Genomic DNA, 72,089 nt, shown 5'->3' with positions numbered 1-72,089 from the left:
TATTTCCACACCAGTGTTCCACATAATTGTTGCCTTTATGTCAAAAGCTACAAAGATAATAGGACGTTAAGTTTGTAAAATACTTAGACTAGAGGGATCTCAGACATTAGAAATTGGCAGCTAGTAGGCTGAATCAGCCCACTGACATGTTTGGTCTACACAGCACAGGGCCATGGTATTTTCAAATTGAATTTGTTGCCAGCATTTCAAACCTGGAGTCACATGAAAATCGCTATTTCTGGCTTCTCTTGGAAAACTGGGATATTTGGCAACATCCAACCTACATTACTGTATAACAGCAATCGTTTGGAGCTAAGTAGTAGCTCACAATGAAATAGTATATTCGTCAACATAGGATGGGCTCTCATGAAACAGCAAATAAAGCCCCAAATCTCGGTGACACAACCCAACAAAAGGTTATTTCTTATTCATTCTAAGGCCAGTGAGAGTTGGTGAGGGCTCTACTCCAAGCGGTGACCCAGAGATCCAGGATTCCTCCTTCTCGTGATCCATCATGTAAATGTGTCATCCAAGGTCACTGTGGGAAGGAAGGAGAGGTTGAAAGAGGCACAGTGGCTCTTACCACCCAGCTTGACATGTGTCTTCAGAGTCCACTGACCAAAACTAATCAGACAGATCCAATTTAGCTGCAAAGGAGCCATGGAAATGTGGGCCAGCACATGGAATTTGGTGAGAATTGGCTCTACCACATATGGATGTGTTCTTTATTTTGTCAAATATCCACAGACCATATTTTTCCAGACACTGACATTTATATGCCACTCATCACCATACACCATTCCCTTCACTCATTACATTACCCTGGTTAAAAGGAACTGTATGGAATTGGAGAGCCTCTGGGTCCATAATTATACTCCAGCTCCTGCTCAGGACTGACACCATCTGAAGCAGCCAGGAGGCTTGGACAGGCCTCCCCAGGGAGGAAAAATCCCACAAGCCCTAAGACAAGCCCTTCATCTGCTGGCCAAACGACAACCTTGGCTGAAACACAAGGGATGCCCACCTGTACCCAGAGGCCAGACCTGTATCCAGCACCTCTTCATTTCCATTTCAACACACACCTGGCAGCTGGTGAAGGGACTTTTTGAACAAATACGGTTTCTTCTCTCTACATGTCTCCCAACATCTCCCCCAGGAAAACAAAGTATAAAATGGTGACTGTGTCTTCAAATCAGGCCACAAAACCTACTTAACACAGATGTCTTGAAATTTCCCCATGTAGCTGAAACAGGCTTTTGTGAGCTGGCTGGAAATGAAACTACCACTTAAAACCAATTCTATGGGTAGAGATGTTTCAAGGGCAAGCAACTGGCTTATGAATGTTTATAACGTTTCTTGCCATTATTACTTTGTAAACTAGAATACCTATATTGAACAATCTGAAACTGGTTTATTAAGGGTCTTTTTTTCCCCTTTTTCCCTTGAATTAAAAATTTGATTTAAAATTCCTCTTACTCTCAGGATAGAAGAAACCTTCAATAACTACTTAATATCAATCAAAAGATTGGAAAGCCATTTACTGTCTTCTACAATTGCAAAAGAATCCTCTAACTCAGCACTGTCCAGATCAGTACTGTTCATTTTCATTCAGTTCCAAATACTTTCTAAGTTCCCTTTTAATTTATTTTTGGATCTATGAGTTATTTAGAAGTATATTATTTTTTTACAAATATTTGAGGATTTTTCATAGCTTATTGACTTTTATGTAATTCAATTGTAGTAAGAGGACATACTTTGTATGATATTAACCATTTCAAATTTATTGAAATTTGTTTTGTGGCCCTAACATGGCCTATTTTGGTTAATGTGCCATGTGCACTTGAAAATGTTATATATTTTGCTGTTTCTAGATGCAGAGTTCTACAAATGTTATTTAGCTAATTTGGCTGATAGTGTGGTTCAACTCTTCTATAGTCTTCTTGATTTGCTGTCTACTTTTTTCTATCAAATAGTGAGAAAAGGGTTTGTAATATCCAACTAACTGTGGACGTGGCTATGCCTTTTTCAGTTCCATTAGTTTTTGCTTAATTTATTTTGGAGCTCTGTTACTATGTGTATAAACATTTAGGATTGTTAGGTCCTCTCAATGGATTATTTTTATTATTTATTATTATATATTTATTTTTATTATATATATTTTTATATATAATATATCATATTATATATTTTATTATTTATTATTTTATAAATTTATTATTTTATTATTATAAAATGAATTTTTATCCCTTTGTTCTGAAGTCTATTTCATCTGATATTAACTTAATCTCTCCAGCTTTTTAAAAATTAGTTTTAGTATATTATAGCTTTTTCACCTCTTTGCTTTCAACCTATTTGTGTATTTATCCATACAATGGGTTTCTTGTAGTCAGCACATAGTTGGGTCTTGCTTTTTTATCCAACCTAACATTCTGTGCCTTTTAATTGCTATTTTAGACCATTTACATTTAATGTGAATATTAACATAGTTAGATTTAAGTCTATTATCTTACTATCTGGTGTCTGTTTGTCTTATCTGTATTCCATTTCTTTTTTTTTCTCTTTTTCTACCTTCCTGTAATTAAGTATTTTTTTGTGATTTCATTTTTATCTCTTTTGTTGGCTTATTAACTATAATTGTTTTGTTATTTTAGTGATTGCTTTCAAGTTTATAGTATCCATCTTTAACTTATTCACATTTTACTTTTAAGAGATATTGTACTATTCCATGTATAGTGTAAGATCCTTATGCTTCCATTTATCCCACCTGAATATTATGCACTTGTTTATATGCAGTCTACATTTACATATTTATATTATAAATCCCATGATACATGTTTTTATTTTGCTTAAACAAGGAATTATATTTCAAAGATATTTATATAATGATCAAAACCTTACATTTTTACCCAGAAAGCTATCGCTTCTAGTGTTCTTCATTCCTTCTGTTCATTCGTATTTTCACGTGGTATCATTTTCCTTCTGTCTGAAGACTTCCTTTAACATTTCTCATGGTGTGGGTGTACTGGTGATAAATTCTTTCAGTTTTTGGATAATTGAAAAACATTTTGCCTTTGTTTTTTTGAAAAATATTTTTTGCTGTGTAAAGAGTTATAACCGACAGGTTTTCGTTTTTTTTTTTTTTTTTTTTGGTCTTTCTGTCTTTTAAATATATTGCTCCACTGTTTTCTTGCTTGCATTGTTTCTGATCAAACATGTGCTGTCATCCAAGACCACAAGATAATTTGTGAGGCCCAATGCAAAATAAAAATGCAGAGGAGGCTTTGTTCAAAAATTATTGAGAATTTCAACATGGCAACAGCAGAGCATTAAGCAATTGCACGGGTTGCAGATCCATGAAGCTGTCCCTGAAGTCATTCTTTTCTTTGTACATCCAAAGGTAACTTGTCTTTTTTATGTTTGTTTTTCACATTTTCTCTTTATCACTGATTTTGAGGGGCGTGAATATAATATGCCTCAATGTAGTTTTCTCTCATTTCTTGCACTTCAGTTTCATTGAGTTTCCTGGATCTGTGACTTTACTGTCTTCATCGAATTTGAAAAATTTAGGCCATTAGTTCTTTAAGTATTTTTTCTTTTACCCCTTTTCATCTCATTCTCTTCTTAAGAGACGAAAAGTATATATATATTATACAACTTGAAGTTGTCCCATAGCTAACTGATTCTCTTCACCTTTTTAAAAGTATTCTCTGCATTTTTTATTTGGGATAGTTTCTATTGCTATGTCTTCTAGTTCACAATCTTTTCTTCTGCAAAGTCTAATCCATAATTAATCCCATCCTGTTGTAGTGGCTATTTCTATAAATTTGACTTTTAAATATCTTCCTTGTCTCTATTTAACTTTTTCAACATCTGGAATACAGCTATAGTAACTGTTTTAATATCCTCTTTGCTAATTTTAATATCTGTGTCAGTTCTGGGTTTGTTTCAATTGATTGATTTTCTTCTGATTATGGGTCATTTTTCCTACTTCTTTGAATGTCTGGTAAATTTGTTTGATGCCAGACAATGTAACTTTTACTTTGTTGGATGCTGGATATTTTTGTCTTCCTATAAATATTTTTGAGCTTTGCTCTAGGATGCGGGTAAATTACTTGGAAACAGTTTGATCCTTTATTGTTTTGCTTTTAAGATTTATTAGGCAGGTCCAGAACTGTGTTTAGTCAAAGGCTAATTATTGCCCACTACTGAGGCAAGGCTCTTCTGACTACTCTGCTCAGTTCCCCATGAATTATGGATTTTTTTTCAGTTTGGATAGTGGGAACAGGCATTATTCTCAACCCTGGTGAACACTGAGTATCATTCCTTCTAATTCTTTCAGTGGACCTTTCCCTGGATCTCAAGTGACACATACACATAAGCTGATCAGTGCTCTCCTATTTGATGGTTCTCTCTCTCTGTCTGTCTCTCTCTGCAGCTCTCTTCTCTCTAGTTTTCTAGTCCTCAAACTTTAGCTGCTTTAGTCTCCTCAGACAATCAGCTCTGTCTCCTCAACTCAGTTCTGTCTCCTCTGACTCTTCTTGGGCTTCTCCTTTAATCCTGGCCTGGAAACTCTCTCAGAGTTACAAACAGGGGCTGTCATAAGGTTCGTTATTTATTTCTTGTCTCTCAGGGATCAATGTTCTTTGCTGCCTGATGTCTACTTTCTGTATATTTTGGCTTTTTTTTTTTTTTATTGTTTCTGGTCAGAGGGAAATCCAGTCCCTATCACTCCTTCTTGGCCAGAAATAGAAGTCCCTTTGTTTGATTGTTGACCAGAATTTTCCAAACAGGCTAGGTCTTTCTCAACACTTGACCTTAGTTGCATGGTTAGTACATGACTTATCTTTTAAGAATCTGTTCCAAGATTACCCCCTTTTTGAAGTTTCTCCTGACACATTCTCCTTACCACTATACACTTTACATGGAACAAAGCATGCCTATTCATGAGGGAAACATTCTGAGCACTTCATGAGTTTCCATATTGGGGTCCACCAATACAGTATACTTGTTCTCTCTAAATGCTCTGTTTTCTGGATAAGAACAATTACTTCCTTAAAGGTCTTTAATTTCTCCTCATTTCCATAATTGCCACCAGCAGCTGGCTTTTGTCTCAAGGTTGTTTTTCACAATAATACTGAGATAGGATTTTATCACATTGCGAAGATATCTGTGCTAATGGCCCCCATAGAGAACCAAGCATCTCTGGGACTCGGGCAGTGGGCAGTTAGTCTCCTCACTAGTTAAGTGACTTGCTCCTGCCCATGTATTTCACACTGTGCACTCAGCCAACAAGTTCATACCATGTCTCACCAAAATTAAAATCACTGCATGCATAAATGAACTATGGTATATCCAGACAGAGGAATATTATTTAGCACAAAAAAGAAATGAGCTATCAAGCCATAAAAAGACATGGAGAAAACTTAAATACATATCGGTAAGTGAAAGAAGCTAATCTGAAACGGGTATATACTGTATGATTCCAACTATGTGATATTCTGGAAAAGGCAAAACTATGGAGACAGTAAAAATATCAGTGGTTTCCAGGGGTCAGGGGAAGGGGGAGGGATGAGCAGGTGGAGTACAGAGGATTTTTAGGGCAGTGAAGATACTACACTATAATAATGTATTACATTATTACACTATAATAATGTATAGTGTTACACTATGACAATGGATACATGTCATTATACATTTGTCCAAGCCCAGAATGTACAGCACCAAGAATAAACCCCAAGGGTAAACTGTGGACTTCGGGAGATGATGATGTGTCAATGTAGATTTACCAACTGTAACCAATGTATCACTCTGGTGAGAGATGTTGACAACGAGGAAGGCAGTGGGTGTGTCAGGTAGGAGGCATACGGGAAATCTCTGTACCTTCCTTTCAATTTTGCTGTAAACCTAAAACTTCTCTTAAAAAATACAGTCTTAAAAGAACATCACTGCATGTCACAGACCTGTGTGACTACTCACAGGCTGGCAACACTGTGAATACCAAATCCAGTTGTTAAGGATCTAGTTATTCTTTGAGGCATCCATTTCTTCATTTATTTCTTTATTGAATTCCTCCTTCTAGGCTATAAGCTTGTAGAAGGCTAGGACTTGTCTTACCGTTTTCTGATTCTCATGACTAATTACAGCCCCTCGTATAAAATAGGCACTTTATTAATACTTGTTGAATGACTGAATGAAAGTGCAGTTAGAAAAACATGTATATCTCCAAATCTCAATTATTACTAGAATGCCTGCATCGTGGTGACCTCATGTTTATATGCACCACACTTTGGCTGTTAAATATTGCTTCAAGCTGTTTTGCAACACATGGATGTTACTTTAAATATTTTACATTTCCAACCTGATGGTTCATCTAGTACCCATTCTGTCCCTTGGACTTCTCTCTGGTTCCCTTTATCTCAAAGGATAAATACTTCACTGTGTTTGGTCACTAGAACAGCGGATCTGATAACGCTTGACCAGCCGCTGCCTGGAGCAGGCTCAGGATTTGATGTGAGCTATTTGAGGGCCTCTGATGAAAGGCTGTGCAGTATGAACATTCAGTCATGTTCCAAACATCTGAGGGACTGAGCTATGTTTATCCAGACCTGGCAATTCCTGTGTTCAGAACTATTTTCCTGGAGCATTTGGAGGGGTTAGGCTTTGCCAGGGAATGTTCCTATAATGTTTCTCTCGAGTCGGAGGGAAGCACCACCCATGCTCTGGACGTGCGGGGCCGGCAGCTGCCTGTTCTGCCGCACTTGCAGGCAGCCTCCCGGGAGTGTTGGAACTCACAATTTTCATCCGAATGCTTAGAAACATCTCTTTCTTTCCACAACCCTCCCAGCATATGCATGGGGACACCATCGCCGTACAGATTCCCCAGACTGGTTTGTGGACAAGCCCCAGGGTTGTGACACCGGGCTCAATGGCTCCTCTCTTTGCCGCAAACTCCAGCCACAGGCCACTTAGGGTCTGAGTCTTAAGCCTGCTCTCAGCACCTGTGATCACATGGCTCCATGACGAAATGGTGGGGCTGTCCTGTATGGCTCCCCTCTGGATGCAAGAGGCAGGGAGAGGGTCCAAAGGCGTCGATCCCTGGACAGATCCTTTTATGAAAGGGATGGGCATTAGCATCTTAGAAAGCAAGTCATTTCTGTGTATCATGACCTAGTTTTATCTCAGTTTGTAAGTTTGGTTCCCTTTTCACCTCCTAAACTTTGCGAAAGCCTACTTTAAACGTGCTCTCTCAGCCATGCTGTAAGACATTGAAAGAAGTCACTTTCCAGACACGCTTATTGGTTTGCCAGGGCAGCCACGACAAAGCACCACAGGCTATGTGACTAGAACAACAGAACCTGATTTTCTCCCAGTTCTGGAGGCCAGACGTCTGAGATCAAGATGTCAGCAGGTTGGTTTCCTCTGAGGCCTCTCCGTGGCTCGTAGGTGGCTGTCTTCTCCCTGTATCTGCACAGTGTTCCCACTGAGTGTCTGTGTCTAAACATCCTCTTCCTCGGAAGACACCAGTCAAGGGTTAGGGCCCACCCTAATGACCTCATTTACCCTAATTATCTCTTTAAGGACTCTGCCTCCAAATACACCACATTCCGAGGTACTGGGCTTGAAGATGTGGACACGTGAATCTTAGGGGCACATAGTTCAGCACGTCACTCATCCCCACACAGAACAGTGTGCTGGGGGCTTTAAGGGGGGCTCTCCAAAGGGGAGAATAATTTGGGGGAAGAGAACCGCAACTTCAAGTCTGACCCCCCTCTCGCAGAATAGATTCTTCCTCCACTTGGAGATTCTGCGTTTCTTTTCTTTTTCTTAAATGAGAATTATATTTCTTTTCGGTCCACCTCCTAGCCAAATTCACTTTCTGCCAAACCTTATCCCACCCACCACTACTTCTACCACCCCCACCCCTCCCTCCTTCCGTAGACCCCACAACCACAGCCAAACACGTCTTCCCAAAGCACAGCTCAACCCCAATATCTCCTCGTGAGCTAGTCAAAGTTCAAAAGACTCTCCCATATGGCCCCAATATGCCTTTCCAGGCGTGTCCTCCCCCACTGCCCTCCTGAATACTTTGTTACAGCCAACTAGAAAGCTCACCCCCTTCTATACCTTTATTCGTACTATTCCCTTGCTGCTTCTGTCACAAGTCATCCTATTCATCTGTCACCACCTTTAAATTCCACCTCTTGTATTAAGCTTCTCCTGATCCCAAAAGCAAGAGCTCCTCCTCCCTTCCCCCTGCTATCTCTTACTTTGTGTTTCTTGAATAGCACTTATCCTTTATCTTCCTTGAACCACCTCCCACGAGGCCTTGAGCACAGGAGAAGCCCTATTTCCTCTTCACATCACTGTGAAGTGCCCACTGCAGGAGCTGGCTTATAAGGACGCAATACAAGTTTCATTGGGTAGGGTTGCTGCCCTTTCTGTGTGAGCCCTGCCACCACCTTCATGTTCTTTACTGACACCACAATCTTCTGAGACGATGTCTTAGTTCGTTCAAGATTCTATGGCAGAATACCACTAACTGAATGGCTGTGAACAACAGGAATTTATTTATCACAGTTCTGGAGGCTAGAAGCCCAAGATAAAGGTGCCTCCAGATTTGGTGTCTGGTAAGAACCCACTTCCTGATTCATGGACAGACGTCTTTTTGCTGTGTCACCACGTGGTAGAAGGGGCAAGAGAGCTCTCTAGGGCCACTTTACAAAGACACTAATTCCATTCACGAGTCTCTGCCTCCCCAAATCCCCACCTCCTAATACCATCACCTTGGGGTTTAGGTTTCAGCATATGAATTTGAGGAATACACAAACAGTCAAACTGTGGCAGTCAATAAACACTAGTGCCTGATAGAAGGAACATTTTTTCTACTTTTTCATATTTTGGTTCATAGAAGAATGGACTTTTCACTCTCCTCCCTATAGAAGAGTGTTAAAGAGAACGCAGCTGGCCTTTCCCCACCCTCTTCCAGGATCCTTCCTTAGGAGGAAGGATGATCATTGATTCATCGAAATCTGAAATTTATTATGTCTACTAGTGGGCAGGGTCACTGGATTAAAGTCAGCGCTCATTTGCCACATTCTCTTTCTGGTATTTTCAGTGGTACCTAAAGCAAGCTAGCTATCCTCAATACTGTGGGAGAGTCAGTAGCTGAGTCGGGAACTCTCTTGAGGCCCTCTCTCTCTCTTTCCATTGCCATGTGAGAATGTAGATCCCCCAATTTCAATTCTGGGGTAAGAGTCAGGAAGTAAGACACCCCCATCTTGTCCCAAGCTTGAAAACTCTCCTCCAGGTACCTGCAGTTTGCATTCAGATATTGGGCTCTTAATTGGTATACCCAACATCCCACTGAAAAGGAATCATGAAAATGAAAATGCTTCTCTGGTGCTTATTGAGACCCATGTCAGGAGGAGGAGAGAATGGTCCTCCAAACCTATATTTATGCCATGATAACTAGTCAGAAGTTTAAAGGGAGGATCAATTAAATAATTGGGGCATCTCTTGCAATAAAGGGCAAAAAAAAAAAAAAAATCAAAACCAAAACCGGTTGGGAGTACTGATAGTCTGATAGCATGGGTGAGGGCTGGGAAATCACATTCTCTGGAGATTACAAGCTTTGAAGTTTTCAGGTTGTTCCCCATTTTCTGAGAATCAAAGAAGTAAGATTTTCTACATTATCTGTCTCTGGGGATACAGAGGCCGCTTATATTGTCTTCACAAGTCACCCAAATAGAGGGTTTCTGGGACACATGAGCTCCCTCCCACCTGAATACTTCCCTCAGAAATAGTCTAAGCTTAATTTGCTAGTCAATTACCTTCTAGACCCACCCACTCAATGGAAAAACATTTCTTGTTGAAGACTGTAGAAGATTGGAAGGACTTTAAAGTCGACTTTTATTAAATATATCCATCCTGTACAATGAGGTCTACTTAATTCATTTAAGCACTTAGTTTTATTTTTCTGAAAATTATTCTTTTTAAAAAATTCATCCTTTGTTGTTGTTGTCATCACTATTCTGTTGTGTGAAATCCCTAGTTCACAAAAAAGAATCAATGACTCAAAAGTGGTTTGTTAAAGAATAAGAGGGTAATGAAAATAGTAATATAAACACTACAGCTGGAAATAACCTCATAAATATAAATAGAAAAGAGGACTCCAGTCTAGCTCAAATGTAGACTATGAATCTGCATGTGCCACAACAAGCGATAGGCAAGTCGACTTCCTGCAGACGACCCCAACTGGCGAGTTGAACGGGAAGCCTGACAATTAATTTTTAAATTGGATTTCATGAACCAGGGAATTTGTTCCTATTCTGCAGTAATTTGTCTGTTTAGAAACTTTGTTAAAAAGGATTAAAAACATTTTGCATCATTTTCCAGCAGTGACCTTTTTAATAAACCCATTAAGAATACTTTTTCTAGAACAAGCACAAAATATTGCTTTTCAGTTTTAAAATGAATGTTTTTATCTAAGGAGTTTAAAACTTCAAAGCCAACATTCAAAGCCTTCTCAAAAGCATAAACAGATTTGAGTCAAAATATTTTCCCAAAGTTTGTAAAACCAATTTCATAGCTCTTGACACATTTATGCTCAGAGAGGCAGCTGAATGAGCATGTGGAAGTCATTAGTACTGTTCACTACCTATTTCCAGTTCTTTGCCTTCTGTGTGCATGACCGCATTACATCTCTCTGCTGCCTTTGAAGTTAGGCATGGCCACGTGACCTGCTTCAGGCAGAGAAATGAGAATGGAAAAACAACTTTAAGAGCCAGTGTGCAATTCCCCATGCTCTCTCTCCCTCTGCTGCCGTGACAACTGGTCAAGGTTCCAACAGTGGCTGTTCCACCAGCATGGATCCCAGAGTGAGGAGGACACACAGCAGGCCCTTTGACTCGCCTGCCCAGGACCTGACCTTTTGCTGGATGAGACTTGGGGGTCATTTGTTACTGCAGCATGACTTAGCCCATCCTGAGTGATACATGGTGATGGAATTCCTTAATCAGCAGACACAAGTAGAGTGAAGCAGAGTATTAGTAGCATATAGTATGGAAGAACAATGTCATGAGGGGTGGTAGTAAGGCTTGTGTTTGTTTTTGGTTTGTGGTTGGATGAAACCACTGATGTACCAACTTTGAACTCACTCTTGGAATATCAGTGACATATAGTCAAGGATGAAGAGGCTGGTGACATTTTTCTGTTGGAAACTCGTAGTAAGGAGAAGAAGTGTTTATTTTTGTTAACAATTATTGTGTGAGTCATGGTGAGGATTGGAAAATGTGTGTTGGGATCACAGTGCGTGGAACACTGACGAAGTCAGCGCTGAGGAAGGGAGTCGCCATGAAAATAGAAGGTGTTCCCAAACGTCCGTCTTCTCAGTACTCAACATCATGCACGCAAATCATGATGCAATAGCACAGGAAATACACTCAAATTGGAAATTAAAATCAAGCGGTGCCCATTTGGTATGTCTTTCCAGCACACAGTTTGAAGTATTGGCAGGAAGTGCAAGACTTTATTTTCCACACAGACTGTATTGGATAAAAGGCTCTCAAACGAATATTTGAAATTAGGAGTGAGTTTTTGGGTTTTTTAAACCTTACTTCATGGCATTGATAATATCAGTTAAGGCTATCTCAGTGAGGTCAAGTGATGTGCCCATGTGGCATGTGGAATACCTTATTTGGCAATTTATGATGATTCTTAAAGAGATGAACATTTGGTGCAAATGACTTAATCACAAGGAATTTGACTCCTTCCCGATATTTGATGAATTTTTCAATTACTAGAAGAAGAGAAAGATGACATGTTTTTGGGTAGACAATATTTTAGAACTGTAACCAAATGATGCCACAGAATTTGAAAACTTTCAGAGCTCAATTTAACCAAAAAGTACGTTAGGAGCCATTCGTCACTACCTCGCAGCTTTTGAGTTTACCATACACTGATTGTGTGTGATGTTTGAATAGATGCTGAGGATGGAAGGGCTCTCACCATAGCTATTTAGTTCTCCATCAGGTGCTTTGCTTTTAGTTTCATTGACCTATAACTGTGAGTTAGAATTTTATGCTTTTGAAATATTTAGATTACTATTAAATTTACCTACATTTTATTTTAGTACTTTGTTTTTATTTAAATCTACAATCATCTAGACTTTGTTAGTATATCACATGAAATTACATTACAATTTTTTTCTCAATAGCCAATTATTGAAGAATCCATTCTTTCTGCCTCTATTATGAAGTGTTGATTTTATTAGATCCATATATGTGTGTATATATATATGTATGTGGACCTCTTTTTGGGCTTTCGATTTCATTGATCTGTCTGCCTATCCTAGTTTTAATTACTATAGTTTAAAAACACTGCTTCTGGAATAATAAACAAGTAACAATGACTGAAACGTTTTTAAAAATGATATTGGTAGAAGTCTTACCTTACAATAACTTTAAAATTGCTATCAAGAAATTCATCTATCACTATGAGATAATACATGCCATATGATTCTTCCAATATGTTTAATTTCTCCCTCTCTCCATCAGCATCGTTCTCTATGCTTTCAAAAGTGAACCAATTTTTTCTATCTGGAAGAAATTTGCATTGTCTTCTTTGTGTTCTTCTGGTTGGTGCATTTCTGTTCTTCCTTTCACTGGGGGTCAACCCCTGTTATCTGTGGAACATATTCCTCTTTCCCTTCCATCTCTGTGTTATCTGGCTGGCCTATGCTCCCCAAAGAGAACCATTAAAAGTTATCAGCGACCTCCTTCATGCCCTTCAAGTCTGTTTCTGATCTTCACCAGACTGCCTGGACTCATCTGCACGTTCTATGGCTACTACCCTATTCTGGACCTCCTCTGACTTTTCTGGGGGCAACTTCTCTGCCTCCTCCCTTGCCTCCTTGTTCTTCCTGTACTTTCTGTACACACTTCTCTTCCAAGAATGGTTGGGTGGCCTTGCACACTTTACTTAACTTCATTCCCCCCAAACCCAAAGAACACGAAGTGGTTTAGTCCGTGAGGTTTAGCTCACATGCCTACGCTCATCAAGCACCAGTGGAATATTTCACAGCTCCGTCTACCATCAGTTAACATCTTCCTGATCTGAAAATGAACTGCTCATCTTCCTCTGGACTCCCAGAACATTTCTTCTGCTTGACATTCCAATGCCACCATCGTCCAAGGCACCTCTGAGACATCTTCTGGGTGTGAGAGAAAGGAGCCCCTAAGTTACAAAACTTTGACACATGGTTTGAAGCCCTCCCCTCTTTCCACTCTAGCACCACCATGAGCTGCTTCTTCCTATTTCCTACCTCTTCAATAGCTTCTCTGGCTTTCTGCTGTCGATGGATCAAATCCAGGTTTCTTAGCCTGGCACTCAGGACCACCAGAGTCAGTGCAAAAACTGTTGGTAGCACCTGCACCCACTGGAACCCTAATTAATATTTGGGTCAAAAGGATTTGGATTTCAATCTGAACTTGTTCTCTCATTAGTTGCGTGAGTTTGGGAAGGTTATTTACCTGATTCTCAGCAAATCCAAGACCTTGGAGGGGCACAACCTGTGAGATTTACCAGCCTCTGTATGTCAAGCACTAAAGAACTTCAGTGATCAAGAGCCTTGCCTGTTGAGCACAGAGGCAGAACTTCACACATCTTGTTCAACAGCAGTCGTGTCACTGCTGGATGGCTACAGGTGAACACAGGGACCCTCCGCTCCTTCTTTGTCACTCTAGGAGGTCCACATAAGGACTCTACCTTCTTCTTCTTTGCTCTTAGAGGTCAACAAAGTGATTCTGTCTTCCTATGGCTCACCCCTTTTTGACCCAATGGAGCTATTTTATTTCTTGGCACCCCCAAAATACTTACTACAGTCAATAGATGTTCTATAAAACTTTGCAAATAAATGGTTGTAGGAGACCACACATTCTTACTATAGAGAAAAGATCACTGAGAGCCAGAATATCTGGGTCTATATCAAATTTCCCTGATTCTGGCTTTGTGACATTGAACAACTAAATAACTTTCTTGAGCTTTAGTGTCATAATGTTCATGCGGAGCTCTAGTCAGTGTTCAATAGCCACACGTGACTGGTTGCTACCATTTGGGACAGAGAAGATATGGAAGATTTTCATCATTGCAGAACGTTCTATTGGACAGCGCTGATAGATAAAAACTCCATGATAAGGGTGGTGTGGCTAGCAGTAATGTCATGAAATAGTATTTATGGGAAATGCCTAGAACAGAGGCTTCACTGACCACAGAAACACGGCCACATTAAGTGGAGTAGACAACCAAATGGGATGTACTACAGTGTATCCGAGGAGTTAGATTAGTGGAGATTCAAATAAACAACAGAAAAGCCTCATCATAATCATCTGGGAGTTATCTGGGCTCATTGAATGATAGGAAGGGAGAGGAAAAAGTAGCCCCACCCTATGTGAGTCTCTCTAGCATTAAGCCAAAGACATGAGGTAATTCCCAAAGATATTATAAGGCTCCAAATAGGAGATGGTGGTTTTTAGATCTTTAAGCTGCTTAATTGATTTAATAAATGGAACCTTGATTTGAAGAGGCAAAGGGAACTGCATGGTATTTAACTCAGAAAAAAAGACTGGGAGGAACTGTGTAAGAGATTACAGTTTTTCCCAACCAGGAGACTTTCTTAGATGACCCTCTTCTTAATGTCCCAGGGTCCTCTTCAATATACTTCCACAACATGTTGCTTTTAATAATACCCCTTGGCCAGATTTGGTTTCACCAGCGTACTATAAGTTCCTAAAGGGCAACAATCATGTCCACTCTTCCATTCTTCACATCACAACCAGAGTGGTAGCTTAGGAATTGAGATTATGTCCCTCCTTATCTGAAACCCTCCAATGGCTACATAGTACAGATGGGACCAAGATCAAACTCCCACAGCTGGGGCTGCCAACATACTTGGAGGAGCCCATTGCAAAATGAAAATGCAGGGCTCCTTGTTAAAAAATTATTAAGAATTTAAAGATGATGACCCCTAGAACATTAAACCAAGCATGAGCCCTTCTAGGCCCAGGGCCCTGAATAGCTGTACAGGTCTCATGCCCATGAAACCAGCCCTACCCATGTTTAACTCCTGTATATAGCTCCTCAAATTTTCAGTCTTTTAAAATGCGATTTTCTTTACCAAGAATACCCTTAGGGGATCTCCCACCCCTGCCACATTCATACTGATTTCTTATCTTTCAGATAGTTGCTTAAATGTCACAACTTCAAGAAAGTCTTTAAAAGTCCAGTCCCTCTCAGAAATTCTCATAATTGACTTAGTTCTTTGTGTGACTATTTGATTGTCAGTGTAATCCACTGGACTGTAAGCTCCATGAGGGCTGAGACCATGTTTATTTTGTTTATCATATTAGATATGATGCAGAGTCAAATACAGCACTACCACACAGTATAAAATTCTGTTTAATGAGTGAGTGAATAAATGAATGAATTGCAATTTTCTGTATACTATGTCTTCAGAGAATTGATTGGTGGGAACAGGAGGAAGATGACTCTGGAGGAGAGCATTTCACAGTCCCCAGCCCAAATCTCAGTTCCTAGCATAGTTTCACCCCATAGAGTTTGCTCTGCTCTCCATCAGGGATTCAACTAGCCAGCAAGCAGAGAGACAGAGTAAAGCCAAGGTTTGGATTACTTAGGATTGAACCATCCTTCCATTCCTATTGGGTCTCAGTGTATTCTTCTCGCTTGCCACTGGATTTCACTTGTTTACATTTTGTTTAGGGATTTTTAATGGTTACATAAAATAATTAGTATATTTCTTAAAAACCTATGGGTTTTTAACTCCTGCTTTGAAGGACATAGTAAGTGCTTCCAAAAGGCCAAACAAAGCAGCCTTTACAATTACAAACATGAGACTGTCTCACCTAACTGATAATAGCACTTACCTCTGGGGAGAGAGAGGCTGGGACTGGGGAAAGGTCAAAGGAGGAGTTAGCCTCATCTGTAACGTTTCATTATTTTAAAAGAATAATGTGTTTCTATGTTATCATATGATGTTAAATAATATTAAAATATAAAATATAAGTCCTTTGCTTCATTGGCCTGGCCATACAAAATTTAAAACTCAAATCCTTAAAAAATAGGATGTCCTAGCCAAAAGAAAGTACAGATAGATAGTTTTAATGTTAAAAGTAAACAGCTGCCTTGATATATCAGTCACATAACTGACTTTACTGAGCTTTCATCATTGGATTGATTTTGTTGACAAGTTTAATTTTCTATGTGTTTTGATCTCTTTACTCAGCCAGTGTGATTTCAGTAACCCCAATCTGGTTTTCAAATTTTTATTTTGTGTTTCTGCATCCCCCAATTCCACTCTAACCATGCAGCCTTCTGTAAAGTCATGCAGGGAAAGGTGCCACCAAGTCCTTCAAAATGGCCAGTTTGGGATTGTATGAAGTCCTTCAACTCTGTGTAGCCTGCATGTGCCTTTCCCTCTGGTTGTCCTGTTGCCATCTCAAACTTAACATTAGAGAATGTCAAGCTCCTTTCATTTCTCATAAATAGAATTAATTTACGTTATCACTCTACTTTTAGACACGGATGTAGGTGTATTGCACCCTGGGTTAGGTCCTATCTCTTGATTTCTAACAACTACATACTTTTAAAATTATTTTATATGTCTTAGCTCTCCTGAATGATCTTTGATCCAATCTCCCACTTTCTAATGGACTTTGTATAAGTGCAGTGAATTAAAACCACATAATGTTACCTGTCCCAATTGGTACATTCTTGCATTTCAGGAGTTGGTTCATCTCAGACCCAATGTGGCCATAAACACTATAATTTACAGTGTGAATATAATAAACCTAAGCTCCAGGTTAAATCTGTGTTCCCACCCCTGCCACCATTATTAAGTTGCTTTGTCAAATAAGCATCTGAAGATATATTATGATTTCAGTCTCGTCCCCCTTCATCTCCTCAAGCCTCCTGACTGACAAGGGTTTCAATAACCATGGCAGCAGGGCACAGAAGCTCCAGCTGCACAGGGCCACAGCTGAGCTCAGCAATAATTGGCCAGAGCAGAATAGTGGCTCCCTCCTTTAGACTGGGCATACACACTTCAGTGTATTCCAGGCCTGCTCTCCAGCACCCCCACATTCTCTGTTGTTTCCCTGAAACAAAACCATTTATCCTGACGACTGCACTGCTGTTTTTCTTAGAGCAGAGGTTATACCAGGAAACTTAAATAAGCTTTACTTATGTCTCCTGGCTGGCCCCATAGGCATTTGAGTTTGCCACGCCAGCTCTAGAGCCATTGAGAGTTTTGACACTAAAGTGCCCGGGGTGGTTTTGGCTCTTGTGTAGACTTGGAAAGACCTGCACCTCTGGGCTGGTTCCTTCTGTGCTTGGAAGGCCTTGCCATGTCCTATTTCCAATCCTAAATAAATGCAAAAGATTTTATCTTAGCCTGCCATTTTAAGGATGGGGTGGGCACATCCCCAACTGCTTAGTCAGCACTACTGCTTGCATTCTGGGAAAGTAAGGAGTCTGAATTTCACAGTGGAAAACGGCCGTTCTCCCTTTAGTTCCCGCATTTGGCTGTTTCTTATGGCTGCTGTATTGGTCAGGAAAGGCTAGGCTAGGCTAGGCTGCGGTAACAAACAACCCAAAAGTGTCAGCGGCTTAAGAGCACACAAATATATTTCTTACTCATGTAATATGGCCATGGTGGACCAGCAGCTTGGTTATGTTTAGTGTGGTTGTACAAGGACTGTCTCAGGTTGCTGGTTGTCATGTGTGATGGTTAATTTTATGTGTCAACTTGACTGGGCTAAGAGATGCCCAGATAGCTGATAAAACATTTCTTCTGGGTGTCTGTGTGGGTCTGTGAGAGTCTTTCTGGAAGAGATTAGTATTTGAGTCAGCAGACTGAGTGAAGAAGATGGACCTCACCAAAGTGGATGGGAATCATCCAATCCATTGAGAGTCTGAGGAGAACAAAAAGGCAGAGGAAGAGCAAATTCATTCCCCCTTTGCTTGAGCAGGGCCATCCATCTACTCCTGCCCTTGGACGCTGGTGCTCCTGGTTCTCTGGCCTTCAGACGTGGACGAGAACTTACACCAACAGGCCCCGGAATCCCGGCCTTTGGACTTGGACTGGGAATTACACCATCGGCTCCCCTGGTTCTCAGGCCTTTGCACTCAGACTGAATCACCACTCGCCTCCCTGGGTCTCCACCTTGCAGACGGCAGATCATGGGACTTCTTGGCCTCTGTAACGGTGTGAGCTAATTCCTATAATAAATCTCCCCATATATATACTTATATATATATGTCCTATTGGTTCTGTCTCTCTGGAGAACCCTGACTAGCACATCATGTCAAAAGGAAGAGAATTTTGGAGAGTTTCACACTGCCTGTTAAATACTGGAGCCTGAAGTGACTCACACTCCTTCTACTCATAACTCGTTGTCCAGAACTAGTCACATGGATCTATTCATCTACAGGGGGCCAGGGAGGTGGAAAGCTGGGAACAATTTGATGTATAGCACTAACGGCTACCACCATCGGCTCCCAATGGCAAAGTTTAACTAATAAGGCAGCACTGTCCTCAATTCTTTTCCTGGTTATAGATTTGCTCCACATGCAGAGCAAACCATCATGTGGTTATCTCATTTCTGCATTGTTCCTGGTAGGTTTCCTCACCTCAAACTGATTTTGTATTTTACAGATAGCTCTATCTTAGCATAATTCATGCTAAAATTCTTACGGAAACTAACCATTTGTCTGTCTTCAAAACACTCCTCACATAGGTAGACTGAAAACAAACCAAATTGCTGTTTCATGTATAGCTCAGAAGCACACACCCAGTAAGAATGTAAATACCCTCATATTCTCTTCTGTAAAGCAGGGACAAAACTCCTACCAATAATCACTTTATCATGTTGACACTCTCAGATCAGTGTGATAGGAAAGTTTTAAGTGACCAAAAAAAAAAAAAAAAAAAAAAATCAAAGTATTCTCTCCAGTATGTGTAATTTTGCCTTCAGCAAGTGGCTTCCTTTTTAAGTAACAGGCCTGATAATCTTTTTAAACAAGTGCATTCATTCAAAACCATTATAAATTTTGAATGAATGTAAAATTTTTAATTTTTGAATGTGATCTCTCTTCAAAAATAAGTCCAAACTCTTAATCATAGTGAGTTGCTTCAGACCAAACAATGTCTCACCCAAGTGCCATCTTTGCACAATCCTAGTTGGGATGGTGATTTGGCTCCCTCAGTACCTACTCAAACCTTCTGTGCTATGCCCTAAATATGCCCTACTATACTCTGGAAGCCAAAAGCTTTAAAAACACTACATTTCCCAGGCTTCTTGCAGCTCAGGTTTTGGGTGTGATTTGGGTTTTACTAGTCAGGTCGTACTTGTATGAGGCTTGACTTTGGAACTCACTTATGCGGGAAGAGGAAGGATGCGAGGTGTGAATTCTGCTTCTATGGATGACAGGAGTCGTGCTCCTGGAATTGGCAGCTGTGTTTACCATTTCCTGATTTAGCAGAGGTTGCTTTCTGATCCCAATAGAAATAGTTCTGGATCTGATAGCAGTATAGTGGCTTCTCAACTCAATGGGAAATTTCCCGGTCCTGATAAAAGCATCTTCTTTGGTGGCCTAGTTTAGCAACGTGGTTTGGAAGTTACTCAGGAAGGTTAGCCAACCACTGTTTCCTCAGCTTAACCAGTGGCCCTAGAAACCATTTAGTACCCTCAATCCCTTTTGTCTAATCTTGCTAGAGGAGCTTCCCTTATCATGAAGCTGACCAATAGAGATGGTCATTATTTCACCACCAGTGGATCTTTCTGTTTCATCCCTGAGCCTGTGAGCTTTCCCCTCCGTAAGAGAAAACAGTATCCTCTTCTTCTTGAAGGTTGAACAATAAATACACCTCAAAATTTCTATCCTTTACGAAGGTACTCACTCATCCTGAGTACCAACCAAACAGAATTCAAACGACTCTTAAAATTCTCATTAGATAACTCTGTGTCTGTAGATTTGGGCTTTTCATCGACTCCTTGTCTCTATATTTCATAATTAGACTCCTTTCTACATTCCTAACACTGCTACTCCACAATGCTTAGTACTCATTTTATTAATACATTCTTGTGTATCCTGAGCTCTATATGAGCAAAGAAATATGTTGTGAGTTAAGGGTCTTAAAAATGGCAAGATGAGATTAAGAGAATCCAAATCAAGGTAAGAAAGGGAGGGACCCAGTTTTAAATTGTCTTTTCTCTCTAGAGGAAGTTAGCTATTTCTGTGGCTATAACTTTAGCTCAGATGATAATCCAAAATGCACATATACGGGAAAGAATCTGTTTTAATTAACTTGAGCCAAAATGCTGGTGTAAGTGTTCACTAAACACAATCACTTCCCATTTGGGACTGAATGCTCCTTAGGAGAAACCAGGCATGTGGAAAGCAATCCTGAAATCTATCAGTATCAATGGGTGTGGCCAAAAGGGTGCTAGAAGAGTTTGAATGAGGAACAATTATTTGATTTCTAGAATTGAGAGCCTTTTATTGAATTGTGGGAGATTTTTTCTTCTATCTGACAAAACAGAGTATACACTCAGATATTATCCTTAAATTCTACTTAAAGATGGAATCAAAGACATCTAGAGCTAGGACTTCGTGTTACTATGGTAAAATTAATTTATTGTGTTGATGATATTGATTGTTCAAAATAGTGTATCCTCACGAATGTCTGTTGGGAAAACTAACACGGTTTTAAAATAATTTTCTTTAAAAGAAAACGCAACTTTTGAGAATGGCCAATTCATTCTAAACAGCTTAGAAAGAGGCAATGTAGTAACAATGAAAGTCTGGAAGCAAACCTCTCTGACTCTGCAACTGACTAACGGTTTGACTTTGGATTATTTTACTTCTCTAAGTCTCAATTTCCTCCTTTTTTGAATGTAAATAATGAAATGTGTGCACCTTAGAGAATAGCTGTGATGATGACATAACATATGTAAAGTTCCTCTGCTCAGCAAAGGTTGACTAACATTATCATTAGATGCATCACCCTCAAGATGTGATCAATGACCTCGAAGTTAGATCCCACTCATGCTCTAATTTTACACAAATTTTCCAAAATTAAAAATTTTTTAAACACATCTGGGCTCAATTCTAAATCCATCCATGCAATCATTTTACACATTTTTGTTATTGTTGCTGAGAAGGAGAACCACTGCTTGGCATAGCCTCTTGGAGACCAATTAAAGTACAAAACGGTGGTTAGGAGCTCAGATCCTAGTGTCAGCTAAGGAGGCTGAACACTCACTCTGTCTCCCATGTTCTATCTGAGTAATCAGCTAGTTGCTCAGCCGCTGTGGGGTCACCTAAACTCTCTGAGTCTCCGTCTCCCATGTGCAACTAGCAACTCTAACTATCTCATGAGATTGTCATATTATACGATGGGAACACAGTAAGCACTCAACCAACATTAGATTCCCTTCTCCAGGTATTCGATGTCCGACAAGCCAGTGAAAACTTGTTTTGGTTGCCTATTGTTGCATAAAAAATTATCCCAAAACTTAGCAGTTTCAGACAACAATTTATCATTTCTTATGATTCCATGGGTCGATGGGCAGTTCTGTTTCACATGGCGTCGGCTGAGGCACTAGGAGAGCAAAGATTCCAGTGTCTCACATGGCTGCCAGTCAGTGCACTCTTGGCCTGAGAGCTTATCTGTGGCTGTTGGCTGGGGCCTCGGTTCTCTTCCACAAGAGCCTCTCCACACAGCTGCTTGGGCTTCCTCACAGCATGGCTGTCAGACTTCTTACATGGCAGCTAGCTTTCAAGAGCACAAAAGCAGAAGCTGCCAGGCCTTCTTAAGGCTGGAATTGGCACAGTGTTACAATGTATTCTGTTGGTTCTGGTGATCAGAGAGTCAGCCCACATGCAAGAGGGGGAGGGTGAAATTTTGCAAGGACGGGAATACTTGGAGGCACAGTTACTTCCCCTCAAGACCCTGAGAAATGTCTGTTACATCTATTGTTGTAAACTAGGAAAGTCGGTTGCTCCACACAGCACTATTTTAAAGTGTCAATGCCTCAATCTTCAGACTGTGGTGCAGCGGTGGGGGGTAGGGGTGCCTCTGGGGTCATGTCTGTGGCTCTGGCTTATAATTTTCCTCTCTGGTTGCTTGGCCTCATCTCTCTTAAAGAGCTTCTGTCTTTGCTACACACACTGAGTGGGCTAAGGTTGGGAGGTGAAACCCACCAGCTTGTCATAAATAAGTCAATGGATATCCCTCAATACACATATAGATTTTTGTTATCAGTAAATACATAGGTTTCCATAAAGAGCAGGTTCTCGGGCAAGCAAAGCACTATTTGAGGGAGGTAGGGAAAGTGTCCTATGTCTGAGTGACTGAACGGCTCAAACACCCCAGATGAGAACTTTGAAACTTAGTCCAATGAAATCACTTCACTTTCCAGGGAGAAAAGAAAGCCATTGAGAAGTAAAGTAATTCTTATGGTTCCCATACACAATAGGATACCACTTAGAATAGCAGTGAACGGCTACTGCCCCCAAGGGGCTCCCTCCTTACTCTCCCATGAAGCCCCCAGAGTTGCTTTTCGGGTCATGGTGAGCTCTTTAGAAGGTCCTCACCAAAAAGAAAAATTTGGCAGCAGAAAGGGTCTCCTATGAGCTCCCAGCAAAATTAGCAAACAGCAAGGTCTTCAGGGAATGGGCTATAGATCACAAAAGGGAATGATGTTAAAAGATACAGATGTGAGCTGAGGGAGAATTCAAATTGTTGAGAGCAGGGATGACAGTATTTGTGCTGCCACTGCTCCATCCTGGACTCTGCAGATTAGACTACCCTATCGGACCTCTAGATTCTTATCTGTCTGAGCTCAGACATGGTCTCAGAATCCTTCTCAACACTGCAAATAAGCACTACCAAGGGCAAGAGCTGGTCCTCAAGGTGAAATAAACTTTCCATCTCTGATGAAGAGTTTAAATATTGTCTCCTTTTCCCATGAATGCACAAATACGAATACAGGGTTCTGAAAACACCATCAGAGCGCTCTGCATAGAAGGCTGGTCTTCGAAATCGTGTCAGTGGTGAGTTCAGTGCTGATGGGAACAGTGTAAGGGCCAGGGCTGGAAGAGTGGAGACGGAAAGGGAAGACTGGGGCACAAAGATGAGCAGTAACCCCACCTCACTCTATGTGCTTTGGGTCCACCCTGCACACAAAGGGAAGGAATCCATTCCTGTATTCACTGCAAAACAAAAATTATAACCTAAAACCAGACCCCACCTCAGCTATTTCCGGCATGAACTCAGGACCCGAAAGTGCCAGTTGAGGTGTTTATGACAACACTCTCCAGAGACAAAAATGGAAATTACTAAAATTATAGGAGGCTCGGCTATTTAGGGGCAGTTACACACATTTCTAAATCTGAATGACGCTTGGGTAGGTGGAAGCCTTTGACATTCCAGCAGCTCTTCTTAAAGCCGCATAATATTAAACATAGCTTGGCCCTGAATATGTCAAGCTGGATCACGTGTTGCTATTTGCAGTCCTGTGATTCTTAAACAGGACCACTCTTTGTGAGTCTTGGCTGCTCGTGGATTTCAGCATTAGATATTTGCCCTCGTGAAGTAGCTCCAACATTTTAGACTAGAAACCAAATGTGTATTTGCGGAATTTGGCCTTGCCCACAGTTTACCAAAATAATAAGAAAACTAGCCTCTTCCTATGTCTTAACTACCTTTTCTTCCCATCACAATGTTGTAATGCAGGGAACATATGTCTAAGTAAAAGGACTCCACAAGCACACATTCCTCAAAAAAGATAAAAAAATTATAATTCATGGAAAAAGGCAGTAAGATTTCCCCCAAAACCTATAACAATCAAGAGACATGGAATTTACGTTTATTCTTACTTTGTCTAAAAATGATGACTATCGACAGTTGATTGCTCTAATTGCTGAGTGCTTTAGTGGCACTTATATATCTTTGTTTCCATTAGAAGCAAAGGGAGAATGACAAAACCTACAATTTGATCTCTAAAATGATATACTGAGACCACAAAAATAGCCCGAGCCCAAGCTTATCATGTTTATGTCAGCTCTGCCAGCATTTTGAGATGTTCTGTGAAGTTGACTAACCAAAGTCTGAAAAAGCTTTTAAGGAACAGAGAGAGAGGCAGAAATGGGGTTTGGGGTTAATGGACAGTGGTTAGGGCAGAGCAAGGAGAACGCAAGGATATGGAGGGAGGCGCTAATAGTAGAGGGGCGCACACAAGCAGGGGGAAATGCGAGAGAAAACCTTCCCCTCCAGTAATCTCATCTTCCCTTTCAGAGCTTCTAGATGAAAGGATTCAAAGCCGGCACGCTGTTTACATCCTATCAAATGAAATTACAGATGGGTAAATGTGAGCTAAGAAATCTTTAAAGGAATTAGGAGAAATTATAAGTAAATAATCTTGGGATGAGCAAGAGCTTTCCTGGTGTAACTCCAAAGGCATAAATCATAAAGGAAACATTTATACACTGCACCCTCCGTACATTGAAAACCATAAACAAAATGAAAAGGCAAGTGGCATATGAAGAATATGGGTTCAGTGCAAATGACGGAAGTATCATATGATTGATATACAGGGAACTCCAAAATAAATGAGAAAAAGGTAAACACTCAGGGGAAACAGGCAAATAACAAGGACAAGCAATTAACGGAAGAAATCCAAGGGCCCGGTGAACAGCGTTCCCCATCACCAGTTCCCAAAGAACAAGATGTTAAAGCAGGAAGACATTTTTATGCTATTAAAGAGTAAAACAAAGATAACAAAGGGTAATCAGAGGTGCAGAAAGACAGGCCTTCTCACAGGCTGTTGGCGGGAGTGAGAGTAACAAATTTTCAGGTGGGCGATTTGACAACACATTGTAAATGCCCTTTTAAAAATGTGCGTAAGTTCTGATCTAACGATTCCATATCCAGGAACTTATCTTAAGTAAAATATTAAAGACGTTTGCAAACATGTAGCTAACAAGATTAAATCACAGCTACATTGTTTACGACAGAGAAGAGTAAGGCACAATATAAATATCCAGTAATGGGAAATGGCTATAGAACATTCTAAAACCTCAATACAATGGAATATACAAAGCCATTAAAATGACATTTTGAGGGGCTGGCCCTGTGGCCAAGTGGTTAAGTTCACACGCTCCGCTTCAGCAGCCCGAGGTTCGCTGGTTTGGATCCTGGGCATTGACCTTCACACCGCTCATCAAGCCATGCTGTGGTGGCATCCCACATAGAAGAACCAGAATGACCTACAACTGGAATATACAACTATATACTAGGGCTTTGGGGAGGAAAAAAAAAAAAAGAGGCAGATTGGCAACAGATGTTAGCTCAGGGCCAATCTGCCTCATCAAAAAAGCCTTAAAAAAAACGAAGTTGTGAAAAGATGTTTAACGACATGGAAAGTGTGCGTACTATCAAATGGAAAAAGTATAAATGAGTTGAGGTGATCAAGGCACTGAGAATGGTATCTGACACATAGTAAGTGATTTATGAGTGCTGGCTACTTTTTCAGAATAATTCTACTTTTGAAAGGAAAATACATAAATAGAGAAATAAAATCTACATATAGCAAAATATCTGGTTAGTCTAGAAATATGGAAGATTTTTATTTTCTTCTTTTGTCTGTCTGGATTTTCTGAAATTTCCACAAGCAATATTTACTGTTTTTAGAGATAGAAAGGGAAGGTTTTAAAAAAGGGCGTTGTGGATAAAAAGTTGATGACATGGAAATCCATTTGTAATACCTGAACAAGGGAGATTACAAACCAGCAGTGTGGTCCCAAATATATTAATGACGCATTCAAATATAAACACATTAAATATTGGTAAATAAATATAAACATTACATATTACCTATTTATATAAATAGACATACACGCATACAGTCACGGCAAAAGGATTGAAAGCATACACAGTAAAATGTTGACAGACCTCAGCGATTATTTCTGGGCGTTATGGTAATATGGTAATGGGCTTTCCATGAGTTGTATGTGTGTATTTTCTCTATTTTCCAAACTATGTGTCATGCAAATATTTTTTGTTTGTAATAAAGAAAAAGTTATTAAAAAAAAATAACCCCTGAGATACCCTAGGCCCTCCTAGAATTTAGGCAATGTCCCATTTCTCAGCCCATTTGGGGTCAGCGCCTCCACTCGCCGGAACCCCTCGGCACTCCGCCCACAGGTGAGGAGTTACCAGTCCTGCTGGCTTGTTCTATGTTTTTGCACTTCCCCTTTCTTTGTTTCCACCGCCCTCTGTCCAATTCAAGTTTTCATTGCTCAGCCATTGCTTCCATAAGCCCATGTCCTTGCTCAGAGATGCCCACCAGCTCCCCTGACTCCCACTCCTGGAGCTGAAGGCCCCCCATTCTCCAGGCATCTCACTCAGTGTACTTCTTCCTATTCCCCCCTAGGAGTCACGGTCAAGCTGGTCTACTTACCACTGTTCCAAGTGCGCTCCATACTTGTCCACCTGTCTTTTTGCTCACACCACACCAACTGCCACAGAACCAGAGGCCTCTCTCCTTCTCCGTGCTTCTTTTGAGGCAGAGCTCAAAGCACACCCTGCTGTGACTCCTGCCCCACCGCCTCAGAGATCAGTTTCTCCTGTCCAGCCCAATCACGCTACACAGAGCATAACGCAAACAATCTTTTTCACCTTCCCTATTAGATTGATTATATTTCTTTAATTCTTCCAGTAGCCTAGAAGCCTAGCAAATAGTAGAGAATTAAGGCTTGGACACAAACAAAAGGCTTTCCAAGACAGGAGATCGGGACATTTCTATCAACACAGTCCTTTAATAGTGGCTATATCAGCACTCAGGGCTCCGGCTCGGCCTTTCCGGAGGAGTAACAACACCGCTCCTGGCGGGGCCCCTAACAGAAGCCCACCAGCCGGAGGGTGTTGGGGAAGCTCTTGCGCATGCTCATGCATTTTTCCTGGTCGATGTACAGGGAATTCGCTTTGACGGCCAGCTCATGCTCCAGGGTGGCTTTGGTGTGGACCAGCGACTGCAGGGTGTCCTCCGCGTCCTTCAGGCGCTGCTGCAGGGTCTGGATGGTGTCGTCCACCTCGTACACCTCGTTAACAAGGCTGCGTGAGGGAAGAAGCACCGGTTCCGTTAGCAGAGGTCACACTCCCGAGGCTATCGGCTGAATGAGGGCGGGCGTGGTCACTGAATTCCTATTGGAGGTGTGGCCGCTGCACTGGGCGCACCTGGAGCCCCCAGCAGCATGCACGTCACAAGACCGTCAAACTACTTCATGTTGCAGAGTTGCAAAGGAAGTAATACTTGTCCATGGTGCCATGCCATACTTGTGCCGTCCTAAGCACTTTACATGATCAGACAATTTAATCCTCATGACAACCCCATGAAGTAGAGACGATGATTATCCCCATTTTACAGATGAGGAAACTGAGGTACAAGGAGTTTAGGTAACTCTCCTTACAGTTTTGCATGGAACTACCCATCAGCTGCTTTTAATTACTATGCTGCTTTCCTGCCTGCCTCCAGTTGGTTGAAAACTCAACTCCAAATTCATCAAATTTTAACCAGTGATTCAAAGTTAAGGTTTTCTTTATTTGGGGGTTCATTTATCAGCGGACTGGAGGTGCATGAAATGAATTAAAGTATACGGTAATATAAAGAGAACAGTGGCAGTGAACAAATAGGGATGTGGCTGTCCCTAGAGAGAGAAAAGGGTTTCGTGATCCTAGAAAAATAGCCAGACCGTGTTACAGTCATTATACCAAGGCAATTTTACAGCTTCACAGAACTTGTCAACTGGAAAACAAATGTGAGGTCATCAAGCCCAGCTTCCTTGTTTTACAGACAAGGACACTGAGCCCAGGGCACTGATGAACTGCCCTCCCTACGGGCACACCGCCCACATAGGTTTATATGCCTCGCACACTTATCCAGGAAGCTAAGAAGGAAATAAGGAGCCTCAGGGGCCGTAATAAGGACCTGGGTCCCATTTCCTGCCTCCACGCTCTCAGCGCTCTGTGAGGAAAGGGCAGAAGCAGAGACCCGGGAAGTTGACTTCAGCTCCCGGACCCCTTTGGGGAAGACCATCTCATTTCTGTTTATAGTCCCCAAGTGCAGGCTTGCCAGATAACACACAGGATGCCCAGTTAAATTTGAATTTCTGATAAATGAGTAATTTTTTTAGTACAAGTGCTTTTTAAAATTGTGGTAAAATATACACAACAACACAGAATTCACCATCTTAACCATTTTTAAGGGTCCAGTTCAGTGACATCACCTGCATTTGCATTGTTGTGCAACCATCTCCACCATCCACAGAACTCTTTTCATCTTGCAAAACTGACACTGTCCCCATTAAACAAGCCCCCCTTCCCGCAGCCCCTGGCCCCCCACCTTCTACTTTCTGTCTTTATAAATTTGACGACTCTAAGTGTCTCATGTAAGTGGAATCATGCAGTATTTGTCCTTTTGTGTCTGGCTTATTTCACTCGGTATAATGCCCTCAAGGTTCATCTATGTGGTAGCATGTGTCAGCATTCCCTTCCTTTTTAAGGCTGAATAATGTTCAGTATAAATATTTTTACTTAGCGTAAGTATTTTTAATGTAAGTGTTCCATGTAATATTTGGGATATACTTATACTAAACAAGTATTCATTATTTATCTGAAATGCAAATTTAACTGTCCATCCAATGTTTCAACTTGCAAAAGCTGGCGACCCTACCACAGGGGCCAGAATAGTGCCAGCACAAAGTGGGCTCTCAGGGAATACTAAGATGGCACCAAAGCAATAATTTTTCTACTCAAAACCCTCCATACTCTCGTTTTACTAAGGGACAAATAGTTACTGTTTTTACGGAGATGCTCCAAATTAGCAGCTGTTGTTTGGGTTGGGGGCGGGGAGGAGAGGGCAGGAAAGGGGACTGGCATTTTGTACTCCATGTAGATCTGTATTACTTGAATTCACTTCAAAATCAGAATGTAGCCCTATCTTACTTGTGAAATTTAACAAACTTTTAGGAAAAAAATAAGCAAGGTGAAAAGTTTGATATAAAAGTATAAAGTGTTATTTATATTGAGTAATGTTGTGAGAGAACAAGAGGAAACAACAGTAACGCCTAATGGTGATGGATGCTATAGCCAGGTGATGGAATGCCACGCAAGCAATGCTTTTTAGAAAAGAACTTGTATTTCCCATAGGGAAAAAAAACTCACAATACAGTGTTGGTTGAAAAAGGATTTAAAATCCTATATACAGCATGATGACAATTTTGTAAATGTACCTGGTGGCAAATACAACAAAATGCTAACATTGGTTATCCCTCGATGGCACGAAGAATTGAGGATGGGTTTTATTTTTTATTTCATTTTCTGATTTTTTTCTATCAGAAACAGATACTATGCTTAAAGCCAGAAAGAACACAAATACTTTCCAAAAAGGAAGCAGAGTTTAGAGGGACTTGAACTCTCTTTGACCTTTAGAGACCAACCCCACAACGGGGCGAACGTCACACCTCGAGGGACAGCACAGAAATCAGCTGATGATGGTCTGGGAGCTCCCTCCGACCGCTCCGCCATGCTCACTTTTTGGGGACACGCTCACTGGGGAATATGCTAGTCTGTGGCTGACACAGGCTCAAGTGGGGTACAGAGCAGATGCATCACTGGCAGCCCAGGCCGCCTGCAGGTCCCATCTCAAAGCAATGGTGATGTCATCCTTGCAGATGCTGAAACCAAAAACCTTCTGATCATCTTGACTCCGCTCTCTTCTTCCTGCCCCCACGCCCTTCGATCGATCGTAAAATCCTGTTATTCCTGTCTCCCACAGAGCCTCATCACGCCCGCTGCAGCCTTCCCTCCTGCTCTGCAGGTGTGTTCTCCAATGCGCTTGCTCTGTGTCTCACCTCAGGGCCTTTACCCTTCCCATCCCTTCAACCAGAAGGCCCTTACTGGGCTCTTCATCCTGCTAACTCATGCCATCTTCAAAGCCCAGGCGGACAGACACTTCTTTGAGAAGTTCCTCCCTTAACCGCTGCCCGATGTCATGTGTTTCAAGAACCCAACCCTTCTGCAGCCATCAGGGTGTTTGTCATTGCCTGTTGACTACATGTGCCCTGCAGGCCATCAACTCCGCAAAAGCACCATCCACCTGAGCCAGCCTTGCTCTCGGCTGCATCCACAGCCCCTCCTATAGTCGACAGACATGCAAAAACTACTTGTTGCTCGAGACCAAACTTCCACGTCGTAGGTGAAGGAGGTGGCCATGGGAGGCAGGGAGCTGCCCAGAGGTCCAAGTCCACAGGGGCTTCCAAGAACAGGAACCAGAGCCCAGCTGATGTAGAGGAAGCATAGACTGGAGGGAGACTGGAGGCTCGGCTTCCTAGTCACCTGCAGCCAGCCCGAGAAGGGGAGGGCACCCCAAAGGGCCCCCAAAAAGGCTCACAGAAGCAACAACAAGGGGCCAGCCTGGTGATAGTGGTTAAGTTCACATACTCCACTTTGGCGGCCCAGGGTTCACAGGTTTAGATCCCAGGCACAGACCTAGCACTGCTCATCAAGCCATGCTGTGGCAGCATCCCATATACAAAATAGAGGAAGACTGGCACAGATGTTAGCTCAGGGCCAATCTTCCTCACAAAAAATAAAAAAGAAGAAGAAACAACAACAAGCCATGAAAACATATCCAGACCATCTCCTTTCATCTTAGAACCTGTACTGTTTTCTTACTTTCATTGAGGAGAGAAGGCATTGAAACTTTAGTGCCAAAGTTTCTTTTGGTATCGGCTTGGTAAACACAAAATCTGAGATCTGATCTAAAAGCATATTTTTGTTGTTGTTTAGATCAAGTTGGATTAAAAAGAAAGTCTCTTTTGAAGATCCCAGGGTATAAAATATCACGAGCAAAGAAACAGACCTTCGGAGAGACTGCTGCCGTTGGCTGGCGTTGGGATTTACGACAGCGGTTTGTTTATAGCCGAGTGGGGCCTGCCTCTCGTCTCCCGCCCTCCCTGGGCCGCGTCCACTGGCTTCAAAAGGAACCCTGAACCCCAAGGTAGGAGATGGAGCAGGATGACAGATGAGGCTTTACTCCTCGCAGCCAAATACTAGTCTAGTGGGAAATTGATCTCTGAGGGAACTTTTGAAAATACATAGGTGTTAGAATATCAATGTTTAACTAAAAAAGGGAATTCAAGACACACAGAATGCAGGCGGTTAATGTCCAGTTGTTTTTCTGCTGCCGTGTGAACACAGCCAGGAGACGTACACTTCTCTCAACTTTCGCCATTAGAAATACATTTTTCATCATCTTTCAAGGCCACATTTCACTCTCGGCTTCCTTGTTCTTGGCAGATCACAGAGAGCTGTTCTGCTGAAACCATTCATTTTTGGGGAATTACAGAACTGAAAAACATTTTGCATGCAAATACAAATAAGGCTACCGTAGTTTTTAAAAAACGTATCCAGATTATTTAAGTACAGCAGAGCCTGGGCTGGCCTGCCACCAAAGATGCCAAGAATGTTTAGAATTACTTTTCAAAGAACCCGTTTAGAAAATGTTAAATGAAAATAAAAGTCTTGAAACGAAAACAGCAATTTTTCTTAGTCCTCACGCCCCTGAGTTTATGGTCTTTAATTTTTTCTTAATCTCGATAGCCACAGGGTTGCTTTCAGAATGATCAGTTAAGAAGGAACATAATCCCCTCCCCCAGCAATAATCCTACATTCCGCTGTTGTTACTCCAGGACCGTATTTTTGGCAATGATATTTTAGCAAGAAATCTTTACAGAAACAAAAGCAGGTTTTGTCCTAAAGTCAATTAAAGGAGCAGAGGAAATAGACATACCACAGAGTGAACAGGAAGCAAAGGAAAAGCCAATTCTATTGAGCTGTGAAGGGGGAGAGAAGAGTAAAAACCATTCAGCTTCTCAGAAGCAGCCGTGAATGCCTCATTGTTTGAGAACTCCAAAGTCAAATTAGACCACTACTCAAAACCCTTCTAAAAAGCAACCCTGTGTTTGTCTAATGGCAGTCTGAACAATTTATTTATCCCCATCTCTACTTTCGATGACTCTGCAGAAATTTTCAGAGAATGAAACTTCAGCTCGGCTTCTCCTAATAATATTTGAATAAAGCCACGATTCGTGACCTAATCCTAACTGGCCAAATGGGCGTGCTCTCACTACCAGGCTCTTGTGCAGCAAAGAGACACTGCAGACAGGTTGTCTGGGGGCCCGCCTAGCCTCTGGGGCAGAGAGCAGCTTATCCCAAATTATGGACTGTATATCAGTAGGGTTTCTATGGAACCCATTTTGAGCAGCATGTAGCTCGGGTGAATTCCTAGCTGCCAATGGCCTCTACCAGGAGAAATGCAGCTAAGAACAGAGATGAAGGGTATTTGCATAAATTCTATTCTAAAGCATGCTTCTTAGCATCCAACACAGACAAGAATCATGCTATACTTGTAGGGTGTTTTGCAGTAACATCTCCTCTGTGACCCTCAGGTTGTCCTCTGAGAGAGAGATGAAGATACAGCACCTGCCTTGCTAACGCATCCCACATGGGCATTGAGAAGGTCAGGTGAGATCAGGTACCTGACAGGGGGATGGAGAAAGCACAATGTGGAAGACAGGAGAAGCTGAAGCAAACAGTGGGTGTAGTGGATAGAGCTCTGCAGTGGGACAGGCAAGGGTTCAAACTGTGGCTCTCCTTCCCGCCTCCAGGTGCCAGCTGGGCCAGGCCACTCACCCTACTGCTGCCTCCGTTTCCTCATTTGTAAAATGCAGATAATGAATGAGGTAGTATGAAGTGCTCAGGACAGTGCCCAGCACAGAGTAAGATCAGTAAATGGGAGCAGCTATTATTATTATTAGCACCATCACTATCATTTTCATTACTTTTGGCCTCACAAAGATCACCCTTTCTTTCCCTCCGGGAAATCCTCAGCCTCGACCCACCACTGGCTTTTCCGGTGGAGCTGGAAGTCAGTCTATCCCTCAGATAAATCCTTCATGATGACAAGGGAATTCTATCACAGGACAGGGAGAAGACAAGGCTCGTGGCATCCCCACTGCACCAGAAAGGACTTTGGAGTTCAAGTGCTGCCCTTTGTTCCTCCAGTTTCCATAAATTTAATTTCCTTCTGCGCAGAGCGTTTCATGACTAAGAACAGCAGTGATGAAATCCAGAAAGGCAGAGGCAGGTATCGGGAAATTGGAAACAAAGCCAGAGGGGGTGGGGGGTGGAATCTTGGCCAGTTCCTTACAAGCTCATCCTAAAAGGAATCTTCAAAGTTAAATAATAATAATAAAATACACCCAGTGTTTAGTAGATAAACTGTGGCAGCGGATTCCTCCTGCCATGTATATGTGGGCAACGTGCTTGATGAAGACCAGCTGTTTTCAATTTCCACTGAGCACAGAGCAAACTGAAATGAGCCTAAATGAGATCAGCATGGGTTTTAGGGGATCACGAAGACGGTCTTGACGAGAGAGCAGATATTAACCGCCCAAAGAGGCCAATAGAACAAATGGGTGAGAGCAAATAGACCGGGATCAGTGGAATCAGTACCACAAGTCCCTTTTCTGATGTGCACCCCCGGCCCTGAGAAATACACAGCAAGCCAGCGCGCTCTACTGCCTGTAAGAGGGGTACTCTGGAAACTGCAAAGACTCCAGGGAAGTGCTGAGGAACCCAAAGGCCACCTTGGCCCCACTCAATGAGGCTTAATGTTTATTAACACTTGCTGATATCATTTCCTTTTTTTAAAAATCGTGGTAAAATATACATAACACAAAATTTACCATCTCAACTATTTTTAAGTGTACAGTTCACAGCATTCAGTACACTCACGATGTTGCGCAATCACCAGCATCTGTCTCAAGAGTGGTTACCATCCCCAACTGAAACTCCACACCCATTAACCAATAGCCCCGCAACGCACCTACGCGATGAGCATTACCATGCTCCTCCATATTACCGGTGTGTTGGCAGAAAGTGCCTTTTTATGAAGAGCTCAGAGCCGCAGTGGGGCTGGTGGGTTGTCCCGGGCCCGGAGCCGGCCCCTCCTGCAAAGGGCGCACTCCCGCCTCCTCACCGTAACTGAGCCATGTCTCGGCAGAGCTCTACATTCGGTCTCCTCGTCCGCTCGTCTAGTCTGGTCTGAGCCACCTTCAGGAAGGCAGACTTGTCCTTGATGGCCTTCTTGATGGATTCTATGGTCATTTCAGTCTGGAAAATCTCCTGCAGAATCTGTATGAACAGAAGCAAATGCCCGAGGCTTTGGCATTGTGCCCTCAACAGCCTGCTTCCCGCCTCTTGCCTGTCCCTTTGGCACCTGGCACCCGCCTCAGCCTCTCGGATGGGGAGGTGATTCTCCGAGCCTTGCTCCTTCCCAGCCCAGCCTGGGAATCTGCCGTGTGCTGCTGCCCTGGAGAGCTGACTGTGTGCATCTCTTCTCAACTCCAGCTGAAATCAGCCAGGGTGCGAGTATTTACACCCCAGAAATGGGCAAATGCTACAAATCAGAGCACTCACCGCCCCCGCCCCAGATCACCTGTGGTTAAGTATTTACCCGTACACATTTGTGTGTAACTCTGAGAAAAGCGAGGCCATGAGGTTTGAGTGGCCCTAACTTCCCTCCTCACATCAGTCTGCCCTGCCTCTTTATCTTCCCACTGTCTCTCCTTATTAATCTCGTAGAGCTGTTTTTCTGCTAGTGGAGGATTTGCCTTGAAGCTAATCAGTTCAAGCATCAGGGTATCTCACATGCAAGGAAGGAGCACTGGCAGGCTTGTAGGACTGATTTTACATGCTTGTTTCTTACAGGGGGTCCCCCAAATTGCATAAACCTGGATCCCTCGCTGGTTCCTCCTCTGTAAACTGAGGCCCCCTGCCATGCCCTGAAAACCCTTCCTTCTCCTGCACCTTGACCTCTGGACTCCCATTTCTCTGCAGGTCCCCCATCGCTCTCCCTCTTCCCCAGCCCCTTTCCTGTGGCCTGGAGACACACCCAATTATCGCCCAAATTCTTCTAAAACCTCCTGTCTTTACCGCCACTCTCCCATCCCATCCCAACGGGGTACTCTCCAGCTGGCGCCCTCCCACCCTCTCCTCACACTCACGGCCAAATGTATTCAACAGTGGCCTTGCTCACTCCCTCCACTGCCCGCCCTCCTAATCTCACAGTGGCCCCTGTATTCTGTCTCTGGCCCTAGCTGCCCTCATGAAACTGCGCTCTCAAAGCCAACGATGAGACCTCTCCCCGATATCCCTCTCCTTGAAACCCTCGCCTTACTTTCTCTGCTTAGTTTCTCTGGCCAACCACTCTCCTAACCCCTCGCCTTTCTCTCTAACTACTCCTCATCACTTCCAGCGCAAAGTTTTGTTCTCGGACCACTTCTCTGCGACATCCTTTCTCCCCTGCAGAGCTCTCATGTAATCACACGGATTCAGTGCTTGTGTAAACCAGGAACTCTTAAATCTGTCACTCAAGCTTTGACCTCTCTCCCAAGCTTTCAACCACCTGCTGAAAATCATTACACTGTTCCTATCACCAAGGCCACCCTCAGGGGCCCCCTGCTCTCTCTCTCACCATTGGAAATAACTGCTCCTTCTGCTAAACAAACTGAACATTTTATCTGTAGCTCCAAGAGGTTCTTTCTGATGGAACATATCATTTTGTAGGTACATGTCTTGTCTCCTCTAAGATACAAGATGGCAGGGTCCAAGTGTCATTCATGTGAATAATGCCAAGTGCCTAGCACTGTACCTTAAATGTAGCTATTATGGGCTGAATTCTATCCTTTCCTCTGTACTCCTACCATTCATCTGTTGAATCCTAACCTCTAATACCTCAGAATGTGGCTGTATTTGGAGACAGTGCCTATAAAGAAGGAATTAAGTTAAAATGAGGTCATTAGGGTAGGTCCTAATCCAATATGACTGGTGTCCTTATGAGAAGAGGAGATCAGGACACAGACACAAACAGAGGGAAGACCATGTGAGGACACAGGGAGAAGACAGTCATCTGTAAGCCAAGGAGAGAGGCCTCAGGAAGAAACAACCCTGCGACACTTGGGTCTCAGGCTTCTAGCTTCCAGAACTGCGAGACAATAAGTTTCTGCTGCTTAAGCCCCTGGTCTGTAGTGCTTTGTTATAGCAGCCCTTGCAAACTCATACAGTAGTAAAGAAAAATTTGTTGAACAAAGGGACTCCATCACATCAGTCTCCTAAAAGGCCTTTAGAACGACTTCTGACTGCCCAGTGGATACCTTCCCATCAATATCTTCTACAGTCTGGCTCCAGCTACCTTTGCAAGCTTCTCTCTAGGACACACAGCATCCCCGCCAAACTGGTCTCTTTACAGACCTCAACTCAACCTCTGATTGTCTAGCTCGCAAGGCTTTGTTCAAGATGTTGTCCCACCTGGAATGTTCACATCGTCTCCCAAAGCCCATAAACACTTCCTGTATTTGTCATTTGGCAACCACAATTTGTAATTTTTCTATTGTTACCAATTGCTCATGAGCTTTTCATATGTATGCATCTCTTCTCCACAAGTATAAGCTTCCTGGGAACAAAAACTACATTCTATACTTCTTTCTGCTTGTCACACTATGTAGGACACTGTCTGGCTCATAAATATTTGTTGCTCAAAGAAGATACCATGAGAAGGAAAGGTTAATTGCTGCAGCCTGGGAAAACATGGTGCCCTTGACTGGATAACATCACCTGAGAGTGACATGGCCAACAGTGTAAGGTTCTTAAGAAAAGAGACGATAAATTATATGCAGCATGATCCATAGAAATAAGAGCTCCAAGACTGATACTAAATGAAAGAAGAGCTCGTGGTTTATCTTGAAACATATGAATTCTGCTTAAATCATTGTAAAACTCATAATTAGAGCACTTTAAAAAGTTTAAAAGTTTAATATCAGAAACATTTTGAACCACCTAATAGTTTCCTGTATTTGGTTTTGTATTCCAGAAAAAAGGGCCTGAAATAATTTAACAGAAAACATTCCTACCATATGTTCTAATAATAAATTCACTTCCTAGTTACATACGTGATTCATTAAACTTTAATAATAATATTTTTGTTTCTATTAAATACTAAGAAACTTTCTTTACATAGTGTGTTCTTTGTGTTCCAAAAACTCAGTGGATTCCAGTTTCATTTTGACACCTGGCTACCTGGCTAAAATAAATGGTGTGCTTTGTACTGTGTTTCATTTTTCTCAGTCTGCATGGCCAAAAGGTCGTGTGCCAAAAGGCGTCTCTGGGAGTGGTGAGAGATTTGTGGTCCCCGAGCCTCTGCTCCACCCACCCGCTTCAGCTAAGGGGTACCACCCATGCTTGATTTACCTTTGCTAAGTGAACCTGAATCTTATTTTTAGCATCTGCAGTCTCAGCAATGCGATTGGTGAAAGACAAGTTCACTTTGTTGAACTGGTTCCACATCTCGTTGGCAGTCACAACTAAGAGGTTTTGAATGTCCTCTCTGAGTTTGGCAGAGGCAGCTCGTTCACTCTGGGAGCGCAGAATATTGTCATCTGTAAATTTGGCCCAGGACTCGGGCACTGAGATCCTGAAAAAAGGAAGTAGAACCATACAATGGTGACAATGATGAACCAGCCTACATAGTCTGTAGGCAATCAATCATCTTGTGAAAAAGAAAACCCAAATCACTGGATCCTGGTTTTATTGCGTAAAATGCAAACCTCAGAGGAAAATTGATTTTAAATTTTTCTTAATTGCTCCTTATTTTACTGCTTATTCTCTGTAAGTCCAAAGCATAAACTAACTCTTCTGCCAATTTGGAGGAAAAAAAGGATTGATGAAGGGTATGGGTATGTGGGTTTATGAGAAAGGTGTCACACTGGCCCAATGAGCATATGAAAAAACACTCAACCAGGAGTAATCCAAGAAGTACTAATGAAAACAACGACACACAAATAGTCCTTTATCAGAATAGCAAAGAGTGAAGAGAATGACAGTTTGCTGGTGAGCATGTTTAGAAGAAGATTCCCTCATATCCTGCAGATAGGAATGTTGACTTGGCACAAACATGCTGGAGTTTAAACCAAGAGTCTTTCAAAGGTGCATCACCCAGAGATTCCACTCCTAGAAAAATGTTTTAATTGAGATATAATTGGCATATAACATTGCATTCGTTTTAGGTAGGTGTACAACATAATGATTTAATATATGTGTATATTGCAAAGTGATCACCATCACCACACATAGTTACAAATTTTTTTTCTTGAGATGAGAACTTCTAAGATCTACTTTCTTAGCAACTTTCAAATATACCATACAGTATGGTTAACTATAGTCGCCAGGCTGTACATTACATCGCTGGGACTAAAAGTACGGAGCGCTTCCTGAATTTGCGCATCACCCTCGTGCAGGAACCATGCTACTCTTCTCTGCATACTTCCAGTGTTAGCACAGATGCTGCTGAAGTGAGTGTGACAGAAATTTCTCCTAAGGAAATAATGCACCCAAAGATGTATACACGAGACAGTCATCTTCAGCAATATTTATGCCAATCTTTAAATGGTTTATGCCAAGAACCTAAATGTCCAAAACTAAAGAAAAAGTTGAGTCAATTACGGTACATTTACAAAAGTAATCCATGTATGTAAACTCTTGTTGTAGAAGAATATGGTCACAAGGTTTCTGATATATCATGAAGTGAAAAATTAAACAGGCTATACAAAAATGTATGTGTGTGATACCATTATTTAAAAATATTCATCTATATCTACATGCATGGAAGGATATTGGAGGGTCTAAGAGTAAACTGTTATCATTGGGTGTCTCTGAGTGGTAGGGTGACATTTGTTTGTTTGTGATGTAATAGGATATCAAACAAGACTCTTACTGTGGACTACAATTTTTCGCTCAGGCCTCAATGACCCAAAATAACACCCTATGTGCTCCATACCCTGATAGTCTCTAAGATGGCTAGACTTCACGCCAGAAATACAGCAGGCCCTTCTTGGAGGGTTAACTGGTCAGTGTGGGGTTCAATCCCAGCCCATCCCCACTCCAAAAGGAGAGGAGGAAGATGCTTCCTGCTCACCTCAAGCAAGTAAGAAGAATTTTATGAGGACCATTTAGGACATAATCTGATTCACACCTGAAGAAATTAAAAGTCAAAGTTCGTACATGCTGCTGCTGGAGAGCTAAGAGGGGGACTGCTTCGGGGGTGACTAGCCTCACAGGAGGGAATCCATTTGGGGGTCACTTTACAAGGGGGAGGGGGCATGAGTGTGGAAAGAACAAAAGGGAACTTTTTTGGGTGGCAAAAATATTCTTTATCTCAACTGTGATCGTGGTTACATAGGAAGAGAAATTTGTCAAAACTCGTCAAGATGTACACTTACACCAAATGCATTTTATTGTGGGTAAATTTCACCTCAGTCAAGTTGATTTTTTTTTTTTAAGGAATAGCTGGAAAGGACCATGAACCCAAAATTTCATGCAGGGGCCTGGTGAAGGAACCATTGACAGAGCAAGTTTCACAAGCAGTCATAATAAAAACATTAAGCTGTTTTTCAGCTTGTAGCCCATCGAGTCGAGGGCATCTAATACACTGGCAACACTTTATTTTCTTCATGCTTATCTGTGCTTTCCAGGTTTTCTGCATCAAATAGATGTTATTTTCATAGTTAGAAATTTAAACACCAAATATTCTTTTGCAAAAGAATACAGGATGCAGGTGTCAAGGGCTGACTGAGGAACACGCACGCTTCCTGCAGACTTGTTCAAAACAGGTGTGCCTTTTACCTTTCCACATCTTCCTGTGTTTTCCATTTTAACCTGTAAGCCGCATCATCTTGAAAGAAGAGAGAACGAATTAAACGACATCGAAATCATAGAAGCGGTGTGAGCCTGACTTACGTTGCATCCACCCTCTCCACGCCACGAAAGTAGCTGACGCCATCGGACGTGTTTCGCAGATGGTGGCACTTATCATCGATTCGGTACGCCGCCTGTTTGTCACTCAGGTCTTTCTCCAGCTCATGCTGGGAAGCTCTGTTAGCTCTAGAACACAGAGTAGGGAAATGGAGCTTCAAGTTTAGGTAACAATTTTGGTGAGGAAACCTAATTGCCCTCCTCTGTTGGACCCACCCGTTTCTGCTCTCAGGGTCTCTCCTCCTTAACACAATGTCCTCCTTCTCAATTAAAAAGAAACTTCTCTGGAGATGTCCACACCTGTGAGTACTTAGAACCCTGCCCACACTGCCCCTTCTATGGGGTAGGGAGGGGCTTGGGGAGAAAGGTGTAGAAAAACAGAAGTTGGGTGTTTGGAGCCCCAGGACAGGGGCCCATCCTCCTAACACACAACTGTTCCAGACAGGACACTGCTTTAAAATAATCTGCCCACATCTGTGCCTTCCTTTCCGTCCTCCTTTTCCTCGTCTACATCCTAACCCCTTTCTCCTCCATTCTTTGAGCGCAATTTCCCAAGAAGTTATGAGGGATTTACAGCCAGCCTCTCTCCAGCTGCAGGTGACCTAGTGTGGTCATGCCAGGCCTGAGAAGTTTGGCAGGAGATGGAGACCAAGGGTCAAAATTAACCTCCAGGGCAGGAGACAGAGTTCTTGAAAAGGATCAGCAATTGGTGGCCCCCCGACCCGTGTGATCCAGCAGCCGCCCTCCTGGGAAGGAAGAGGCCTTAGTGAGCTCTGAGGTGCGTGGCATGCCCTGCCCTGTCAGGCAGAGAGGAGACCTGCTGCTCACTACCAAAGAGACAGGCCCGGGGTGCAGGCGTGGGCGACAAGTGACCCCATCTTTACTCATGGAGCAGCTGCTTACTGAGCGCCTGCTAGGTGCCAGGCACTGTCCTACAAGCCTGGGATGCATGATGGACAAAACAAACATCTGTTCCCAAAGGACCTCACATCCTACCGCGAAGAGACAAGCAACACCCACAATGAATAAGCAAGTCATGTGGTTTGTTAGCAGAACAATGCAGAAAACCATGCAGGAAAAGGGGGCCAGGAGTGTGAGTGGTGATTCTCAATAGGACAGTCAGAGTAGGACTCCTTAAGGAGGCGATGTTTGAGCAAAGACTTGCAGGGGGAGAACCAGATCATGCAGGGCCCCATTGGACATTGGAAGAAGTCAGGTTTTCCTCCGAGGGAAATGAGAGACCATTAACCTACAATTTCAAAGGATCATTCTGGTGCTGTGTTGAGAACAGACTGCACGGCGCAGAGAGACCCATTAGCAGGCTGGTGCGGTTCCCCGGGTGAGAGATGGCCTGGACCAAGGGGGCACAGTGGAAGGAGGCGAGAAGTGCTCCGATTCCAGATATGTTTTAAGGACAGAACCAAGCGAATCTTGTGGGAGACTGGACATCAGTGAGAAAAAAGAGCTGAAGGTGAGTAACTGGAACAGCAGAATTTCATCAACTGAGGTGGGCGAGGCTGTGGGTGAGTAGGCTGGGAGAAGAGAGAAGTTCAATTGACACACTGAGCCTGAGTGTGCATTAAACCTCCAAGTGGAGGTACCAAGTAGGTTCTTGGAATTTAGGAGAAAGACCTAGGATAAGAATAAAAATCTGGGAGGCGTTAGCATATAGATAGTATTTGAAAAAGCTGGACAGCTGGATGATCTTAGTCATTTCTATATTCCCCGCACCCAAAAGTGTCTTTGCATACAGAAGCCACTCAGTAAAGCCTGCATTGAATTGAATAGACTAATTCTAGACGCAGCCTCCCTTTAATTCAGCCCGTGCCTTTGGGTAAGGCACTTGACCTGTCAGAGCTCACTTTTCTAATTTGTAAAGTGGAAACGAGGGCAACAGCAAGCCAGGCAGCTGCATTTTGTGAATTGTAAAGCAGTACACATGCGCAAAGGATGAGAGGTGCGAAGCTGCGTCCCCTTGCTACTTCTGTGTTCGGTATCTTGCCTCAGGTTATTGAGCTGAAACTCTGGGATGACACCTCAGAATCTCCTTAGGAAAGTGCTTGAGGCAGCACTCCACAGACCTGTCTCATAGCCTAAAAATGGGAAAAATCTTGGCTGCCATGTTGATGCCTAATGAGATGCCATTTTCAGCTGAGATCCAAACTGAGCGCTTCATTGTTCCCACCGAGACAAGTGGAGTTGGAAAACCCTCCTCCCAACAACCTTTGCTGGACCGAGTCCAGCAGCCACCTTAAGGATCCAGGCCCCCACAAATCCTGGAGAAGCCATCCCAGGAAGTAAGGTAGGCATTTTGCCCACTGTGTATTAAAGGAAAGTCAAGCTCTTACAAGATCGCTAACACAAATTTCACAAAGGTGAAGACGCAGAGACAGAACTTCCTGCAAAGGCCTGCATTAGGGCCAGTGAGGAGGCAATTTATAATGGGAACCAATATGAAGATGTGGCCGTTCCACATCCACAGATGTGGCTGTGGGTGGAACCATCTGGGCCAAGAAGAGCAGAGAACATGGAAGATGGGCAGTAGTTTTTAGATTAGGAAAGAAAATAAGGATTAGGAACTAGACCAGAAGAAAACAGAACAGAAACAACTCTTTGAACCCCACCGTTTCTGCAATTCCTAGGGAGCAGAAACCGGAAATTAATATCGGAACTGCACTGCCTCGTATTTATAGCTTAAGTAAGCTGTACAGTTGACCAAACCACGGGCAGTCAGTCATCCTCAACTAATCTTTTACCTGTCCTCACCGATTTCCGAATTAAAGAGCCCTTCCAATCACAGCTCGAGAGAGATCTCGGCCACCTGAACCTCACCGACCTTCACAGCCTCAATCCTGACGGGCAGGGTAGGCAGATAGGCAAACAGTACCAACACCTCTTCCTTTGGGTGTATCTCACGTTATCCTTGACAACATCAGTATAAGCAGAATCATTGTCTCCTTTGTGTAACATACTCGACACTACTTCTTTCCATGGCCACAACCAAATGAACATTGATCTTTCCATTCATGTTAGGCAACAAGCTCAGCGAATACCTTTTCTGTCCTGACAGCTGTTATCATTGCTTAAAACCTTCCTTTGATTATTATTCTCCACCCCCCCATCCCACTATAAATATTAGTGCCTACTATCTACTACAATTACAGTGCAATGGGATACAGTGAATGCTGCGCTGGTATAATCAGAGCACGAAGGAAGATGGAGCAGAAGAGTCTACCAAGAAATCAGGGGCAGCTGAGTCTTTAAGGAGGTACGGACAATAACCATAGGAGCAAGCCAAGATTCATTACATTTCCAAGTATGTTGTTAGGCTGAACATATACAAGTCAATCTCTTATCAAAGAATAAAAGTCTTCTGAGCTAAAAGAAATCTTAGCCATACTCAGTTAGGGCAGAAATCCTTGCGATAGCATCTCAAAATTATTTCTTTAAATAAAAATTTAAAGCAAGTACTCATCATAACCTTTGAATAAAACCCATGTATGTGCACCTGCGTGTATCTATATATAAGAAATCCTTATCTAAGAAGCTAAGAGAAATGGGAATGGGAGGCATGAAAGTATAGTTTCGTGACAAATCCTAAATTGTAGAGAGAGGTAAAGCTCTTACGCAAGTTGGGCAATGGCCTTATCCAAATGTAGCTTCATTCTTTCTTGACAACACAGAATAACATCAACTTCCTACTCAATTGAAAAAGAAAACACATTAATGTTTTCATTATCGAGTACAACATTCAGTGTCAACAACGTAACAAAGCACCCATGAAGGAAAACTTTGTTTCTGGAAAAATTGTGAAGTAAAACAATTTTACATGCACTTATTTACTTATATCTCCCCATGATATGGGGATCTAAATATTAGACTGAGATTCACCTTTTACAGGACTACAGCAAAATTATACCATGGAACACGTTTGAACAGGGGTAAAATTTTAGGGTCTTTAATCTTATCTCTGGTTCTTTAATTAATTAATTAAATCCTGGTGATATGCAAGGTTGAATTTAACGCGTAGCTTCTTCTATACTAACTGTTGTTCCAAGACAAAGTAAATCGGAGGGGCAAAAAGGGCAGCCCAAACGAGGCTTCTCTCTGGCAGTGCATGTAACCTCCCACAGTCCACTCCTCGGTCCAGAGGCCAGCCCACCCCTCAGTCCTGCCTACGCCCTGCAGCCCAGCTCCATGCTCAGACAAACACCTGTGCTAGCCACGCTGTTCTGCTTGACGACACGTGGCATTTTGATGCTGCTAGGACATACACACTATTATATAACGTGTCGTATCTGAGATTTTTCTTAAAATAAACATTTACTTCCCTCTGAAATTCATATTCACCTTAGAAAATCTAGGAACTCAAAATAGCACCAAGAAGACCTTTAAAAAGTGTGCATAATCATTGTTACCACCTTTTCAAGTGAAAAATGACCATACCATGCATACTGTCTTGTGGCCTACTTTTTCATTTTAACTTGAACATTTTCGCATGATGTTAAACAATACCGTGATGAACATCCTCAGTAAATATTTAGGCACCCCCAAAGGTACGCCTTTTTTCAAGGTTTTGACAAGTACAGCCAAATTGCCCTTCAGAAAGGTTGTACCCATTTACAACAAGAAATGAGTGTGCGCTTCCTCCCCTCACACACTAAGTGGCCATTATCACTCCTCTCAATTGTTGTCAGTGTGATAGGACCCCCCCTCAAAAACACAGCAAACCTGCTGGGATTTCAAGGTTACCATTATGACTACATATTTGTTCATCATTTGACTTTCTTCTTTTGTGAGCTGCCTGTTCATGTGCTTGTCCACTTTTTTAAATTAGTTTATTGCTCTTATATTTAAAATTCAATCCTTTCTCATCATATCTATCTATATAGTACAGATAGATAGATAGATATAGATACCAAGATATATAGATATAAATACATATGTACAGAGAGGGATCTCTTTTCACAGTTTGGCCCTGCCTTTATGTTCCGTGCCTGGCGTTTTGATATAGACATTTATGATTTCTATGATATCAAATGTATCAAATATCCCCTTTTGATTTCTGCCCTCATTAATTTGATTGTAAAGGACTTCTTCACTCCAATAGTAATTATTATTTAACTAAGTAGTCTTCTTATCTTTTTATTGCTTAAAATATAAATATTGAATATGCCTACAGTTTTTCTCAGTGATAACCCTACTGACTGACTCTTTCAATCTCTGAATTAATGGAGTTAATGCTCCGACCACACATTATTACAAGGTTCTTTCTCCCTGCCCTCCCAGGTAGCAAAGATCTCTCACCCGTCTCACAGCAGGTTGTGCATCAGTCTTAGTTTTTAGTGTTGTTCGATCTTCATCTTTCTCTGTGGCTTCTTTTGCGCACACATGTGTGTGGCCATTTCACTGAGGTGTTGGCAAAGGATGCATGAAGTACTGCTTAGAAAACACCACTTAAAACCCAAAATCCTAGTGAGCTTTTATACTGTGTGCACACAATGCATATAGTGAGAATTCCTGAAACTTTTAGCGGAAAAAAGGCATTCAATTAGACTTTTGTTATAAAACAAAGAGCTTTCAACAGCAATTTTCATATTTGAACTTAAATAATGTCATATGGTATATGTTCGATGTTTGGGGGCAGAAGGGTTCAAGGGAATAGGGAATGCCTAAAACCAAAGACCTTTGGAACTGCCCCCAACATTAACATCCATTAATCTGTACTCAAAGTTTCATTCGGCTTCAGAGTCCGAGGCGTTAGCACAGTCTGGGAGAACCAAGAAGATGATGCCTGATGGAGTCCCCAAGACAGGCCGTTCTGTAAGAATTTGGGGAATATCACTGATTGAATGTGAGTAATAGTCAACAAGATTCATGAGAAAATATTTCATTTCACCCATGTTTTTCAAAAGTAGACTTTTTAAGACTACTATTATTCTTGGCTAATGTTCATTCAGTTATCCTAAAAATTGAGACCCATTTTGGTAAAAATAAAAGATATGTTAATATCACAACCTTGAGTAAGCTCCAGGACACCTTCACTAGTTTAATTAGTTGGCAATGCCCCTGGCACCCCCTCAGCTGGTGCGCCATTACTCTAATTGCAGGTTCAGTTCTTTTGAGGTAAAGCAGCCCCCGCTACTGACCTAAAAAGTACCAATCTCTAAAGCAGTGGTTCTTGTTTGTTTGTTTTTTTAAAAAACTGCTTTATTGAGATGTAATTCATTTACAATAGAATTCATGTATTTTACAGTTAAATTCAATGGCTTTTAGTATATTCACAGAGTCATGTGATTACGGCCAGAACCAACTTCAGGACATTTTCATTAGCCTCCAAAGAAACAACACACCCCTTAGCTATTACCCCCCATTTCCAATCCTGCAAGCCTCCTTCTCCTAGGCAACCACCACTCTACTTTCAGTCTCTATAGATTTCCCTAATCTGGATATTTCATAGAAATGGAATCATACAATATGCGGTCCTTTGTGCCTGGCTTCTTTCACTTAGCATAATTTTTTCAAGGATCATCCATTTAGTAGAATATATCAGCACTTCATTCCTTTTCATGGCTGAATAAAACATCCATTCTATTGTATGGATATACCACATTTTATTTATCATTATTCAGTTGGTAGACATTTGGGTTTTTTCCAAATGGTTGTTATAAATAATGCTGCTGTGAATATTCATGCATAAGTTTTTGTGTGGGCATGTACTTTCTTTTCTCTTGGGTAAATATGTAGGAGTGGAATTACTAAATCATATGGTAACTCTATGTTTAACCATTTTCCAAAGCAACTGCATCATTTTACGTTCCCACCAGCAGTGCATGAGGGTTTCTAATTTCTCCACATTCTCACCAACACTTATAATTATCTGTATTTTTGAGTATAGCTATCTTTGTGGGTGTGAAGTAGTATTTCATCGTGGTCTTATTTGCATTTTCCTGATGACTAATGTTGTTGAGCATTTTTTCATATGCTTATTGGCCATTTGCACATCCACTTTGGAGAACTCTATGTTCAATCCTTTGCCCATTTTTGAATTGGGTTATTTGTGGGGGGTTTTTTTGAGTTGTAAGAGTTCTTTATATATTTTACATATAAGTCCCTTATCAGATATATGATTTGTGAAGATTTTATTCAATTCTGTGAATTGTCTTTTCACTTTGTTGATGTTCTTTGAAGCATCAAAGTTTTTCATTTTGATGATGTCCAATTTATCTATTTTTTCTTATGTTGTTTATGCATTGTGCTTTTAGTATAGATTTAAGAAAGTATTGCCTACTCCAACATCACAAATATTTATGCATATGATTTATCTTAAGAGTTTTACAGTTTTGGCTCTTACATTTAAGTTTTTGTTCCATTTTGACTCAATTTTTTATATATGGTGTGAGGTAGGGGTCCAGCTTCCGCCTTTGCATGAGGATATCCAATTGTTCAAGCACCATTTGTTGAAGAGACTCTTCCTTTCCCATTGAATTGTCTCAGCACTCTTGTTGAAGATTAATTTATTGTAAATGTGACGGTTTATATCTGGATTCTCAAATTCTATTCCATTGATCAGTATGTCCATCCTTATGCCAGTACTACACTGTCTTATGTATTGTAGCTTTGTAGTAAGTTTTGAAATCAAGAATGAGAGTCTTCCAACTTTCTTCTTTTTCAATATTATCTGGGGTATTTTGCATCCTTTGAATTTCCATATGAATTTTAGGATCAGCTTGTCAATTTCTACAAATAAGCCAGCTGCGATTTTGATAGGAATGGTGTTGAATCTGTGGATTGTGTTGGGAAGTACTGTCATCTTAATACTATTTAGTCTTCTGATACATGAACATGGTATGCCAATTTATTTAGATCTTCTTTAATTTCTATCAACAATATTTTGCAGTTTTAAAGCAGTGACCTTAACTCTGGCTGTTCATTAAAATCACCTTGGGAATATTTTTAAATATCAATGCCTAGTCTCCACTCCAGATTTGAATCAGAATCGCTGGATGTGAAACCCAGTCACTGATATTTCGAAAACTTTCATCAAGTGATTCTAAAGTGCAGCCGGGTTTGAGAGCCAAAATAATGGAAACAATAAAGTACCCAAGTTTCAAAAAAGTCTCTTAGAAATACGATAGGTGTTCATGGGCAAACTGAAGTTAAGTAGTTAGAAGTGGCTTATAATTTACTTCACACAGATCATCTCAGGATCAGTGAGAAAAAGAGGTTAATGGATATTTGATGCTAAATTCCTCCCCATTTAGGATGACAAAGTAGATGACAGATTATTTTAAGACTTGCAAGATTCATCAGAGGCTAGGAAAGAAGAAACAGCAGAGCAGGGACCCATCGTTGTAAAGCTACTTCATTCAGGATGTCTTATTCCTAATCACTAATATGCAGCAGTAGGGGCTGTGGCTTTTACAAAGTAGGTTGCATAGCTTCTCTGTAGAGGCCAAAGGTTTCCTGAGTATATTATTTCAACTCATATTTCTTTCAGAGAGTCAAACAATAGAGGAAAGAGCAACTTCTAAAACTTCTGCTTATCATCCTTAATGTAATGGGTCACTAAAAATATTTAGCACAATGTTAAAAGGGACCCTTGATGACTTATAAGGATGCTGATGACCAGGTTGCTAGCTAGTCATATGTACTTTCTTACTCAGGATTCATTTCTTACCAAGGGTCAGTCAAACAAAGTCAAAAAGGTGGGACCCTGCAAAGCTGGTTCAGGGACAGTGAACTGATTTGCTGCAGCAGAAATTCAGCAAGTCAGAGTGGAAAATGAGACTGAGAAGGGGTGAGAGCCAGACAAGGCAAGACCAACGTGAATCTTCTCCTATAGCAATTAGGCAGTCAAGGAAGTTTTTTGGCAGATGGGAAAACTGGTGATCATGTGCAGTAAGGATCCAGGTGAAACTGGGGGAAGGGAAAGGATTTGGGATTTCACATTAACCAGCTATAAAGAAGGAAAAGATGATTTAGAACAATGGTAGGGAGAATGGAATGGAAAGGAGAGAGGAACAAGCAAATCAGAGGAGAAATTTACAGACCCTGGAAATTGATTACAGGGGTGGAGATGATGGTCAGCAAGCCATGCCACGGTGACTGGAGAACCTTGCTACCATCCATAGAAAGGAGAAGGCAGAAGAGTGACAGAACCAGTAATAGTACCACCAGTAGAAAGGGGAAGGCAGAAGGCATCAGGGTAAAAGAAAAGTTCACTTTTAGGCTTCATAAATGTGAACCAAAAAAAAAATGAGTTACCAACGTAGCTATGTTTGGCGGGCACTTAGGGAGGCAAATCTAAGGCTTAATAGAGTCTCTGGGCTGAAAAAAGAGATTAGGAAGGGTGCCAGGCACGTAATGGCTGAAATCTTAAAGAATGGACAGAGATCTTGTGGGGTAAGTCTAGGAAGTGAAGATCAGAGAACTGAGCACTCAATCAAACTTAATTGGTGGAAAGTGGAAGAAGCCTCATGGGAGGACCAGCACAGTAGTGCAGACATAGCTGTAAGCTTCCGGATGGCAATTTGGCTATACATCAAAAGCTTTCCAAATGCATATACCCTTTGACACATCGATGACATTTTAAAAAATGTATTCTAAGGGAATAATCAGAAATACGTAGTTATCAATAATATTTTTGTACACTGCAGTGGTATTAAAATACAAAAAAAAAAATGGAGTGAGATAAGGAAATAACCTAATTATTCAAAAAGAGAGGGTTGATTTTTTTTTTTTTTTTAATGATAGCACCTTCACATTGTGGAACACTATGTAACCATTAAAATCATATCTTGAAGAATATCTAATGATACGGGAAAATTACCCCAATATAAATTTTAAATAAATAAAGCACTATGGTTCCACTGTGGTGGGGGAGGAGGCCATGCATACATGGGCGCAGTGGATATATGGGAAATTCCTGTGTCATCTTCTCAATTTTGCTGTGAATCTAAAACTGCTCTAAAAAAACTAAGTCTTTAAAAAAAATGCACTGCTTTCCCACGTCTATATTTAAGAATAAACATCATTGAGCATTTACCCAGCAAAAGGAAAAGCACTATTCAAATTCATATATTCAGTATAATTCTAACCTTAAAGACGTGTCTGTGTGTCTTTGAGTTGGGTGCTGCCTATCTAAGTACAATTAATAAAAAGACTGAAATACTCCAAAATTAACTTTCACTTCTGCTAACTGAACTTCAGGTGATTTTTATCTTTCTTTATCCTTTCTGTATTTTAAAATTCTCTCGATGAATGTCTATTACTTTTATAACAAAAAATGTATCTTTTCTAAATGCCATAAACATCTGATACTGTAATTCCTTACTTAAAGTGGCTTCATGTGACATCATTCTGTTTCTGTAGGTTAACCGCATGTTTGCAACCAAGTTTCCAGTTGAAGCATTTCCCCGACACTTACCGTCAGCAGTTCCGCTTCCACTTCATCATGAACTAGATCGATTCCCATCCTCTTCTCTCGATGAAATAGACATTCTCGGGCTACCTACAGATACACAAGTAATGGAAAACACTAATACAAACTGACTGAAACCAGTGGCTAGCACTTCTAATGACCTGTTTCTAAAACAAGTCAACAAACACTCCCAATACCAACTTTTCAAGCCATTTTGGTGGAAATCTGGCATGAAACCGACTGTGACAGCTCAGTGAGCCCCTGCTGCCACGTAGCAGGTAGAGTCAGCTTTTCGAAGCAGTTTGAAAAAATTCCTAATTCGGACAGTTGACAAAATGAAGCAGGTGGCATCTAGTTGATCCCCACAAATTGGCATCTGAGAAAATTACTTGGCATTAATTTCTTCTAGAAATAACCTGAAATACAGTCTTCAAGATATTATTTCCGGGGCCGGCCCCGTGGCCGAGTGGTTGAGTTTGCCCGCTCCGCTTCGGCGGCCCAGGATTTTGCCGGTCCGGATCCTGGGCGTGGACATGGCACCACTCATCAAGCCATGCTGAGGCGGTGTCCCACATGCCACAACTAGAAGAACCCACAACTAAGAACATACAACTATGTACTGGGGGGATTTGGAGAGAAAAAGCAGGAAAAAAAAAAAAAGATTGGCAACAGTTAGCTCAGGTGCCAATCTTTAGCAAAAAAAAAAAAGATATTATTTCCAAATATTTTCTATTAGGAAGAAACAAATGATTATCTTTAAAGATACCAAAACATTTTTTTCAGCAAATAATCCAAGTGACTATGTTTAAAGCACCGTTTATTGTTTTCTTCACTATAAAAATAATGTGCATTATCCATTAAAGAGAAAAAATACAGAAAGTAGAAATGACTGACTTACCCCTTCCCCTGTCACTGTTTTGTTTGTTTTTAATAAAACAAAGGTTATAATGTCCTTACAATTTTATATTAGGCTTTTTAAAATTGACATTAAAGGGGAGGCCCCAACCATGAAATACTCTGAGACAAAGTATGTTAGTGACTCTAACGGAAAACAGCTTAAATTGCTGCCAGTAAATTATGTATGAAAGGACATTATGTAACTGTTAAAATACTTTTTTTCAAAGACTATTTCACGACATGGGGCAACTGTATCATGTTAAATTTTTTAAAAGCATAAACTATAATAGTAGGTTCACTGTAATCCAGATATATCATGAAACAAACTCTTTGAGTGACTCTCTAGTTTTTTAATAGCATAATTTATGTTTACTGTTAGGTAGTAGTAAACATGTAGGTAGCCCGAGAATGTAGACAAGTTAATAAGTTGGGGGCAACTCTGATTATTTTGACATGTATTACTAAATGGCTTTCTAGGAAGTTTCTATTTGTCCACAATCCAATAAATGAAAGTGTCCACTTTCTGCATTTTTGCCAACCCTACATGTTTGATCAGTTTTCATCTTTGCAAAGCTGATAAGCCAAAACTGGTTACTTCATTCATTTAATTTGTATTTTTATTGAATTTTAACATTTTTTCTTATATTAGTCGATCATCTGTATTTTCTCTTTTGAGATGTATCTGTTTGTGTGACTGGCTCTAATTTTAATCAGGACTTCCTGATACTGTATTGATAGAACTGCTCAAACAGACAAGAACATCTAGACAAAAATTGCAGAAAAAAAATCAAATTCTACCCATCTCTCTGAAAGCAACCATCACTGAAAGGAGTCCTAAGGAAAGAAACGGAATCTCCTCTGGAAATCCAGAGGGTACGTGGCTGTCATTTTAAGGACACTTTAAAGTACTTAGGGGTGGTGTGGGGTGTAGAATAGACCAGGAATCCTCAAAACAAACTGGGGCCAGAGAAAATACCACAGGGCTTCTGAGCCTAAAAAACAATTCATGATGGGTTCATTAAAAAGACATCATGAGCGCACTTTTGACCTTTCTCAGGATTTCTGGCGGCTGTGTGTATCTGTGTGTGCTTGAGTTTAGTGGGGAGGGGGCGCAATAAGAAGGAACTGTGCTCAGGAGTCTGCAACAAACCCCTCAACCTTCTAGGCTTCTAGCTCCTCGATTCTCTAAACTCTCCTACTTCAGACATCATGGCAAAGACCTACTACAAATGCTCATCACATGCGAAATATGCGGAAGAATGGTGTTGGCTTTTCTCATCAAAATATATGCACCTTCTGAAATCGTTTCTGTAATTTGCACATTTTAAAATAAGAGAGTCTTCTTTCAATGCTGGTGGGTAGAATGGAGTGGAGGGTCCATCCCACACCCAGAGGGTTAGAGGCAATTTAGCCCACCCAAAAGCCTGGCCAGAGGCCAGCAGCCAAATGCAGTGCTGCCTTCACAAGCATGACAACGGGCTCATCCTCAGCCTCATGTCCCTGTTGAATCAAGCTCACTCTGTCTCTTAAGAAGGTCTCTTTTGAGAATGTCACTGTGCCCGGAAATGGAATCATGACATGTACATAGGAGGTATTTCATGACACAGACTAAAAGAATAGTTGTTTTTTTTTCAAATACTGTTTACATTAATCCAGGGACAACAGTGACCAAGCAGCCTATTTAAGAGATGGGAAGAAGGCGTTTTCACCATAACACACTGTGTGTCCTAAGGGTGTCTCTTTAATTAGCCTCCTTTGCTTTGCATTCAGAATTCCCTCTACTTAAATGGTTGTTCTGGTATAAAAATGGCAATGGTTTTACCATTACTGAAACCAGTTACAGATTTATACAGGATGTCGGCTTCTATCGAAACATAATTCAATAGATAAATAACCTCAGGAATTCAACCAATGTGTTACAGTCATTAAAAAGCAGTGTCTTTTCTCATAGGGCCTTGTATTTACCTGAAGAGGGGCTTCTGTCTCCATCAAAGCCCTCTCCAATTTTTTCTTAACATCAGTTAGTTCATTTGTCTCTCCAATCATTGCATCCAACTCATGAATGATTTCAGATTTCCAAAATCCAATGTCATTGACACGTTCTCCCAAATTTTGGGTGGAGTCTGCCTGGGTTTTTCTCGTTTGTTGATATTTGTCTTGAATCAGGCGAGATGTATCCACCCTTAGTCTCTCTGAATTGTGCCGGGAAGTGTTGGATTCTAGATAGTTGGTTAGATTGGACCTGTACCAGTCATCAGGGGTGTACCTGGTGAAGAGGGTAGTTCTGTTGGAAACAAAGGGGAGCATGGTGCTCTCGCACACCTTCTGAGACCTGGCGCAGTACGGGGCCAGGGTCGGCAAGCTGGAGGCCACTCTGTAGTATGTGCTGGGTCTCCAAGGCAGGCTCAAGCCATGTGCCAAATTGTAGTGGGGGAAGCGGGCCCTGTAGCTTGATGCCATGGTACTGATGGCCGGTAGAAAGTCACTTGGTGTTGCTCTAGGGTGGGCACAACTTGTCGTTACAGTAGAACCTAAAAGCTCCATGATGCTCAAATACTATTTGTAAATCTCTCCTGTTGAAAGGGGAAAGAAAAGGTAAAAATAGACAGTCACATAAATTAATCTTTGGTTAAAACTTACAAGTAAAAGGCCTCATCTGACTTAGTATTCGTAGCAGTGCTCTCTAACACATTAGATATTTGTTTTAATTTGATATCCTTTACCAGCAATAATATATTTAAAAAAATAATTTTTTCCCATCTCCATAGCTCTAGAATGTATTAAAATCATATTTTTTAGATTGGCCATTTGAATTTTTGAAATATTTTTTAAATCACGAGAATATTGTCTTGTAACAAATTCAGATTAAGAGCCTGAACTATGCATTTTAACAGATAGAGATTCAAATCTTGGCTCTGCTGTTTATTAGCTGTGTGACATTGGGCAAATTATGTTACCTCTCTGTGCCTCAGTTTCCTCATCTCCTTATATTATTGGGAATAATAACAGTACTTACTTCTTTGGATTGTTATGAGTAATTTCAGCAGCAAGGGGTTGCCTGGCAGCAACCCTCCCCCTCCACCAAGTCATCCTAAAAAAATGCACAAACGCATAACGATGGTATGGTTGGTATGCAAACACAGCTCAAGGCAAGTACCCAGATCCCTCTTCCTGGCAACTTGCCACCAGGAAGCACCTCCACTGTAGACATTCGAGGGCAGCTATGAGGATTGAGTGAGACAATGCTAAGTATTCAGAATGTTTAGCACAGTTCTGGGCACTTAGTAAATGCTCAATAAACGTCAACTTTTAAAATTACTAATACAGAGGAGGATACAAAGTAAGAGGGAGATATCCATCCTCCCGCCAAGACTGAACTCAGCAGTAGACACTGTCAACAGTCCGTTAATAGTTGAATCTTTCCAGATTTTTCCTCTTCATATACCAACTCATGTATTATTTTTAAACTTATATACATCTACCAAATATCACTTGTATATATGCAAAGAGCTTTTTAACACAAAAATGGAATTATCTTAATCATTATCATTCCAGAACACATATTTTTAAAAATCTATATTTTGGACCTCTCCCCCTGTTAGAAAATATAGATCTGCTTCATCTTTCTTACCAGCTGAAAGGGATTTTATTGTCTTGAAATTTTGGTCATTATTAGTTCAGAAAGCCAAGGATGTCACAGACTACGACGTACCTTTCAGCATCTAAACATCACTCTGTTTGGGGGTTAATGTCCATGGACCTTTTTACTAAAAAGGAAAAATAAAATCAGCTCCAACTCTATAGCCTGCCCAGAAAAAAAAAAAATCATTTAATGATTATTTAAATAGCTATGCCTTGGGGCTCTTGGTACCCAAACCACAAAATAATCTATTTGTAGAATTGTGGTTAAATCAAAATCCACTCAGACCACATGTGATGAAACAGCTGCCCACTGCCAGTGGTGGTGTCCCACACGACCCCAGCTCCCTGACTTTTTCCTACTTTTTCCCTCCCTTAGCCCCCAAACACCTTATACTGGCCAAGCTTAGAGTACGATGGTAAAAAAGAAACCTTAATAACCACTTGCACTTCTTCACCTCAGTTTGAAGCTTAAACATCACTTTCTGAGAAAGCAAATTCAAAGTAACTTGAGACCTTAGAGTCCTTATGGCTACTTTCAGTTTCAACCCCTTCCCCAAGTCAAATCTAGAAATAATCCAGTCAGTTTTCTTTCAGCAAGAAGCTTCAAGTGAGATTGGACCACTCTTATTTGGCTTTTCTTAATTCTTGACAATAAAAAAATCTAAAAGCTAATGTCTCACTTGGTCCTTCAACCGTGGAATTCCAAGTGTAGGATTACCACGTGTTTACCCAACTCCCATTTTGTTGAAATCTTGAGGCATCTCAACCCATGTTTGTCAATTATTGAACCATGACTCATCTGCTCTAGGGGTGATGTGCGAAATGCAGAGGGTCATAAGCCAGAGGAGACATATGGATTGAGAAAAGCGATACAGTTTACAAAGCACCCAGCGATATTTTTTAAAGTTAGGGATGGGATATAATTTAGAATCTGGAATCTGAAGCATAAAGCCCAGTTGTTCAAAGTTCACAGATGTAGAGCTCCTCATGTATGGCAGTAAGGTTCATGGAGAGACAATATTCTACAGCCACAGCTGAAGTTCTGGCTCCAGTCAGCCATCTTATAAGTCGTTCAGGAAGATGGAATAAAAGACAACAGTGTGGCAATGTCTTACATTTTTTGTCATTATTGGTCAAGAAAACAGTGTCGTGGCCTAAGAAATATTTAACTCAAAATGGACTTCTGCCTCTAACCAGAATAGAATAATAAAAACTAGATTTAGCCTCTTAATCTAAAAAACTAGACAAAATATATGAAACAACTGTTTTCAGACATTGGACCACAGGCACACAGGACTCAGATTCCCGAGAGAAGAGAAACAAATAAGGTGAGTCGTCTGATCATCCTTACATTCTGCCTGGAGGAAATTTCCAGACTACAGGAAAAACGGATGAAAACCAAACAGAGCCTGGCAGCATTTGTAAGTTGAGGAAGACATCAGCATTTGGGGAGGCTGAGACAGCTAGAAGTTGTCAAGCAGGATTCTGGAATAAAGCAAGCTATGCAGAAAAAGAGTTCCATAAATGTACGTAGGGGTCCACGTGAGTCTCTGCTGAGTAACAGGCTGCACATACATCAAGGGCCATCCCACAGACCTTGGCAAAGAATGACAGCAGGGTTGTTAGTTGAATAATTTCTAGAGCTCACAGAGGGTGGAGAGACATTTTGAACTCAGACCAGTCAGAGTGGAGAGTTGCCCGGTGCATTCATTCCATAGAGACCCCACAGAGGTCACACACTAGAGGTGGGGCTGATCTAGCTCTGGAACGAAGGTTGGTAAGACTCACTCTAGCAAAGTTTAAATACAGGCCTCAAAGAGATCAAACTACTCCACAAGTAATTAAATTGCCTGACAACATCAAGATACTCAAATATATAACATCACAATGTCTATCATCTGATCAAAAATTTCCAGACACGCCAAGAAGCAGAAAAATGTGACTCATAATTAGGAGAAAAATAAGTCAATAGAAACAGGTCAATAGAAACATGGCAGAGATGTGATGGCACTAGCAGAAGTACAAGTATTTAAAGGAAAACAAGAAAATAATGAAGAGACACATGGCAGATTAAAAAAAGAACCAAATGGAACTTTAGGAATAAAACATACGCTATATACTTATACAATATATATTTGCACAATTTCACTAGGTGGGATTAATAGCAGATTAGACACTGAAGAAAAAAAGACTAGTGAGCTCCAATCTAACCAAACCAAAGCACAGAGGTTTTTGTTTTGTTTTGTTTTGTTTTGTTAACTGAAAAAAAAAGCCTCAGTAACCGAGGGTACAATATCAAGGGATCTAACATCATGTACTTGGAGTGTCATAAAGAGAGGGGAGGGAGACAAAAATATTTAAAGAAATGATGGCTGCATATTTTCTGAATTTGATGAAAACTAAATTCCTAGGTCTAAGAAGGCCCACACATTCCAAAAGGATAAACACACACGCGTATGCACACACACACAGGGACTACCATCACCACCACCACCACCATCACTTCAAGGCTCATAATAATTGAATTGCTGAAAATCCACAATAAAGAGAAAAACTTAAAATTAGAGAAAAAGACACATTAGGTAGAAAGGAACAAAGATAAGAATTAGTGCATAATTCCTGTCAGAAACTATGCAAGCCAGAAGACAACCAAAAACATTTTGAAAGGGCTGGAAGAAGGTACAAGCCTATAATTCTACATCCAGTGAAAACATCCTTCCAAGATGAAGGTGAAATAAAATTTTTTCATAAAAACAAAAGCCAAGAGAATTCATCAGCAGTAGAACTGCACTAACAAGATTGCTAAGGAAAGTTCTTCAGGAAAAAAGAAATTATACCAGATGGAAGCCTGGATCTACATAAAGAAATGAGGTGTCAGAAATGCTCAGTATGTGTGCTAATATAAAAAAAAACTTTCCTGACTTTTAAATTTCTTTAAAAGATGGTTGTTTAAAGTAAAAATAATAAAAATTTATTGTGGAGTTTATAATAAAAATAGAAGTAAAGCTTCCTCAGAGGTGAGAAGCTCAAAATTATTTTCACAGTAAATACTCAGATGCTCTTCACCTTTTTCATTCCCATTCTCTCACAAATTTACAATGGAGTTTTCCAGATGTGACATGACATGTGATACATGATAACACACTGAAAGCAGAAGCAGATACAAGAACGCAGCTACTAAGATAGAAATTAAAGAACTTTGACAAAAATGTAAAACAACGCCACTCTTCTCGCTAAATGTTTTTGTTTCAGAAAACAATTTTTTTAATTCAAAAAATGTTATTTATGTTACTACATAATAGATTATTATGGTTGTTTTAAAAAGAATATTTTTCATTTCTGAATTTTAATTTCTTTTTTTTAGTAGTTTTTTGGTGAGGAAGATTGGCCCTGAGCTAACATCTGTTGCCACTCTTACTTGTTTTTTCCTCCCCAAATCTCTGGTGCATAGTTGTATATCCTAGTTGCAAGTACTGCTAGTTCTTCTTTGTTGGATGCCACCACAGCTTGATGAGCAGTGGCTTGATGAGCAGTGTGTATGTCCGCACCCAGGATCCGAACCGGCAAACCCCGGGCCACTGAAGCAGAGTGCACAAACTTAACCACTATGCAACCAGGCCAGCCTCTTGAATTTTAATTTCTAATATAATAAATATCAACGGATGTAATCCACATAAACTAAAGCTCTTCGAGGTCCTCAACACGAGGTCGTTTAGTATAAAGGAGTCCTGAGAACAAAAAGTTTTGGAACTGCTGACCTGGAGCAATCTCTAAGAAAAAAATAAAACAGAGTTGAAGCTAATAAGTCAATAGTGGAGAAAAAAATAGAAGACTTACAAAAGACACATAATTAATCCAAGAGAAAAGAGACAAAAATAAGACAAAGAGAAAACAAATAGCAAGATGATAGATACAAACCAAACCATACTGATAATTACATTTATAATAAATGGTTTAACAATCAAATTAAAAGGCACAGATTCTTAGATTGATTTTTTAAAAGCAATATTTAACTATACGCTGTGGAGAAAAATTCTCACTTTAAATATAAAACACAGACAAGTTAAAAATAAAAGTATGGAAAAAGATAGGCCAAGTAAACACTAATCGAAAGAATATTTAAATGGCTATAGTAACATCAAACCAAGTAGACTTCAGAAGAAGAAATATTATCAAAGATAAAGAGAGAAATAAGGATAAATGGATTAATCAAGGACATGTAATGATCTTAAATATCTATGTAACTATTAACAGAATTTTTAATAAATGAAGCAAAAACTGGCAGAACTAAAATGAGAAATAAACAAATCCACAGTTATAGTCAGATATTTCAACACTCATCTGTCAGTAATTAATGGAACAAATAGACAGAAAACTGGTTTACAGATAGGATACTTGAACGCTACAACTAACTGGACCTAATTTACATCTAAAGAACACTCTACTCAAAACAGCAGATTACACACTATTTCTAACTGCACAGAGAATATCCACCAAGGTTGACCGTATTCTGTACCATAAAACGAGTCTCAAGGAACTCAAAATAATGAAATGATACATAGTATGCTCCCTGACCATATCAGAAGTAAACTGGAAACCAATAACAGAACGATATTTGGAAAATCCTCAAATAGGAGGAAATTAAACAACATACTTCTAAATATCCAATGGGTCAATGAAGAAATCAAATGAGAAATGTGGAAATATTTTGAACTGAATGCGAATGAAAACACAGAATACCAAAATCGTATAATGCAGCTAAAACAATGTTTAGAGGGAAGTGTATAGCTTTAAATTCTTATATTAAAGTAAGAGTGAGCCAAAATCAATGATCTACACTTTCATCTTAAAGGCTAGAAAAAAAAAGTGAAGTAAACCCAAAGCAGTGGGACGGAGATAGTAAAGAGAAAAACTCAACAAAGTAGAAAATGAACAAACAGGAAAAAAGAAATGAAACTCTAATAATAAAATTGATAAACCTCTTGCTACACCGATTAGGATAAAAAGAGGACAAATTACTAATATCAGAAATGAAAGAGGGACTATTTCTACAGACCCTGCAAACATTAGAAAGTTAATGAAGCATTATTACCAATAATTTTATGGTGAGAAATTTGACAACATGGATGAAATGAACAAAATTCTATACAGACACAAATAACCAGAACTGACTAAAGAAGAAATGGATAATCTGAATAGCCCTATAGTAATTAAATAAATTGAACCTATAGCTTAAAATGCTTCCTTAGAGAAAATTTCAAGCCCAGATGGCTTCACTAATGAACCCCACCAAACTCTTAAGGAAGAAATAATACGTCAGTTTTAAAAAGTCCATGGCTTGCTTTTGTGATATGACTTTTGTAATATTTAAATTATTCTCTAAATTCTAACTCAGTCACTTCCAAAGAGGGCATGACACATACTAAGATCCATTAACTGATGCTATAAATATGTCATATTTGCAAATAAACTGAACAAATTCTTTGGAAAAATGACTGAAAAAAGCTGTGGAAAAATCTGTCCCATAAATCGTGCAATTATATTTTATTATACTTTTAGTCATAACCAGAAAGTGTTTTAAGAAGTGAGACATGCTACAAAAAGTCAAATACAGTGTTTGACTATGTTCATTTAATGTGAGGTCAATAGTTATTTACATAATGGAAAAGTGCTATAATCATCTTCTATAAATACTGACATGCTAAAAATATGATTAATCACACAGAGATTGTCAGTACTAGGAAGCTCTATTTCCAATCCAAAAGGTAGCCTCAAGTTGAAAAAACATATTTTATTAGCATATTAAGGCAAGACTTTAAAATCATAAACATTTTAAGGTATAAAAACCTATAGATCATTTTCTGCAGAAGACATGACAAGTACAGAGGTTACCATGACTTGCTCCATGCCCTGCCTCCAATGAGTAGCAAGCACAGGCTTGAAATGACCTCATACAACCCCATTTAGTTTCTTTGGTCAGATCCATTTTATTACTTGCAGTTTCAATCTGAAGCAGAATAAAACATTGCCCCAATACATTAATAAATACCAGAATTAGAAAAACTTATATCAGGTTTTGATGTTTAAGTAATTTCTCTTTATGTATATATTAAGTAAGAATGCAGGAAAAGCTAAATAATATCTTTCTTCCAAGAGAAAGTTCGATAAGGAACTCTGTTCATTGATGGTGGAAGTATAAATTACCACACATTGGAGAGCTATGTGACAGCATCTGGTAAAGTTGAAAAAGGACATTCCCTATGACTCAGCAATTCAACTTTCTGATATTTACCTAGAGAAACTCAAGTATGTACATAATTAGAATGCATAAGAATATGTTTCTAATAATTTTTAAAAGGGAACTGCCTAAAAGTCCGTCAACAGGAGTATGCATATGTAACTTATGGTAAATTCCTACAAAAATGATCACACAAGAGTTTAAATGAACAACCTAGACCATATATAGCATGATATCATTAAACTTAAAACTGAAAAATAGTAAACTTAAAAAATAACACTATAGGAGTCATGTCAGTAACATGGCAGAGCGAGCAGTTCCTTCTATCTCTCCCCCCTCGAACTACAACTAAATGGACATTCATTGATCAATGGAGGATACTCACACAGCCCCTCAGGATGCCTGAGAGACCTCCACTGCAATACATCGGAGAGTGGAAGGACTACCCCTGGGGAGGAGGTGGAGATAGGTGAGAACTCTGCGCCCCCGGACAGCCCAGTACCCGTGAGCGACTGCTCTCCTGGTTAATGCGCTCATAGCACGGCTGCAGCCCCGAGGGTGGGCGTGCACCTCGGTGCAACTATGGAAACAGGTGACTGCAGCCCTGAGTCCCCCATGGTTGCTCTTTAGTCCAGTGGGAAAGCCCACAGTCCCACTGCAGCCCCAGGGAGTGTCTCGGGCTCAGACTCAGTGGGGAGGCCCCACCCACCAAGGACAAAGGCTAGTGCAACCTAGGTGCAGAGGCGGTGTAGCTGCAAGTCTGGGCAAACACCCCCTCGGCTGCCTTAGACGCCCATAGCTCTGCTGTGGCCCCAAAAGGGCAAGTGAGACCCAGCAGGACTGTGGGAGCATGCAGTAACAACCCTGAGCCCCAGTGTGATCACTCCTTGGTCCAGTGGGAATGTCCACAGTCCTACCACAGCCCTGGGGAGTAACTTGGGCTCCGTCCCAGTGGGGAGTTCCCACCCACCAAGTGCAAAGGCTGGTGCAACCTAGGAACAGATGGTGGTGTATCTGCAGCCTGGGCAAAAGTGCCCCCAGCTACTGCAAACGTCCACAGTATCACAGCAGCTCCAAAGAGGCAGTACGACTGACAGGACGGTGGGAGCAGGAGGCAGCAGCCCTGAACCCCTGTATGATCACTCCCTCAACCAGTGGGAGAGTCCACAATCCCACCACAGTCCCAGGGAGCACCACTGGCTCAAACCCAGTGGGGAGGCCCCACTCACCGAAAACAACAGCTGGTACAAACTAGGGCCAGATGGAGGCAGAGCTGCGAGTCTGGGCAAACAAGCTCCTGGCTGCCTTGAAAGCCCATAACACCACTGTGGTCCCTTAGGGGGGAGCACATCTAGGCAGGTCTGTGGGAGCAGGCAGCAGCAACCCAGAGCCCCTCTGTGATTGTTCCCACACTGGAACATAGACAAAATCAGAAAATTGCAGCTCTCCATCAGAACAGGTTAGCAAATGCTTAAATATAATATTAAAGATAAATGGAAAGAAAAAACCAAGAATAAATATAATCTTGTCATTTTAACAACAAACTCACAATGCAAGATGAAATAAGATGTGACAATAACAACTTAGAAGGGGAAGAGGAGAGGAATGGAACTGGCTCAGTCTAAGGAAATAAGAAACCATCAGAAAATGGACTATGTAATCTATGAGATGTTTATACAAACCACATGGTAACCAGTAAACAAATAATTAGAACAGAGACACAAATTATAAATAAGGATAAAACTAAGAAAACTAGCATATAAAACCACCTAACTGAATTGGTAGTCTGAAATACATGGGACGAGAAACAAAGGAAATGCAGGAGAACAGGAAAACAAGCAATAAAATGTCAGCATAAGGCCCTCATATATGAATAATCCCTCTAAATATAAATGGATTGAATTCTCCAATCAAAAGACACAGAGTGGCAGGATGGATTAAAAAACAAGACCCAACAAGATGCTTCCTCCAGCAAACACATCTCAGCCCCAAAGACAAACACAGACTCAGAGTGAAGGGATGGAAGACGATATTCCAAGCTAACGGTGAACAAAATAAAGCAGGAGTCACCATACTTATATCAGACAAAGCAGACTTCAAGACAAAACAGGTAGAGAGAGACAAAGATAGGCAGTATATAATGATAAAAGGGACACTCCACCAAGAAGACATAACACTTATAAACATACATGCACCCCACACAGGAGCACCAAAGTACATAAAGCAACTATTAACAAACCTAAAAGGAGGCATTAACAACAATACAATAATAGCAGGGGACCTCACACCCCACTTACACCAATGGGTAGATCATCCAGACAGAAAGTCAACAAGGAAATTGTAGAATTAAATAGAAAACTAGACCAGATGGATTTAATAGACATATATAGAACAATCCATTGAAAAACAGCAGGTTACATGTTCTTCTCAAGTGCGCATGGAACATTCTCCAGGATAGACCATATCTTGGGAAACAAAGCAAGCCTCAACAAATTTAAGATGATTGAAATAATATCAAGCATCATGTCTGGCAATAATGCTATGAAACTAGAAATCAGTGATAAGAAAAAAGCTGGGAAAGGGGCAAAGATGTGGACATTAAACAACATGCTACTGAATGAACAATGGATCATTGAAGAAATCAAAGGAGAAATTGAATATTATCTGGAGACAAATGAAAATGAAAACACACAATACCAATTCATTTGGGATGCAGCAAAAGCAGTCCGACAAGGGAAATTCATTGCAATACAGGCTCACCTCAACAAACAAGAAAAATCTCAAATAAGCAATCTCAAACTACACCTAACAGAATTATAAAAAGAGGAACAAACAAAGCCCAAACTTGGTAGAAGGAGGGAAATAATAAAAATCACAGCAGAAATAAATGAAATTGAAACAAAAAAGACAGTAAAAAGGATCAATGAAACAAAAAGCTGTTTCTTCGAGAAAATAAACAAAATTGACAAACTCTTAGCCAGGCTCACTAAGAAAAAAAGAGAGAAGACTCAAGTAAACAACAATAGAAATGAAAGAGGAGAAATTACAACAGATACCACAGAAATACAAAAGATTATAAGAGAATACTATGAAAAACTATAACAAATTGGACAACCTGGAGGAAATGGATAAATTCATAGACTCTTACAACCTCCCCAAATTGAATCAAGAAGAAATAGAGAATCTGAATAGACCAATCACAAGTAAAGAGATTGAAACAGTAATCAAAAACCTCCTCAAAAATAAAAGTCCAGGACCAGACAGCTTCTCTGGAGAATTCTACCAAACATTCAAAAGAAGATTTAATACCTATCCTTCTCAAACTATTCCAGAAAATTGAGGAAGATGGAGCACTTCCTAACACATTCTATGAGGCCAACATCACTCTGATACGAAAGCCAGACAAGGAGAACATAATGAAGAAAAATTACAGGCCAATATCGCTGATGAACATAGATGAAAAATCCTCAACAAAATATTGGCAAACTGAATACAGCAATACATTAAAAAGATCATACATCATGATCAAGTGAGATTCATACCAGGGACACAGGGATGGTTCAACATCCACAAATCAATCAATGTGATACACCACATTAACAAAATGAGGAACAAAAACCACATGATCATCTCAATAGACACAGAGAAAGCATTTGACAAGATCCAACATCCATTTATGATAAAAATGTTCAATAAAATGGGTATAGAAGGAAAGTACCTCAACATAATAAAGGCCATATATGACAAACCCACAGCAAACATCACACTCACTGAAAGCCATACGTCTGAGAACAGGAACAAGACAAGGGTGTCCACTTTCACCACTCTTATTCAACATAGTACTGGAGGTGTTGGCCAGAGCAATTCGGCAGGAAAAAGAAATAAAAGGAATCCACATAGGCAATGAAGAAGTGAAACTCTCACTGTTTGCAGAGGACATGATTCTACATATAGAAAACTCTAAAAAATCCATCAGAAAGCTATTAGAAATAATGAACAACTACAGCAAAGTTGCAGGGTACAAAATCAACTTACAAAACTCAGCCACATTTCTATACTCTAATAACGAACTAACAGAAAGAGAACTCAAGAACACAATCCCATTCACAATTCGACCAAAAAGAATAAAATACTTTGGAATAAATTTAACCAAGGAAGTGAAAGACTTATACAACGAAAACTACGAGATTTTACTGAAAGAAAGTGATGATGACATAAAGAAATGGAAAGACATTCCATGCACATGGATTGGAAGAATAAACATAGTTAAAATGTCCATACTATCCAAAGCAATCTACAGATTCAATGCAATCCCAATCAGAGTTCCAATGACATTCTTCACGGAAATAGAACAAAGAATCCTACAATTCACATAGGGCAACAAAAGACCCCTAATAGCTAAAGCAGTCCTGAGAAAAAAGAACAAAGCTGGAGGCATCACAATCCCTGACTTCAAAATATACTACAAAGCTATAGTAATCAAAGCAGCATGGTACTGGCACAAAAACAGGCACACAGATCAATGGAACAGAACCGAAAGCCCAGAAATTAAACAGCACATCTACAGACAGCTAATCTTCAGCAAAGGAGCTGAGAACATGCAATGGAGAAAAGGAAAGTCTCTTCAATAAATGGTGTTGGGAAAACTGGACAGCCACATGCGAAAGAATAAAAGTAGACCATTCTCTTACGACATTCACAAAAATAAATTCAAAATGGATCAAAGACTTGAAGATAAGACTTGAAACCATAAAACTTCTAGAAGAAATATAGGCAGTACACTGTGTGACATCAGTCTTAAAAGGATCTGTGTGGACACCATGTCTTGTTGGACAAGGGAAACAAAAGACAAAATTAACAAGTGGGACTTCATCAGACTAAAGAACTTCTACAAGGCAAAGGAAACCATGATGAAACCAAAAAGACAACCCATCAACTGGGAGAAAATATTTGCAAATCATATATCTGACAAAGGGGTAATGTCAATAATATATAGAGAACTCACACAACTCAACAACAAAAACTCAAACAACCCAATCAAAACAATGGGCAGAGGATATGAACAGACATTTCTCCAAAGAAGATATGCAGATGGCTAATAGGCACATGAAAAGATGCTCAACATCAGTGATCATCAAGAAAATGCAAGTCAAAGCTACACTAATATATCACCTTACACCATTAGAATGGCTATAATAACCAAGACAAAAAGTAGCAAATGTTGGAGAGAATGTGGAGAAAAAGGAATGCTCATACACTGCTGGTAGGAATGCAAACTGGTGCAGCCACTATGGACAGTATGGAGATTTCTCAAAAAACTAAAAATAAAAATACATATGACCCAGCTATCCCACCACTGGGTATCTATCCAAAGAACTTGAAATCAACAATTCAAAGAGACTTAGGCACCCCTATGTTCATTGCAGCATTATTCACAATAGCCAAGATGTGGAAGTAACCCAAGTTCCATCAATTAACGATTGGATAAAGAAGATATGGTATATATGTACAATGGAATGCTACTCAGCCATAGAAAGTGACAAAATCATCCCATTCTCAACAACATGGATGGACCTTGAGGGTATTATGTTAAGCAAAATAAGCCAGAAAGAGAAAGGCAAACACTGTATTATTTCACTCATATGTGGAAGATAAACAAACACGTGGACAAAGGGAACTATTTAATGGTTACCTGGGGAAGGGCGGTGAGGGGTGGGCACAAAGGGTGAAAGGGGGGCACCCATAAGGTTACTGACAAATAATCATCTACAATTGAAATTTCACAATATTGTAAACTATCATAACCTCAATATAAAAAAAACTATATAAATTCATAACTAGTGAAATATAAAAATGCAGAGTATAGGTAAACACTAAATTCTGGTAGGTGAGGTAGGAGAGAGGGGAACGGGATTCCCAAGGGTACATAGGAGGCCTCATTCCTGCCCAAAACACCTGTTTTGTTTTTTTAAGCGAGGTGTGGGTACATGGATACTTGAACACTCTACTTATTGTGTGCAATATTTCCTTTTAAGAAAGAAAAAAGTGGAATATTTTATCAGATATCTCAAAACACTCTGCCTATTATTAAAACTATTTACTTGCTTTTTTCACAATGACTAAAGGAATAATTTTATCCATTTCTAAAATGTCTATTTCTCTACACCACCACAAGCATCCAGGGAGAAAACATACAAGGCTTGGTCTATTGTCAAAATACAAGTGAGAGCTTCACACGGAGAGCTAAACAGAAAGGGCCGCGGGCAGCGAGAGGACACCTGTCTTGATCTGAATTCAGGACCTCTCTCTGAACAGCCAGGTGACTGTACAGCCCTCCCCTTGGCTGCACTTGGAAAACCCGGCCAATGAAGCAAGGAGAACAAGGTACAGTGTTTGAGGACCAAGCACAGCACTGCTAACAGGTATAAGAAATACGAGTTAGCAGCAGATCGGGGTTTCGGACGCCCCTTCCCTGGTTCCGCATTTAGAAATAACTTCCCAATCCTTTAAAGGCATCAGAAAGATAAGTTATGAAGACATGGAGTTGGGGACCGGGTAGGGGGTGCCTGTGGGTTTGCATGCTTTTTATTTGGGGGGCAGAAGTAGAGAAGAGATCTGGGGGAGGAATCTCAGGGTTTTCACCTCACCCAGACTTCTGAGGTCAGACGTTGGAGCCCTGATTGGGAAAGGGGACCTTGGCGGGGTCGTCCCAGAGGCAGGCAGGAGCCCACGAGACCACTCACCTGTCAGCGGATGCCAGGCAAGGGGCGGGGAAGGGGCGGCGAGCCGGAAGGGTCCCAGCCCCTCCGCCGACCGCCCGCTGAGCCTCAGACCCGCAGGTCGGGCCCTGGCCCCGCCTTGCCCACCTGTGACGTCAGCGCCCGCGGACCACTCAACGGCCGCTCCTGCGGCCTCGCAGGAAGCCGATTGGCTGATGAGAGGAGAGGCCGGCGGGAGCCGGAGAAGCCGAGGGAACCGCGGGGGAGGCGGTTGCCATGGACGCTCTCGCGCTTAGTAACCAAGCTTCCCCGGAGACGCGCCGGTCCGCTAGGTGAAGGAGAAGCTGAAGGGCCAGTGGAGGCCGCGGTGATTCCCCCCGCCTCTCCTGCGGCACCTGATTCGGAGCCCCTCCAGCTGCCAAGAGCTTGGAAACCCGTCTAGATGCAGCAGGGCTGTCTGGGGCTTTACCGCCTGTCCTGGGATGCTGACAGCCCCCCAGTTACGCCTGTCTTCAGTTCAGCAGAGCTTCTCCCTTGATGAGATTATCTAGTGATCTTCCCCTTTCCTCTCACTAAGGCAAAGACTGGGGGCTTTCCCTCTCTCTCTTTAGCAAGCATTTCTGTAAACAGTGTCCCTTACCATTTTGTCTGGGCCCTGGGCCACATGTCTTATGTACTTCACTATTCATCCAGGCAACCTCCTTACAACCCTGTAGTAGGAGTTTACATTTTACATGAAGAAACTGAAGCTTGGAGAAGTCAATTGATTTAAGCAAGGTCACCTAGGTACTAAACTCAGATCTGTCAAACTTCAAGACTCTCTTTCCACAAGGCAGCAGTCCAAATGTGGGGCAGCAGGAGAACTCACGGGGTACTATTAAAGCTAAAGAAAATGAAGCCTTCAGTTAATCATTCCTGATTTGTCTGGAAACCCCTGCGTGCCACTCCACCAAAAGGTGATGCTGGGGGACACCTGCCAGGATAAGGCAGTCTGGCCAGCCCCTGACAGGCCTCAGCCAAGTGACTCCAGGTTGGGGGCCTCAGCTTCGCCAATTCAGAAACTTGGTTCTGTCTGTTTTCAGGGCTTGTTAGAGGCTAACTCAGGCTAACCGAACTCCTAGGAACCTAGAGTAGAAAAGTTGGAATGCCATCACAAGGGTTTACATTATGCAACATGGCACTTGTGAAAATGGAGACAAGCCCAGAATACTTTCCCCAAGTAGGAAAACTACACACAACACCTGATGATCAGAAGTACTCAGTAGCCTAACCACAGGATTGGACCAGCCACGTCTAGGCTCCAAGACCACAGGCCAGGGTGCTGCCAACCTTGACCTTTTGTCTTCCTATGTTTCCTATCAGCAACTCTTTCTATTTCCAGCCTAAAAACATTTCATCCTGAGCTACCTTTTTTTATTACTTTTTCTCATACATAGTGTGTTACATTTTGTATTAATTCTCAGAGCTTCGGGTGGGCCTTGCTGATACCTGCAGGCTGCAGACACAGTGAATGCTACCATGGGTCCAAAAGGTTGCGTGCCAGAAGGCCTGCCATGGTCCCAAAATAGCTTTAGTTGCTTTCAAACTCCTTACAACTGACACACAATCTTTGTGCCTTGCACACGTCAAAATGCCTAATCTCATTGCACTTAGCAATATCAAATTCATTAAATGTCTGATTTAAAAATAAGCAGGTGAAATTACAGCAGAAGTTGGTGTTTTGAGTGAAAAATTGAGTCAGTGAAGGTTTAAAACCTTCTTACTAAAATGTCAGGTTACATTGGCCAACTCTGGTCTCCACAGAAAGAACTGACGGATTTAAAAAAATAATTTAGATGCCTCCTCTAAAAATATTTTGTTCCATGATCATCAAGTTTGTGGCAGAATTAAGAGGTTGTCTCAACTTTCAGCTTTCTTCTTCAGTGGAGCCCTCCTACAGCGCTTATTTACCTGTTTATAAAGATAGAGCAAAACAACCTGCATTCAGCTAATTCAACCTCACTTTTCTCAGCAGCTCCATAAGTCCTGGGACACGTCCGTTTCTGTCATCTCTCTATCTGCAGTACGTGGCTTGGTACCTGTCACCAAGGAGGTGCTCAGTCAATATTTGTTGAGTAAAAGAATGAGTGTGTGATGACTAGTGGGACAGGAGATCATCAAAGGTACGGAAGTAGAAAAGCAATAAAGCAGACTTTGCTTGTTTTTTTGTTGTTGTTGTTGTTGTTTTTTTGCCGATACTTCCCCATCAGAAACCAAGTATGGTCCTATCTATCGCCACCCCTTGACTCCCATTCTCTGTTTCCATCCTCATGATGACTCATGCCCACAGCCTGCCGCCTCTATCCCTCCTCCCAAACTAAGCTGTGCTACCGTTTTAGCATATGCCACTCACTATACGTCAGTGCCATTCACGCTCCATCTAAGCTTTGATGCTACTCTTCAGAAATCTGTTCACCCAGCTTTGTGCATCTCCCTACTTCACAAAGGACCATCTCTTCTAAAACTCCCATTTCATGCCTAGTCACCCAAGACTCCTGGTGAGTGGAAAGCTTAGCTCCAACTATATGAAAGCCAAGTCATCACCCATGCCTGTGTCTGCCCCTCCTGACCTTACTACCCCCTTCTCTTCTCTTACTCATGCCCTCATCCTTAGAAAAAGATTTTCTCGTTAGTGCTCACTCCGAACCTTGTTGCATCCTGCCATCCAGATATCGAAATATTTTCTCCACTCTCCAGCATCTTCCACTTCTCTTCCTCTCCAGGTACCGTCCCTTCCATCTTCCAGCATACCCCAACCATTGCTGTTATTGAATTAAGCCATTAGGCTTCCCTGCTTCTTCAAGTTACTGACCTATTTCCTTTCCCTGTCAAATCCCTAAATAAATGGTATATGCCCATGGCCTCTCCGTGGATTTCTGCCTAATCTCATGACTACCTCTGTGCCCCAGGAGTCAAGTTCCATGTCTAAGTTGTTAACTCCTGCATCTCCATCTCTGACCCAGTGCTCCAGCCTGGTTTGACAAACTGCGTCCGGGACAGCCTGTTGCCACCACCCTCCACTATGACTCTCCTAGATCATAAGTTCCTTGGGCTCGACAAATGTCTCATCGATACAAATTATGTCGCATAATGTTTAGCAAGTCTCCTTACATGTGTGAGGGACCCAGTGTTCAAAGCGAAACACAAAGAGGAAGCCCTCTTGTCCCTCTGCTTCACCATTCCCAGTGATGATAAGATCACAGGCTAGAAATCTCTCGTTCTTTCATTCAACTATTGCTTATTGAGTGCCTCCTCCTGTGTGCCAGGCATGGGGGAGAACACAAATAACACACTGTCCCTGCCCTCAAGGAGCTCCCAAGCTCGGAAAGGCAGGAAAGTGAGTGCAGCCAACCGTTCCGGGTGCTGCCGCGGACATCCATCGTCCAGGGCACAGTGAGCACATCGTGGAACCAACTCTTCTTTGCTACAGGGAAAGTGAAACCGAATAAGAAAGAGCATTCCAGGAGGCAGCAGAAGCAAAGGCCCAGAGTGGGGTTGGCGGGGACGACAGGCTGGCCCCTTCACTGCTCTGCCCTGGTGCAGCCGTTGTGCCTCTCCCTGTGCAATGGTCTGTGTCGTTCATCACACTCCTCGTGCTCTCTCACCTCCTCGCCACCTGCCCAAAAGCTGGCCTGCCTTCTCTTTCCAGAAGCTCTCTGACTCCTCTACCTCTTACCTTTCGTCCATCTGACCACAAGTTATACTGAATATCCCAAGTTTGGCTTTAGGTTTCCTGGGTGCAGCCTTGGCTCTCCAAGTCCATGGTGGGTTCCCTGACAGTAGGGAGGTGTGTCAATCTTCTTATGAATGTTCTACAGCGAAGAGCACAGTGTTGGGTCTGCCCTTCCGCCAGAGTTCCCTTTCTCTGTAAATAGAACCACTAGCAGCTCAGACAGAAACTTTGGAGTCCTCATTAATGCGCCCTCTCCTTCATCCATACCTCCAGTCCGTCACCAACTCCTGCCAACTCTGTCTCCAAAAAAGATAACTTAAATATGTCCCTTTCGGGGCCAGCCTGGTGGCGCAGCAGTTAAGTTCACATGTTCCACTTCGGTGGTCCACAGTTCACCAGTTAGGATCCTGGGTGCGGACATGGCACCGCTTGGCAATAGCCATGCTGTGGTG

General features: G+C 41.3%; 1 protein-coding gene and 1 non-coding gene across 4 annotated transcripts; both read right to left on the bottom strand.

The window, feature by feature from the left end:
* Positions 1-25,682: 25,682 nt before the first annotated feature.
* Positions 25,683-68,085, bottom strand: TEKT3 (tektin 3). 3 transcript variants are annotated; one of them, XM_014864191.3, is made up of 10 exons: positions 67,950-68,054; positions 55,039-55,093; positions 54,343-54,417; positions 53,292-53,899; positions 50,436-50,519; positions 43,634-43,704; positions 39,992-40,135; positions 37,448-37,670; positions 34,179-34,333; positions 26,839-27,190 (listed from the first exon to the last, which is right to left on the bottom strand). In XM_014864191.3, the coding sequence occupies exons 4-10, from the start codon at positions 53,868-53,870 to the stop codon at positions 26,974-26,976; spliced, it is 1,473 nt and encodes a 490-aa protein (XP_014719677.2). In that variant the 5' UTR covers positions 53,871-53,899; positions 54,343-54,417; positions 55,039-55,093; positions 67,950-68,054; the 3' UTR covers positions 26,839-26,973. The 3 variants fall into 3 exon arrangements, with proteins under 3 accessions (XP_014719678.2, XP_014719677.2, XP_014719676.2); XM_014864192.3 differs by lacking the exon at positions 55,039-55,093 and having other exon boundaries at positions 25,683-27,190; positions 67,950-68,082; XM_014864190.3 differs by lacking the exons at positions 54,343-54,417; positions 55,039-55,093 and having other exon boundaries at positions 67,950-68,085.
* LOC123276552 (U6 spliceosomal RNA) lies at positions 38,449-38,555 on the bottom strand. The gene has a single exon (XR_006513055.1). It is a non-coding gene; the product is annotated as a U6 spliceosomal RNA (small nuclear RNA).
* Positions 68,086-72,089: the final 4,004 nt, after the last annotated feature.

Source organism: Equus asinus, chromosome 13, assembly GCF_041296235.1.
Source record: "Equus asinus isolate D_3611 breed Donkey chromosome 13, EquAss-T2T_v2, whole genome shotgun sequence".
Lineage (NCBI taxonomy): Eukaryota > Metazoa > Chordata > Mammalia > Perissodactyla > Equidae > Equus > Equus asinus.
Note: the sequence above shows the minus strand (reverse complement) of the source record. Positions and strands in the feature narration are given on the sequence as shown.

Bases quoted from the DNA above. Each gene is read 5' to 3' on its own strand.
- TEKT3 (XM_014864190.3), bottom strand. From the start codon at position 53,870: ATGGAGCTTTTAGGTTCTACTGTAACGACAAGTTGTGCCCACCCTAGA. The intron at 37,671-39,991 runs GTAAGTCAGGCT...TCCTTTTTTCAG, and splicing joins GTGGAGAGGGTGGATGCAAC to GATCTCAGTGCCCGAGTCCT. The intron at 27,191-34,178 runs GTGAGGAGGCGG...TCCCTCACGCAG, and splicing joins CGAGACATGGCTCAGTTACG to CCTTGTTAACGAGGTGTACG.